The sequence below is a fragment of the Medicago truncatula genome, chromosome 4 (genome assembly GCF_003473485.1).
Source record: "Medicago truncatula cultivar Jemalong A17 chromosome 4, MtrunA17r5.0-ANR, whole genome shotgun sequence".
NCBI classification, from domain to species: domain Eukaryota; kingdom Viridiplantae; phylum Streptophyta; class Magnoliopsida; order Fabales; family Fabaceae; genus Medicago; species Medicago truncatula.
This window is the reverse complement of record NC_053045.1, coordinates 58,671,479-58,724,887: the sequence shown is the minus strand read 5'-3', so window position 1 is coordinate 58,724,887 and position 53,409 is coordinate 58,671,479. Positions and strand designations below refer to the sequence as shown.

The 53,409-nt window shown below is 34.3% G+C and overlaps 7 protein-coding genes and 1 non-coding gene across 8 annotated transcripts; 3 read left to right on the top strand and 5 right to left on the bottom strand.

Annotated features, from left to right (window-relative positions):
* Nucleotides 1–598: 598 nt before the first annotated feature.
* Nucleotides 599–7,034, bottom strand: LOC11418335 (galactokinase). Its single transcript, XM_003609757.4, has 13 exons — nucleotides 6,690–7,034; nucleotides 6,424–6,602; nucleotides 5,943–5,989; nucleotides 5,666–5,760; nucleotides 5,432–5,514; nucleotides 4,759–4,827; nucleotides 3,790–3,975; nucleotides 3,160–3,294; nucleotides 2,850–2,984; nucleotides 2,609–2,679; nucleotides 1,383–1,460; nucleotides 1,037–1,178; nucleotides 599–945 (listed from the first exon to the last, which is right to left on the bottom strand). The coding sequence occupies exons 1-13, from the start codon at nucleotides 6,850–6,852 to the stop codon at nucleotides 835–837; spliced, it is 1,494 nt and encodes a 497-aa protein (XP_003609805.1). The 5' UTR covers nucleotides 6,853–7,034; the 3' UTR covers nucleotides 599–834.
* Nucleotides 7,035–8,745: 1,711 nt separating this feature from the next.
* On the bottom strand, nucleotides 8,746–9,171 carry LOC11417755 (uncharacterized). The gene has a single exon (XM_003609756.2). It carries the CDS (start codon nucleotides 9,169–9,171, stop codon nucleotides 8,746–8,748), a length of 426 nt encoding a protein of 141 aa, XP_003609804.2.
* A 4,634-nt stretch (nucleotides 9,172–13,805) lies between these two features.
* LOC11418334 (flowering time control protein FCA) lies at nucleotides 13,806–24,959 on the top strand. Its single transcript, XM_003609755.4, has 19 exons — nucleotides 13,806–14,311; nucleotides 15,157–15,227; nucleotides 15,370–15,448; nucleotides 18,454–18,536; nucleotides 18,631–18,682; nucleotides 19,307–19,374; nucleotides 19,612–19,678; nucleotides 19,942–20,021; nucleotides 20,099–20,163; nucleotides 20,461–20,517; nucleotides 20,653–20,818; nucleotides 21,842–21,919; nucleotides 22,012–22,566; nucleotides 23,096–23,299; nucleotides 23,390–23,581; nucleotides 23,659–23,697; nucleotides 23,857–23,922; nucleotides 24,002–24,047; nucleotides 24,667–24,959. Exons 1-19 carry the CDS (start codon nucleotides 14,074–14,076, stop codon nucleotides 24,672–24,674), a joined length of 2,214 nt encoding a protein of 737 aa, XP_003609803.2. The 5' UTR covers nucleotides 13,806–14,073; the 3' UTR covers nucleotides 24,675–24,959.
* Nucleotides 24,960–25,005: 46 nt separating this feature from the next.
* On the bottom strand, nucleotides 25,006–26,807 carry LOC11417754 (peroxidase 40). Its single transcript, XM_003609754.4, has 4 exons — nucleotides 26,367–26,807; nucleotides 25,929–26,120; nucleotides 25,681–25,846; nucleotides 25,006–25,570 (listed from the first exon to the last, which is right to left on the bottom strand). Exons 1-4 carry the CDS (start codon nucleotides 26,613–26,615, stop codon nucleotides 25,167–25,169), a joined length of 1,011 nt encoding a protein of 336 aa, XP_003609802.1. The 5' UTR covers nucleotides 26,616–26,807; the 3' UTR covers nucleotides 25,006–25,166.
* An 895-nt stretch (nucleotides 26,808–27,702) lies between these two features.
* Nucleotides 27,703–30,014, bottom strand: LOC25494119 (uncharacterized). The gene is made up of 5 exons (XR_003011295.2): nucleotides 29,814–30,014; nucleotides 28,563–28,890; nucleotides 28,328–28,378; nucleotides 28,113–28,154; nucleotides 27,703–28,004 (listed from the first exon to the last, which is right to left on the bottom strand). It is a non-coding gene; the product is annotated as an uncharacterized protein (transcript).
* A 3,501-nt stretch (nucleotides 30,015–33,515) lies between these two features.
* Nucleotides 33,516–34,738, bottom strand: LOC11416246 (TATA-box-binding protein 1). Its single transcript, XM_039834017.1, has 4 exons — nucleotides 34,403–34,738; nucleotides 34,157–34,204; nucleotides 33,943–33,987; nucleotides 33,516–33,831 (listed from the first exon to the last, which is right to left on the bottom strand). The coding sequence occupies exons 1-4, from the start codon at nucleotides 34,499–34,501 to the stop codon at nucleotides 33,694–33,696; spliced, it is 330 nt and encodes a 109-aa protein (XP_039689951.1). The 5' UTR covers nucleotides 34,502–34,738; the 3' UTR covers nucleotides 33,516–33,693.
* A 7,214-nt stretch (nucleotides 34,739–41,952) lies between these two features.
* LOC11422324 (probable methionine--tRNA ligase) lies at nucleotides 41,953–49,233 on the top strand. The gene is made up of 17 exons (XM_003609751.4): nucleotides 41,953–42,192; nucleotides 42,303–42,447; nucleotides 42,568–42,721; nucleotides 42,827–42,982; nucleotides 43,183–43,413; nucleotides 43,502–43,645; nucleotides 44,357–44,447; nucleotides 44,828–44,934; nucleotides 45,078–45,192; nucleotides 45,446–45,573; nucleotides 46,340–46,405; nucleotides 46,530–46,658; nucleotides 46,758–46,901; nucleotides 46,995–47,115; nucleotides 47,824–48,047; nucleotides 48,160–48,261; nucleotides 48,818–49,233. Exons 1-17 carry the CDS (start codon nucleotides 42,078–42,080, stop codon nucleotides 49,043–49,045), a joined length of 2,400 nt encoding a protein of 799 aa, XP_003609799.2. The 5' UTR covers nucleotides 41,953–42,077; the 3' UTR covers nucleotides 49,046–49,233.
* Nucleotides 49,234–51,590: 2,357 nt separating this feature from the next.
* Nucleotides 51,591–53,078, top strand: LOC25494118 (uncharacterized). The gene is made up of 4 exons (XM_024780814.1): nucleotides 51,591–51,937; nucleotides 52,021–52,214; nucleotides 52,331–52,390; nucleotides 52,522–53,078. Exons 1-4 carry the CDS (start codon nucleotides 51,591–51,593, stop codon nucleotides 53,076–53,078), a joined length of 1,158 nt encoding a protein of 385 aa, XP_024636582.1.
* The last annotated feature ends 331 nt before the right edge of the window (nucleotides 53,079–53,409 follow it).

Sequence of the window (53,409 nt, the reverse complement as noted above, 5' to 3'; positions counted from 1 at the left end):
AAAAAAAAGATTTATTTTGTCAAAAAAAAAAAGAAAAAAAAAAGATTTATATGGTACGATACAAAGTCGTTTAACAGGAGGCTTGATATCTCTTTGGTAACTTGTACAGCAAAACACATCACAAACTTAGAAAATTTCGTTAAACGCATCACAAAGTACATTTCATAGAAATAGAAATACAAAGTACGATTAACAGGAGGCTTATTTGGTAACTTGTACAGCAAAACACATCACAAACTGAAAATTTCGATATAGTTGAAATCGTTCATCCCAAATTTACCATGAATCCAACCAGGTTATGCAATGCCAAATTTACTCTTCGATTTAAAGAGTTTAATTTTCTTTTAAGGTGTGAAACTTCTATAGTTCTATACAATTGGCACGTCGCTGCATTTTATTTTTCAAATTTCAATAATTTATTTATGCAATACTTTATATCATCTGATTACAAATTGCAATACTAAAGTGTTCTTAAGTATTATCCAACCAGAGAAACTTAATAATGAAGAGTTCAAATAATGCATGACGTTAAACGCATTATTAAAAGATAGTACAAAGATTGTTATTACATATTACTCCTAATCTAAAGTTCAAAACATTAAAAAATACTGTGTTTTCCCGTTACGAAATATAACTGCAATACTATTATTCGTTTTGGTTGTGTTGACTAACATATGAAAAACAACTTCACAATAAAAACACGGTACCTTTTCTTGTCTATTTTTTACGATGGGGTACCTTTTCTTATTAATCCACCAGAAATTGTGTTTGGTACTACGTTAAGATCATTAAAAAAACATAAATATCAACAAAGAAGTGGGTGAAGAAAATATTCTAAAACTTGAAGATGGCAGAACCACTCGATGGTTTGGAAGCAAATACATAAAGACCAAGATCGTTCTTCTTAATGACACCTTTGTCTATCCTAGATTGGTAGTAATGTTCCTGCAATGATGTAGAATCAATAAACGACAACTTGTTAGATACAAATTTTTAGTGTTTTAAGGTTGCTAAGTACTATTATTTGATCACAAACCTTCAAATTAAGGATGAATTGTGGGACTATGCTCTCTTTCACCAAAGCAACAGCACAACCACCCCATCCAGCTCCAGTCAGCCTTGCTCCAAAAGCACCATTGTCACGAGAAATCTTTGTAAGTTCTTCCAACTCCGGACAGCTGATTTCATAATTATGATTGAGAAAAAAGTATCAATTTTATGTGCTGAAAAAAGAAACTAAATTTTAAATGATTATTCTTCATATTTTTTATTGTGAAGTTCACATCACAAACCATGTCTTGTAAAGAGAATTCTTCTAAGGAAAATCCACTAATTGACAGTGCAAACAACTTTCCAAAAACAATTATATTGTATGTCAATACCTGCATTCGTATAAATTACTGCAGCTATAATGACTCTCGTTCATAAGGTCACCAAGTTTCTTTAGCGTCTCCTCGTCGCTGAAAATTTTGGGTTGTCAAAATGCAAGAAACATGATCCAATTACAAAATCAAAACAAATTATGCAAACTAATGTGATTAGAGAGAATATATCCACTAGTTCTTTCATCCCCATTATAAGCTAAGACTCGTTTAGAAGAAATTCACACTAGTCCTCATCCAATTTATATACCAGACATACTAAATGAATATTGAAGAGAATATATCCACTAGTTCTTTCATCCCCATTATAAGCTAAGAATCATTTAGAAGTAATTCACATTAGTCCTCATCCAATTTATATACCAGACAGACTAAATTAATATTGGAAGTAAAAACGCACACATCAGTAATAACCACAAGCTTAGATCAGGCACGTAGAGTAGTAGCAGATGTGGAGCATTTCACAAGGTTTGCCTGGATGTCTTATTATCCACCTATTAATGAAAAGTAGAAAAGCCAAGCACATATATGAGCTAAATATGTTTCTCGTTTCAAACAAAATTGGTCACTTTTGGTTTTAGTTTCTTCTAAAATAATTCCCCTAAATTTTGCTCCTTGTTTATTGTAGCCAATTTTATAGAGATGCAAAACAAGTATAATCCTTTCTATATATTTCAAGACGCGTAGTAGTAAAGCCAAAAATTGCTATCAAGCCGGTTTGACTAGGGATCCCACATTGACTAGAGATATGGCCAATGTGGTCCATCCTTTATAAGGTTAGGAGTGATCTTCCTTTGTTGTAGCCAATTGTATAGAGATCCAAAAACAAATCTAACCCTATCTATATATCTCAAGGCACATAGTAGTAAAAGCCAAAAATTTCTATCAAGCCGGTTTGACTAGGGATCCCGCATTGACTAGAAGAGATATGGCCAATGTGGTCCTTCCTTAATAAGGTTTGGAGTCATCTCCTTACAAGCTAGTTTTGTTAGGGTCAAAACAATGTTCAATCCGCCTGTTTCAAATTTAAACCATCTGTAACCAGAATTTTCTAGGGTTACAACTACTTCTCAATAATTGCTTCTTATCCTTTTACAAGCGAATTATCAAAACCAATTGTTCTAGAAGCTATAAACTTCAAGCTTTTGAGCAATACAGAAATGCTTAGAAAAATCACACTAAACAGAGCACACATGATGATACTATGATAGATCCAACAGACATACCTTAGATTTGATGATACAACGTCCTTGAAAGCATATACCCTCTTGGCTTCTGAATACACATGAGCAGCTCTCTACAAACACGAATAAAGCATAAAGTGAAACAATACATTAGCTGCTAAAACCAATGGTAATGGTATGTTGGCAATGGTAAAACTCAAAAACCACAATAAATTTTTAGCCATTTCCTAACTGTAGTACGCCATACATGAAATCTTCACTAATGGGATTAAAAAAAACAAACCTGATGCAACTTGTATTGCTTTGCAGCTTTTATGACTTCCAAGTAAGATGCATTAATATTCAAAAATGTAGTCAGCTTTTCCCTGGTAACTTCTTCGATTTCTTCAGCTGTATATGGTTCTTCTTTCAAATATTCCTATAGCGAAGGAACGTTTTTATAAACAGAAAAAGATTTGAAATTTTTATGAAGGTAAAAAATATATGTCCACATCAGTTGTAACAGAAATATTCTCCATATAAAATTTAAATAGTAAAAGAAGGAAGTTTCACAGAGTTAATTTTAAGAATGGCATCACACCAGGTTAAATTACCTTCACAGCGAGTACAGGATCAGATGAGTTTCGAGTACCAGCAAATGATACACATAACCCTTCAACATCGGATAGTGTTTTCACTTTTGAAATTGCCTCAGTTGGTGCCATTCCTAGCTTTATAGCGAGCACAATCTGGAAATTTCACAACAGCCCTTGTGTCTTAATATATATAAATTAGTAATGAAAGGATTAGCAAGTTTCCGGTCCATCTAAGCAAACTAGCTTTCAATGTTTCCATGCATACATATGTGAACAACGATTAACTACAACATGAAATGACTACGAGTATCTGAAATGAACAGGTTTTTGCTTTGTTCAATACAGAAATAGGTAAAGAAATGTCTTATTAGGTTTTAGTCATCTGACAATATGAACAATTTTGAATGAGTTCAATTGAATTGATCGGTCAAAGTTACTTAATGTGGACTAGTGGTGAGTGGTTTTGGTAATTAACAAGTCATGAGTTTAAGTCACTGTGATTACATTGTGCCAAAACACAAGGAAGGAAAATAATATTGTACTAACAGGCTAAAGAGTAGGTTGATATAAATGCTCTGTTCCAGAATAGTATTTAAGGAGTATGTGCAACAACTAATTATAATCATAATCAGCTTAAAATGCACTTACAGCAGCTAAACGACATTCAACAACCCTGTTATTATAATTTGTGGCAGCAGTAACAGCCTTCTGAGACTCTGCCAAAGAATTGGCTATCACAAAAGTCCCACCAGCAGGCAGTTGCACATCCGTCACACGAATTGGGTTGAAATCAATCAGTTCTGCAAACCCATTCTTAGCCATAACAGAGATTGCCTGTCGAGTAAAAAAAGAAGGAAAAAATGTAAAACCAGGTAAAATGTCAGAAGGTCCCAAGAAGAACAGCAAAAGATAGCATTTATGCATACTGAATAAAGTTCTTTATACCATGTAACAAGAGTATTTTCATAAAATACGACCTGGTATAAAAAGTAGTGTAATGCACAATGCACTGATGGTATAAGGGGGCGTTGGGGTATATAGTTCAATTAAGCACTTATTCAGTAGCAACAAAGAGGGAGTGATGGGAAACTTTAAATAAGTTCTGTATAAGCTGTTTTTATGAGGTATACCAAGCAACTTATGAAAATAAGGTGGAAAATCACCGTAGGGCATATCAAATGCTATTTTTTTTCAAACCGCTCCCTAAATCAAAAGACTTCTGCAGTGAACTGACTATCACTTTAAACTTGAGGTCACCGACATAGATTGAAACTCTGTAAATTAGTAAAACTATCTGAGTCACTTCCAACCCAGACAACAGCCCATCTGGAACACATAGTGTTGCAGAGCTTGTTTTTCAAAATTCATATTTTATAGAAATGTAAATGAAACCAAATAAGAGATAGTAGAATATTTTTAACAGACACATAGGTCAAATAAGATGCTATAATTTGAGTTTTAGTTACGAACATCATTAACCAATCAGTGCCAATTATCAGGAAGCTGTAATGCTTCCATGGAACGGTGGTTTAGAAGAAAAAACTATACAACATGGAATTTTGGAGACATTCAAATTAAAATTAATATAAAATTTCTGTACTGAAAGATGTGCCGAACCTGATCCATCCCACCAGATTGTGTCCCAATATGTCGTTCACAATCACATGTAACTTGTGCGAGTTCTTTCTGTCAACAATGTACGATAATCTGTGTTAGAAACAAAATAAAAGAGATAGTTTCAAAGACAAGCTTTCAATAAAAACTTCGTAGTGATATCTGATTTCTAAAAACAACAGTTATCCTACCACAATATAGAACTTTAGCTTGTTCAAGTAAATAGGATAAAACTAAAAATCATAATAATAAATAAATAAATAAATCATGGAGGCATAAAGATTTACAAAATATCCATTTCAACTGTTACAAGTAGTTTGAAATAGGGACCAGGTCAGATCTTCAAAGGGCGAACACATGAAATTCCAGTTGTACGCTATCATGTCAGTTGTGGAATGATATCAAATTTTTCATATACTGCTAAATTATCTTACATCTAAAACAATCTAAATATTGTTTTCTTCTGATACCAGAACTACAAAAAACTACAGTAATGTTGCTTATTGGAATTCTCAATAACTTATAAGAAAAAAATTAAAATATAACTAGATATATATACAAATAATGTATCCATGCATTTGGCAAAAAAATAAAATAATGTATCCATGCTTCGGCAAGAGCTGTCTAAATTTGCTCTTAAAAGCAGAAAATATCATATACAGCCCAGAAAGCAGACCTTTGGGAAGTTCACATCAAAAGCAGCCATAATAGCAATTGTGGAAGAGCAAACAAATGCCGCAGAGCTTGATAGTCCCGAACCTGTAAAACGTAAATATTGTCCTCTTAATATAACCCCGCCAACAAACCAAAGAGACGAGTCCCTCTAACTAAACAAATATGAAAGTCAATACTCACTAAGTAAATTTCAATACCCTTGGTAGAAAATTTAATTTAAAACAAATCAACTCACCTGTTGGCACGGTCCCATCAACAAGAACATCAAGTCCAACAGGTTCGCCAACATCCACACCCTTCAATTTTGCATAGTCATAAAAACCTTTGTACCTACAGAAATCCTATCATCAATTAATACTGAATCCAACAAAAAAAATATGCTCCATCTTTTTTTTATCAGAGACTAAATTGATTGTTCTTCCTTCATCCATATTCACCACATATCATTTTGCCTTTCACTCAATAAATAGTAAATATATCACATCACATAAAAATTTGAAAAAAAAACTCACCCACATATAAAATAATGGCCCCATTTGTGATTCTTCAAATCCAATTCCTATACACAAAAAAAATAAAATTATTAAACAAGTTGAATCATAAAGAACAACAAAATACATGCTTAGAATGTTTAGTATGTGTTTCATTCTACAGTGACAAAAATTTATCCATAATATATAGTTTCTATAAAATTGATTCTACTAAAATTAAGTTGAATATAAAATGATGTTTTGATACAATCGCGTAAAATTGGGTTGAACAATAAACACAAGGCTAAATATAAACTGTAATGTCAAAAGCTCCAAAAATTAGAATCAATTTTATACAAACATCGAAGCATGTCAAAATCAATTCTACTATTACTAGTACTGCTACTACTACTAGTACTAATTATTATACCATGATATATATATATATATATATATATATATATATATATATATATATATATATATATAGAGAGAGAGAGAGAGAGAGAGAGAGAGTGCGAACCTGAAGAGGATCAGCAGGATAAGTACAAATGGAATATTTCTGATCATTAACATTAGTGATCCTAAGAACTTTTTGAGATTCATTTTTCCTAATAGCGATAATCGTATCTTGACGAATAGCCATAGGCAACACGGAATATCCTTCATAATCAATATGTTCCCCAATCAAATTCACTCTTCCTACACATCACAAAACAACAATTAATATAGAAAAAATCCACAAATCAATTGCATAACGAATTTGAATGATCGAAGATGATTTCGAACCAGGTGAACGAGCGAATAATTGAGGAGAGTGACCGAAATTTTCAACGAATTTAGATTTGAGAATATCGAAACGAAGCTGAGCTTCTTCCAGAGATGAACCTGCGCCGTAAACATGCTCTAGGTTATCGTAAATCGGGATCGGAAGCTCGTCGTGCGTCGCCATTATCGTCGGTTTCTCTGTTTTCACTTTCTCTTTTTCTGTGTGTGCGAGTGAAACAAATATATTTAATTTATAGCGTTGAATATTATTGGAAATTAGTAATAGTTATCGGAAAAATTGTAGGAATGGATAATTAGGATTTCGGATAGTGATGCGGTGCTGGTTTGGAATTGAAATCAATGTAAACGGTGAAGAGTGAAGATGTTTTAAGTACGTGGCAGTGACATTGCTCACGTGAATTCAGTTCATTAATTAATCATTGTGATTGTGACTACTCCCTTTCTTTTTTCACCTCCAATTTTGCACTATCTTTACATTTTATTTTACGCTATGTAATATAGATCATTTGTTTTTTTTCCATTGTAAATATATCCCTCTAATAGGTCTAAAAAACGAAAAAATTCTGCAAAAAAATAAAAAATAAAGTCGTTTTTTATTACTTTTACAGGGGGTAAATCAAAAAAAATATTTTACAGGGGAAAAACAAAAAATTACCTATATTACAGAGGGTAAAACATCATTAATCTTTTATTTTATTTTTGTTTCTTATTTGATCGATTTTTTTTTTTTTACAAAAACAAACTTATTTTATTGACAATAATGATGGAAGTAAAATGGTGAGATCTACGTTACCCCTTCATAAATTATGGGTAATTTATTTCTCAAGACAAGTATGATTTAATTTTGGATTGAAGAAGATGACGATTACATGTGAAACGAAAGAGAGGTAGAAGTTTAATGTTCTTGAGTTGAAAACGGTAAATGATTACATGTGGAACTAATTTTTTTTTTTTAAGGGATCAGAACAACAACTTTTTAAAAGTTAAGGGTAAAAATCCACTTAAAAAAACGCATTCATATCTCCCACTCTTTCGTTAATGTCATCAACTAGTGACTTATAAGTTATAATTCATTTTTTAAGCTAGTTTTACTATCTTGAAAGGCTTTTCTTTTAATTTTTCCTTGATGTTGTTTATTGGATCTGGTTCTTTGGGGGTTATAGTTAGTGGTTGTTTATCAATTCTATCTCTATTACAAACTGCACGTTAGATTTTCGTCTCACACGGCTCATCGTGCATAAATCGATCAAAAAATAAGTAACCGATCAAATGACAATAATTAAACTAAGATACAATAAACCCCTTATTTTAATTGCATAAACCCCTATTCTTCCCGGTTATCATTTCTTCCTCCTTATAAACACACGAACCTGGTTATATTTAAAATTCACTTTTATCCTTCATTCATCTAAAAATGAACAAATAAGATGCATCAAGTTGGACATAAGAGTAATGTGCACCATCACACCCTTCTCACTAAGAGGTTGTTATTGACTTTGAAGACGGGAAAATGAGATTGACATAAGAGTAATACATTGCCAAACATTTCAAGATGGAGGATAAGGAAAATATAGAAGAAGAGTAATGGAGTGTTATGCAATTTTATCTAGCAAAATATTGATTACATGTTAGAAAAATAAAAACAGATAAGCATTGAATCGATTAAAATTAAGAGGATCGCAAAATTGTAAATTATGTCATGCATTAAAGACTTGATTAAATCGTTTTAAAGTGAAAATCGTAATCATAGGAGTATTATGTCAAATAGAAAATAAATTGACAATATGTATGCAATTTTTCAATCTACGCAACAACTTGAACAATAACTCCAAAAAAAAAAAAAACATTTAAGAATACTATGTACATCATTGTTACAATTATATAGAACGTTGTCTAAAAGGCTTGATCAACATTGTAGGGGGAGAGAAAAAAACACAAAAGCACATTGATTTGGAGGTCTATGGCTTAATTATGATTATACAATCTAAAATATGCATATATATATATATATATATATATATATATATATATATACAAAACCTTTGAATTAGTAATTTTAATAAGCAGAGGTTAGGTGGTTTTGCAAAAGCAATTTGTTAACAATGGACGCAGCAATAATACACAGGTTTTGCACATATCGGTTTGTATCCTTTAAAGGCTTTGTCAACGAATTTTTGAATTTATTCTCACATATCTCAGCTTGTATGCTAGCAGCATAAACCCTTTGTTTAACAATCTTATAATCATATTTTTCCATAGCATTTAAAGCCTCTCGCAGATGTACATTCACTATCATGTTGTATAAAGCAATACAATCCCTCATGGCCCTTTTTTGTTCTAGTCCATTTGTTTGTTGTATATAACCCTTTTGTACGTGCTCCAATGTTAAAGAGGCATTGGCTTTGACAATCTCAAGGGTAAGACGAGCAAATCCAGCAATATCTTCTTTAGATCTATGGTTAATTGATGATCGTAAAGTCATTGTGCAAAGGTGGTAATGAGGTGATTGGCGACATATTTGCTCTAGCAAGCTAGTGTGTGATAGAGTAGATTGAACTGATGGGATCAATATGATGAATGTGGCCATCTCAAGAAAAATCGTTATTAGCTTCATTTTCTTCATATGTTTCTTTTAAGAATCTGGAGATGGGTTTTATAGGGTGGAATGACACCAATGATTTTTGTACCATTTTTAGAAAAAATATTATGACGCTTTCCCTTGTAATCGCTGATGGGGTGAGGTAAAAAAGGTCACAAGTTTATATTTATATATATGTGTGTATATAGATAGCGTATCAAGTGAAAATATGTTGTTATTGTGAGAAATGAAATGTTTTTAATCACAATCATTGGATTAAAACTAATGTGAGTCTTCACCCACTCAAACAATATTTCCCATTTCATATCTCTTATTTCTGGTAAAAGTTGTCAAGCACGTCGTTCTTCTTCTAGAGATCACCACTTTATGTTTCGTAAAGAGTAAAAGAACATGCTAATTGAAAAGGAGTATGTCTTTTGTTATTTTGAGCTGCAACAAAGTATATTATCTTTTTCATGCACACTTATCATTGTTCTCTGATTTGCAAATCTCAAAACAGACAAATAAACTTTGAAAAAATATTAGGATTAAATTATGAAAATTAAACAAAACAACCAGATGAATGAAAAATAAACGCATGAAGAATGGTAGGTAATCTTTAAAGTTAGAGAAGTTCAAGTGATATTTGTAGGCTGGAAGGAGAATGGAGATTGCGTGATGCGAGACTCATGCAACTGGTTAATTGATAATTCAATCTCAGTCATTAATTTTAATCTAAGGCTTGTTTATAAATTTCTCACACAAACAATCAGTTATCACTTGATACATACATTCACCACACACGCGCACACTTATACACGACGACTCTGGTGAAAAGAAAAGATTTTGTTATCATGAAAAAAGAGAACAAACAATTGTGTTAAGCGTCAATACGGTTGATTATTTTGCTTCTAATATTTTATTATTTAAATTAAAATATGAATGTGAGTGCTACCCACAACAAGATACATATATGTTAATATTTCTTCATCGCCACAACGATATGACATAATAAAATACACAATCATGAATCATCTCTTCTTTAACAATCGGTGGATGATGTATGGGTCACAAATAGTGATCCTAAGATCGTTGAATGAGAGAGATATGGTGCATGGTGTTGCCTTTGGTTTTGTGGAATGAGGATCTTGTGATATGAATTCTACAACCCTCGGAATCCAACAAAACAACTTCAATGGAAAAGTATAAGGTATTCCTATTGAGATTTGAACTGAAACTTGCCACAAACAAATAACCTTAACATTCTAGTTGATTTTTCATAAATGGATGAAAATACATGAGTATGTTCCATGTAAACGGTAAGAGTTATGAAGCTAAGTTAATCAATAAATGTTGATTTTTTGTTTTGTTTCGCGATATCAATATCCAATGTCAAACTTGATTCAATATAAGCGTACGGGACCAAACCACACACAATTCTTATTTTGAATTAAATAATAATTTTTTTATCTCAAAATTGATTCATACTACAGTGCGAGAATCCCAAACTAATGATAAAAAAAGGATTCATACTACATTGCGAATCCCAAACTAATGATAAAAAAATGAAGGACAATTTGATATTTTAATCTTTATATTCTCAGAAAAGTTCTTCTTCTAAATTATCTTTGAAATTCACGAAACAATCACCATCTCGTTTAAGAAACTCAATTATTACAAATCTCCTCTCCCTTCTCTCTAATTTCCTCACCGCCAAACACTCACCCCTCTCTCTTTTCATCCAATTTTTACCGTCATCATGTAGACATCAGGTGGTGGTGGTGCGACGGTCGGCTTTAGCCATCCGCACCACACTTTCCAGATCTCCCGGAGGTTGTCGCGTCGGTGGACTGTGGTTGCTGTTGTTCACGGTTTTTGTTTATATTTCGTATCTGTTTGCTTGGTTTAAGTCTGTTCTATTTTCTTTTGCAGATTTGGATTTTCCCTGTATTTGTTTGGTTTTGGGTGGTCGTAGACCGCCGGCGGCCTTTGGTGTAATTCCAAGGTAGCGGCGGTTTGGTTGCCTTTGAGTTTTCTTGGCTTGTTTCTGCATCAAGTGGCAACAAATTGGCTCTAATTGACGTGAGGAAGTTGCGCATGAGCAAGCCTGCCATTGGAAAGAGAGCTATGAAAGCAAGTCATTTGGACGAAGTTAACAGGTTGCATGGATTTAAGAGTAATTTTTCTCTGTAGGTATAGGAGCTGATCGAATTGTTTGCGGAGGTGAAGAAGGTGTTGTTAGGACTTGGAATTTCACAAAAGCTTTGTTTGTTGGCGTTGATTTCGTGGCGGCTGTTTCGTGATCGTTTCGATATGTCCCATATCTGTGTGAAGGAAGCGATGGTGGTGTGATGCGGTGACGGTGGTGAGGTAAGTCTCGGTTTTGATGGTAAGAGGAGGTGATGGTGGTGGTTTAGGTACTGTAGTTGCGACGATGTTGTTTTCTTCCATGCAGGTGCTGAGTTTGCGACTGTTAGAAATACACATGTTGTTTGGTGTTTATGTGTGGTGGTTGTTTCCTTTTGATCCAGATATATGTGAAGGAGGTGATGGTTGTGTGAGGTGGTGATATAGGTCATGTTTTTTGGTGGTGTGAGGAGGTGCTGATGGGTCTTCGATGGTTGGGTTCGATCAAAACCTTCCCACCCGGTTCGACTGCTCTGTTATCTGGTAGTTTGTCGATGTGGATTGATGGTGTTGTTGTTTGTGAAGGTGGATTTTAGTGTTGCGCTGGTTGTTGTTGTTGTTATTGCAAAGGTGGATTCGTTAAGGTGACATCAATTGTTGTTGTGGTGAAGGTGGTTGTTGTTTCAATCGTTATTGTCACCGGTTGTTTTTCAAAGGTTGTTGGTTGTTGTGTAGGTGCTTGACGTTGCTGTTTGTGGGTTGTGTGCGAGCAGCGGATTGTGGGTGGTGGAAGTTGTTTTTTGTGGCAGCTTGTGATGTTGGTTGAGGTTTTTCTTTTATGTATGTTGGGTGAGGGTTTTGGGTACAAATTTTATTTTTCCTTGTACGTTGCTACTTAACGAATCCTAGTCTAGCATTTCTTATGCTGGTTAGGACTCATTGTGATTTTAATAAATTTCATTTTCGTTTCTTAAAAAAAAAAATTCAATTATTTGTCTTTTTCATTTTTTTTCTAGATAATAGCTTACTTTTTTTCGACACAGAAGAATAAAATCGTGTAAAAATATGTTTTAAATGAAATCAAAGATCAAATTAAGAGAATCATTTCAATCCAATTTATGTTGACTAATTCAACTTATTTAGAAAAAAAAATCATTTTGATGCAACAAAAAACCTTTTCACTTTTAATCAATGAAACAAACTATAAAAACAATTTTCTCTCTCTTAAATCGGTCTACTCTCTCATCAGTAATAGAGTTAGGAGAAATAAGTGATGCCTCCAAGCTATTCAATTGGTTTGAAAGTGGAAGGACCTTTTTTTTTCTTTTGAAAGAAAGTGGAACGACCTTAACAAGTTCTACGATTGTTAATTTAAAAATTAAAGGTAGATATTATAAATACATTATAACAAATCATAAATTAGTTAGAAACACTTTACACTTTAGATGATTCAAATCCATTACACGTAGAGATACAAGACCCGCTTGTTACGGATTAAAATAAAAATGATTTATAAAAAAATCAGAATCACTTTTGCGTGTTTATTGCAACCATCGTGTTTATTCTGTTTGGATACAATTATATAAAAAAGATTTTTTTTCCACAAAATCACCTTTATATTTTGACAATTATTTTCTATCTGCTTAATTATTATTTTTTTTGAAAAACTACTTTTAACGACTATTCATTTGAAGTTTTTTTCTAGATTATAATTATCTTAAAAAATCGAAACAAATGAACACAACACACTTAAAAATAATGATTATTTTTTCTTAAATAAGTGATTGTTTTCCCTCATAATTAAATAAATGATTTTATTTTTTGTTTACAAAAACTATAACAAATGGGTATATATTTGCGCAATTCATTCTAGGAGACTTTTGTTTTAAAGAGGAATATTAACAACATACATTTTAACACACATATTTTTGAATATAGATTGGTTAAAATTCAGATGAATCCATAAAAACGAGTGGCTAGTTTGTTCGGTAACTTCGGATACCTACTTCTCCGGTTTCCGCATAGAAGTCCGTCATCCTTGAAGTTTAGAACATATACAGCCTATTCTTCCTATCAAACAGCGGATTCTATGATCCGCCTTTCGCTGGGTATTGACTCTATGACTATTATATTAAGGAGCGCGTCTTACCGGGCAGTTAATCGGAGCTCGCCTGCTTATTGAATAAGGCTCTTTACGACGATGCATATTCCTTTATTATGTAAGATCCATATAAATTTGATAGGCAAATGTGAATTTCAATAGAGGGCAAAAAAGTGTGTTAAAAATATGTGTTTTAGCATTTTTCTTCTTTAAAACAAACATATAATTAAAAAAATTGTGAAAAACAAAAAACAAAATTGAAAAAATAAATAAAGAGTTATTAAATTGACGAGATGATTAGGAATTGATGATTTTGTAGCATCGTCGTTAATTGTAAACTCCTTTGTTCACCGGTGCAAAGAAATAAACACTTCACACTCTTTCTTCTCTATTCTTCTTCATCTACTTCTTCTTCTTCTTCTTCTTCTTCTTCTTCTTATTCTCTAGGGTTTTAGGGTTTCACTCTGTTCGCCAAACTGGATAGGCACAGAGGAAACCGCTACGGCGACAACAACGACGATGATTACCCTTACAACAACAATCGTCCTTCCAGGGCGTCTCGTTTCTCCGATTCTCCGATGAACTACAACCACCGTCGAAGTCCTGGTGGTTTCCGCCCCGCCCCTCTCCACCGTAGCAACTTTGATAGTCCCCCACGGTGGTCTCCGGGTAGGGTTGGAGGTGGTCTCCGTCCTCCACCTGCCGGAGATGGCTTCAGACCGGTGGGCGGTGATGAATTTGGATTCAACCTGCCACCACCGCCGTTGTCTGGTCAGAAACGTGGGTTTCCGTTCTCTGGTCGTGGTGCTTCACCGGGTGAGTTTGTTGATTCTGTTTTCGATTATTAGCTATTAGGTTTTGCTGTTATACGTAGTTCAATTGCTATCAATGCTATCGTGTAGTTATCTATGTTTGTTTGAAATTGCATGCTGAATATGAAGCACAAATACTGGACACAACACTGATACCGGTAATAATTCGTGTAAATGACAATTGAATGTATTATGTAGTCACATGCGTCTGACACCGGATACGCCTTCAATCAGAAATGTTGGTGGGTTATGTTTGCATGATCTTATTCTACCTAGGTTTATTTTAGGGATTATGTTTCCATGGGTTGTAGGATGTTGTTGACCCTAGAATCTTTGCATCGTTGATATTAGCTAGAATTATATGATGTTGTTGATCCTTGCATGGATACTGTCAGCCAATCACAAATCATCATTTGTATGATATTCGAAGTTGTTTTTAAGGTAGATATGATTAAAGTCGAATACTTTTAGTGGTCTAATGATTACGATTGATATGATTAAATCGTTATGGAATATGAATCATACAAGTTTGGTTTATCTGTCACATTGAATATATATAGATTTAGTTTTACTGAGTCTAGCTATGATACTGGGTTAGTTGCAACTGTTTGGTAACATAATAATTTACAGCTTTCAGTAAACTGGGTAACAGAAGCTGAAGTGCTAAACTACTAAACTACACACGATAATTAGTATTCTCTAACAAACGGTTGAGTTTTCATTATAATTTACTTACCAAAATACTTGGTATTTATCCGTTTGCGTTAATCCGAGAGCTGTGATGTGGAAGCTAGTAGAATATGACTTGGTATAACTTGAAATCTTGAATGACACATTTGTTCATTTCAGATCATTCTGATGGTGGAAATTTTGCCAAACTTTTTGTTGGGTCTGTTCCCCGAACAGCAACTGAGGAAGATGTAAGTCGTCTAACCTTTTTACATGTTATTTTCTTGATTGCTTAATGATCTCATGTTTTCCATTACATCTGATCAAAATATATTAACATAAGTCTAATATTTGATAAGTAATTGTTTTCTTGTTACAATCATTTGATGCTAGATCCGTCCTTTGTTTGAGGAACACGGGAATGTGGTTGAGGTCGCCCTGATCAAAGATAGAAAAACAGGACAGCATCAAGGTATTTGTGATTCTTATATTCTAAGACTGTTGCGATTCATGTACATTTTCTTTCAGGTCCTCTGAGAGGCTGATAGGGAAGACTATACGCTCGTCTTCATCTCAGTTTGATTTTGAAACAAGTTCAGACTTGTTGGTTTTGGTTCCACTTTTTTCCTCGACCTGTCATACCTGAAGGGGCTGAGAGATGTAAATCTGTAAGCTGCTCTTTGTATAGAAGATGGGATCTTCGAGGACCAAAAGATCCTGCTCTTGCAATTGTAGCTGCAGAAGTGGGGGCTTTGCTCAAAAATTGGTTGCAGTGGGGGTGTTTGTTGCTATAGGTGTAGATTGTTTTGCCAAAAATTTAGAAGTCAGTAATTGTACAAAGGAAACAGACAAAATCTTGGGTTTTTACATTTGACTGGTGTTAATCACAATGTATCTCAGAAGGTTTAATTTTTCTCATACTTTGGTGAATGTTAGCATTTATTGAATGGCTTGGGATGTCATGTATCAGTTTCGATTGAGTAAAATGGTGGGGGGCTTAAAGTTCGGCTGACAAAGTACGGATGCTAATTGATATCAATGATTGATGTGTTTGTTGGAATTCATACTTCATTAGATACATTATGAATGGTTGACCCGTTGGCGATGTGGTTGATGGTTGCGTGTTTGTGATTCTTTATGTCAAATGTAGGCAACTAGTTTTAGTTTTAACGTTATGCATGTGTGTATGAATGGATGACCCGTTGGCGATGTGGTTGATGGTTGTGTTTTTGTGATTCTTTAAGTTAAATGTAGGCAACTAGTTTTAGTTTTAAAGTTTTATGTGTGTTTGATGGATATAATTTCCTCTATGACGTGGTTTCAGAATGGTGTGTTTGCGTGGAACAATTATTTTGCTACTTCGTGATCATAGGTCTGTGATAAGATACAACGATGCAGTCCATATAGAAATTACTTTAGAAGTCAGGGTGGTGTAGAAATTCTATTTGCAACGTATGAATCGATGACCTGTTGGTGACGTGGTTGATGGTTGTGTGTTAGTGATTCTTTATGTTAAATGTAGGCACCTAGTTTAGTTTTAGTTTCAACATTATGCGTATGTGATGGATATGATTTCCTGTATGGGCATAGTTTCAGAATGGTGCTCACTTGGAACAATGATTTTGCTTCTTCGTGATCATAGGTGGGTTATCAGATATAATGATGCAGCACATATAGAAATTACTTTAGAAGTTGGTGATTTAGAAATTCTATTTGCACCTTATGAATGGATGACCTGTTGGCGACGTGGTTGATGGTTGTGTTTGTGATTCTTTATGTTAAATGTAGGCACCTAGTTTAATTTTAGTTTGAACATTATGCGTATGTGATGAATATGATTTCCTGTATGGGTGTGGTTTCAGAATGGTGCTCACTTGGAACAATGATTTTGCTTCTTCGTGATCGTAGGTCTGTGATTAGATATAATGATGCAGCACATATAGAAATTATTTTAGAAGTCAGGTGGTCTAGAAATTCTAATTGCACCTTATGAATGGATGACCTGTTCATGTGGTTGATGGTTCTGTGTTTGTGTTCTGTATGTTAAATGTTGGCACATAGTTTTTTAGTTTAAACTTTATGCGTACGTGGTGTATATAATTTCCTGTACGACATGCTTTCTGAGTGGTGCTTGCTTGGAACAATGTTTTTGCCTCTTCCTGATCATAGGTCTGTGATTAGATATAATGATGCAGTACATGTAGAAATTATTTTAGAAGTCAGGCGGTTTAGAAATTCTAATTCCACCTGTTTGGGATGACGACAATCACGTTGTTTATATGTCTATGCGTAGCCATCTGAGATACCAGAGGTGTTTGCATATTTGACTGGATCTGCTACCCACTGGTCCGTTTAGGTACCAGTGCCATTTAGTTGTCGAAAAGACCACCATGAAAGTTGGATTCTCCATGGAACTGAAATTTCGTCAAGTGCTATTCTTTTGCCTTTGTTTATTAGTTAGACTCACAGTCGTACTTTATCACAATAATTTGTTGAAATCTTTTATATATGCTATTGAGTCAGAAAGGCCATCTAGCATAATTCATCCCCAGATTCTGTTGATTGTGAATATCTTAGCACACTGGTGAATATTTCTGGTGCAGTTGTGTGAACTTGTGCAATTTGGTGGTATTAGTTAAGCCTTTACTTTTTCGATGCTAGAATTCCTCTTCAGATTCTATTGATTGTGAATATTTTAGCACACTGGTGAATATTTCTGGTGCTGTGTTGTAGACGTTGCAATTTAGTGGTTTTAGTTATGCCTTTATCCAAGGGAAGTTTTTGCATGAGTAACCTATTGTTACTTATGAGTTAGTCTGTTTTGCTGTAATCAATCTACAGAGGATACAATGTCAACTCTGATATGAGATGTGAAATAGAAGGTGTTTATTTTCTTGACGAAGATTATGAACTAGTCAATTATTTATATTGCACTGTAGTTGTGTGGTGGCTTGTAAGCTTCACCATTAGTGCAGATAAATCAGTGTGATCTCGGTTATTGATATTGAAGTGTTTCATGCCATTGCTGTTTGGTTTTTGCTAATGAGTTGTACACTACAGAATTCTTCTTCATATAAAAAGATCATACTGTATCTTTTTAATTTGATCTATCATGTGCTTCTCTTGATGTTTGGAATTTTGCTTCCTCACTTGTGATAAGATTACTTTGATATATTTTCTATATATTATTCCTGTGGGATCTTCTGTAGTTTTAGTATAATATAATATATAATATACTGTACATGAAAATTATCAACTAATTTGTTTGACGGGGTAATGACTATGCAATGCATAAATTTCTACAAATTTGACCTATTGTATGTGTTCGTTAGCAGCTAAGTATTTCTAAGAAAAAAAAGTTTCTAAAGTCAGACTTCTTGCTTTATTGTTTTCCTGCTCAGTGGCTTTCTGTTGGTGGTTGTTGGGGGCGAGGGTGTTATTTAGTGGAACTGGCATAAAACACCTTTTATTGTGCAGGTTGTTGTTTTATAAAATATGCTACCTCAGAGGAAGCTGATCAGGCAATTAGAGCATTGCACAATCGACATACTCTTCCCGGAGTGAGTGCAGTGCTTTTGAATCCTAAGTGAATAGTAAGTAGGGAAGGCAACATATGATTAGTAATTTTCTGACACGTATAATATTATCATTTAGGGTGTTGGTCCCATCCAAGTGCGGTATGCTGATGGCGAACGAGAACGCCTTGGTAAATATTTTTTTCTCCTTACATTGTTTGGTCTGTAAAATTCTTATTGCAACATGTGTAGTATAGTGTACATACATGGATTAATAAATATTGTTCAGGTCTCCCAAATCACAGTTGTAATTTTTACATATATAAATTGTAGTGCAACTCGACTTATCTGGCACAACTGCCAATGTTGTGCATTAGGGGACCTTATGGAACCTGATGAAATGTTTGAGACATCTTTTTGACATAGAAAACCTGTCTATTATTTTTATCAGCTGATCATTGGGTATCTTGTCTCTTTCTGAACATTTATTTGGATGGTCTAAACGTTTTGTCTGCTGTAGTAGTCAACTTATTATTTTACCCAAATATATTTAAAGCCATGTGAAATTCACGTTTTAGTTATAACAACTTTTAAGTGATAAGGAAAAAAAAGTTAACAGTAGTACGTACCTTCGTCTGAACATGCTCTGAAGCTTATGATTGTTGAAAGTCGTTAGTTATAGCCTTAATTGGGAAGAATTTGCGCCTGGGCATCCCACCCCCCCCCCCGTTTTTTTTTTCCTTTTCTAAATGCATCATTGTTCCAAATCATCCGACTGCCTGGACTGACTGTTTTGTAAAATTTATATATGATAGGTGCAGTTGAGTACAAACTATTCGTGGGCTCTCTGAACAAACAGGCCAGTGTAAAGGAAGTCGAGGAAGTATGTTGCTACCAGTCAAACTTTAAACATTAGAGATTGTTACTGAACTATTTGCAGTGGGACAAATGTGTTTGTTTTCTTGCAAAAGGGAATGTTTGGAACAAGACAAACGATGTCCTTGTAATTTAGTGAATTGTTGACTTCCCTCCCTCCAAAATGTTTAGTTTTCCAGGAATAATGTGTCATGCTTACTGTTGTTGTGAACACGGTAGTGATTGATAGTGTCTCTTGCATCAGGTTTTCTCAAAATATGGACGGATTGAAGATGTTTATCTTATGCGTGATGACCAGAAGCAGAGTCGTGGTATGTTTTCTTCATATATGTGAAATTAGTCTGAAACCTGGTTGTGGGGTGGGACTGGGAGAGTGAGAATTGGTGTTTCTTATTCTCAGGTTACAAATGGTTTCTGTAAAGTATGAAACAACTGACGCATTCAACATTGTTTTCATAATCCTTTTCCTACAATGTTTGGGGTCATTTAATTTTTATTCTTGGTCCCTGTATGCGCGTTTGGCATTTGACAGCAGTACCAAATAGATAATATTTTTCCTTATTTTTGTCTGAAGGATGCGGTTTTGTCAAATACTCTCATAGAGATATGGCACTGGCAGCTATTAATGCACTTAATGGAATATATACAATGAGAGTAAGAATTTTTCTTCTTCTTTTTTCAGTTCTCCTTATAAGAGCTTTATGTTTATAATCTTGTATGTTTTTGCATAGGGTTGTGAACAACCACTGATTGTCCGGTTCGCTGATCCTAAGAGACCTCGTCAAGGAGATTCCAGGTTTGTTTTCTAGCATTAGTGGATGATTCCTAAGCATAAAAGCCCATCATATAATTAATTAATTGCACAAAGCATGGAGCCGTGGACTATTTTCACTTGATCCAGAAATTGATTTGTGCTTGGTGTTATGAATATGAGATCATGGCTAAGCTAGAGTTTTATTTTGCCATTTTAGCACTCTACCATATTAGCTTAATTATGACTAGTTAGCCCATGTGTTAGGCTTCCAATATATGACTCAAATGGATGTTATGCATGCATCAATGAGTAGTTTTTGAACTTATCTTTGGTTTCCAGGGGTCCTGCATTTGGATCTGCAGGATTTGGTCCAAGATTGGATTCACCAGGCACTAGGTATCCTCCCACCAGCTTTACTACTATTTCTTTTTGCAAAGGACCAGCCTTACTACTATCTTTTAATGGTTCATCTTTTGTATTCTTGTTATGTTACTCAATGCTATGCTTTATTTTGGCAATTACTATTTGCAGACTTCCATCAAATAATTCTGATCCTATGGGTGATCATATTCCTCCCCCTAATGCTTGGCGTCCAATCCCTCAACCAAATACTGGGACATCCTTCAATGCTGGTTTTCATGGCATGGGGCCTCCATTGATTCCAAGATCCGGGGACATGGCATTGCCTATAAATGCAGTAAGTATAAATTCAATGATATTGAAAGATGTTTCCCCAAGTCCATTGATAATATTTTTCTTTAAAATCTACCGCAACTGAAATGCCTCTCCCTATTTTATGCCAAGTGTTTTACTTTTCAATATTAATTGCTGCCTTGGTTAGTTGGTTTTGTCTTCACTATGGATTTGTTGCTGCATGGTGATTAGTACTCTCAGCTGACTTATCTTTAACTTTGGCTGAGTAAATCATGGGAAATATTACTGATAGGAACCCGGTATTAAAAAGAAGAAGAAACTGTATTATTGAATTAATTAATTAATTAAAAGAAATATTACAGAAGATTAACCCCTCTGTAATCCCAGAGCAAATGCTCCTTCAGAGTGCTAACAATACATCTCTGCCTTCCTAATTCTTAAGTCTATTTTCCTGAATCCTCCCCACAGTTATGGCTGAATGGCCTTATTTGTGATACTAGGAAATAAACTGTCTAACTGCTCCTAATCAAATACTAATAACTGCACTCTAAAACAAACTGCCTAACTGCTCCTAAGAAACACAAATAACTGCATATTACACAAACTGCTAAGTACCCCTAAATAACTGACTGCATCAGAAGTTACCCCATCAATCACTTTGTCAATTCTAATCATGATAAAAAAGGTTTGAACTTGTCTGTTGATCGAGAGGTGTGAGCCTGCGAACACACTACTGAGCAAAGTCCTTTAAATACCTTTTTGCTACCTTCTGGGTTTTGTTGCTAAGTGATCGCCTGTTTTTATCAAATATCAAACTGCACTACTGCAAGACTGAAACTGCAGTGTCTCATCACTCTTTTTTGTTAAAAGAATGGAATAAACTCATTTAGTAGCTGCTTCTGCAAGGTTCTCTAATTAATCACATGGCATAATCTGTCACTGACAAGTGACAGAGAAGGGTTCAAGAGTTTAATAATAATTTTCAAAATGTTGACCCCTAATTATTTATTCGTCCATTATTTTGATCTTCACAAATCTGTTGCTTACACTATTTAAATGAATATAGGGTGGTCCTATGACTGGCATGGGAGTCTCCATAGATGGTCGTTTTCAAACTCAGTCTCCGTCAGCAATGCCGCAACAGGTATTTTGAGATTATCAGTAAGCATCAATGAGTAATGAGGCTTCACCTGTTTGTTAGCTTGACTCAGATTAGTAAATTTACTTTGTTTTCAGAATTTCAACCAGCCTCAACCACAAATTCCACCGGTCAATCAACAAATACCTCCATCACAGAAACCTATTCAATCATCTCAGGAGTTTCCACCTTCACACCAGTTATATCCTCAAGCTCCGATTCCCTATCCACAAACATCCACACGTCCATCTTTCAGGCAGCATGGTCAGCCACAACCTCTCCCTGCTGGTCCACAGGGACTGGGCATAAATGCACAGTTTTCAGTTTCTCAGCCTCAAAGTCAGCAGGGTGTTTTGTCTGCTACATTTCCTCAGACCTCTCTTGATACCAGCATGCAATCTAATACCGCATTGACTACTCCAAGTCAACAGCAAATTCCTCCTTCTATGCAGCAGCAGCAACATCCACTTCAACCTCTTCCACAATCCCCTTCTCAGTTAGCTCAATTGTTGTCACAACAAACACAGACGTTACAAGCAAGCTTTCATTCATCTCAGCAGGCCTTCTCCCAGCTTCAACAACAATTACAGATGATGCAACCATCCAGTCAAGCATCGCCATTGCAGCATCATGCAGAAGCTACTAAAACACAGGTATTTATTGTCAAAATCTCTTCCTTAAATTCCTTTTAATTTGGATTATCTTATTTGTTCATCATATCACCCAGTATGAGATTTCACAAGTTGAACATTGGTTTTATTGCTTGATCGTCTTTGGTTGGACTGATCTATGAATCGTCTTTGGTTGGACTGATCTATGAATCGTCTTTGGTTGGTTTAGTTTGAATCAGTTATACTACTAAAAGTTTCTTGATAATTGTATTTTTTTTGGTCAAGTAGCCTAGTGGCTGGGGTTCACACATTTTAAATGTGTAGAAGTGGGTAGTCTGGGGTTCGAATCCCGACCCCTGCATAATATTGTCCTTGTAGCTACCAACTGATAATTGTATTCTTTACATGTGCTGTACTCTTTCAATTGACTTTTGACTTGGAAGTCTTGGAGTAATTGATTACTTTCTATTGTTGTTAGTTCATATTATTTATTATCCTTCTAGGATGCATTAGAGGATGTCTTTTATATAACGATCATGTGCTAATGCTTTTTATTCTTTTATTTTTGTAGTCTCAATGGGGTGGGACTGTATCGCAAGCAGCGACCGGCACTCATGTAGCTGCACCTGCTGCAGGTGTTCCTTCATCAACACCTGCTACTTCTTCTGTACAACCAATAAGCCAGAACACAACTCTTGGAAATTGTAATTGGACAGAGCATCTATCTCCCGAGGGCTTCAAATACTACTATAATAGTGTAACTGGGGAAAGTCGGGTAAGAATTTACTTGAGTTGCCAACTTGCCATTAGGTTTTGTGAGTTATTTTACATTGTGGAACTAATTTTTGCTGAAATGAACCCACAGTGGGAGAAACCCGAAGAGTTGACATCATCTGAACAGCAAAAACAACTGCTCAATCAGTCTGTTCAGCAGTCTCAAATTCAGGGACAGCCTTCAATACCACCCACCCAGCAAGTTGCACAAAACCAACAGGTTCAGCCTCAAAGTCATTTTCGAGGACAAGTTCACCATCAACAAATACAGCAGCCTTCGTCGGTAAGCATCTCTAGGATATACTTCATTTGGCATAGAAAAACGAGGATTATGCTAATGACTTTTTTTTCCAATTCTAGTTCCAGGCATATGGAGTTACAGGTCATCAAAATGTTCAGGTAATGCTATATGATATACCCTTGTCAACATTTGTTTGATAACAATAGAAGGGATGTCTGATATAACTCAGAGCCTATACATGTAGCCACTGTTCTCTGACTTGCTAATTTTAAATGGCTCCTTTTTGGTGTATAATTGAAAGTTGTTTGGATTTTTAGGAACTTGGCTATAAACAGTCACAGACATCATTTGTTTCTGCCGGTGATCCTGGACGTTATTCACAGGTATAACGTTAATCCTTTTCACCTTCTTTCTATTTGATGATGTCTTTTCGTCTAATCATGTTTCCTTAATCCATTTTAGGGTATCAATAATACACAAGAGCTGATGTGGAAAAACAGGCCTACAGGTTTTAGTCCTTGCACCAACTTATCTACCCCAGTTTGAACACATGCACACACAAAAAAAACACAAACTAACAAGCTGTAGTCTTTTGACGTCATCTTACTAACTTTTTGTTGCCTTTTGAAAGGGGGCAATGATTATTCATTAAGTAGGATTGTAGGATCATGAGTATGCATTTTTATCATTTCCAAGAGTTCGGTAGGGACCATAGAGAGAATAAGGGACATCAATAGTATGTAGGCGGGGTGGATGAATCAAAAGAGTGCTTTAAGTATCATTTATTATGGAAAAGTAATGCTCATGCTCAGAGAAAATCTTCCGACCCAGTTATAAGACTATTGATGTGAATAAAATTGAATTTGGGTGGTAAATACTAACAAGAAAAAACTTCCAACATTGTATAAACAAGAATTTATGTAATAAAAAATAAATAAAGGATTTATGACGGATAGGTGGACTCAAAATAAGATAAGGTCAAAATAAAATGAGCTCTACAGATGATAAGGTCAAAACATCAAGGAGGATTTAGGTTTAAATAGTTTATGGAAGATGGGTGGTCAAGCTATGCTTGTTCCTATATTTTTGTTTATAATTTCAATGCTGACATATCTTTTCAACCCCAGGAGTCTGAACTTCGTTGAGTTTAAGGCGAGGCGGCACATACAGATGTTGCAGCTTTCAAACGGCTTTGTAATCCATATATTTGCATTCATGAGTTACTTCGGTCCTAATTGTTGAGATTTCACTATCACTGTCTGGCTCAGCACTAAGGGCTGTGAGGGGTCAATACACTTCGCAAGGAAACGATCTACCCAGATCGTCATGTAACATAGGCTTCGCTTTATTTATAAATTTTAATAAAACTTCACCATTAATTTAGACAATCAATATAGTTTCATGTGGTTTTGGTATTTTACCTAATGAAATCATATAATGCGCTTAAGGAAATAATTGCTGTCATCTTTGGTTATAAAGAGCTACTCAGCTCGATTCAAGTAATCATTAATTAATTAATCAGTACGTTTTCATCCCACACACTTAACATAATTTTTCCTAACGATGGAATAGCACACGACCATCATACTGAGTTTACATAGGGCATTATCAACTTGACTTAAATTATTTAATTAATAGTTCGGCAGTCTCTGCGAATCTGCCCGATGCTCTGTGTAGCTGTTCCCAAGCTTCCCATTTTCACCATTGAATTCTTGAAGTCATCAAAGAAAACAAACGGATTTGCTACATAGGTTTCGACAATCTGTCGTGTCTGATCATTCCCATTCACCAAAGTTTGGTCCGATGGAAGCAATCCTTCCCCAGATAGAAGATTGATATAGTATTGATTATCAAATGTTGCTGGTGTGACCAGGTCAAGATGTGCAATTCGGTTGCTATTATCTTGCCCCGAGCACAACCGCTTCAATGATGATACAAATTCAGCATTAACATATGGACCGTCTGAGACGCTGTTACTTCGTAAGCGAGAGCTAAATGTTGAGCAGCGGGCTTTTCCTATTGTATGTGCACCTGAAAAGAGGGTAAAAAAAATAAAATAAGCAACACTAATCTTGATTTTCAATGAACTGAGTAAATTATCTGTACGTTAACACGGAAATAACAATATCCAGAGGATTAACCTGAGAGGGCAACCATGTCTTGAAGTGTAAGGCCTACGTTTTCAAACTTGGCCACAAGCATATCAACTGTTGAGTTTGGTCCCGGAATGTTATTATTTGCTCCTGCCTTGCTAGCCGTTATACTATCTTTTCTTCCCATTTGCACCTCCCAAGTTGGTCCTCCTGACTATAATAGAAATAATACTAATTTAGAAAAATAAAATAAAATAAGAAGGATCAAATTCGAATCCAAAGGAGCAATGACAAACCAGAAGAACCGAATCTCGAGCAGCAGTTGCTAGTATGTCAGCACAAGAAACAGTTTGTGGACAAACTACTTCTAGTTCAGATTTTATTTCATTGATTACATCAAATCCTCTAAGTGAATTCACGTTTGGAGCAGCTGTTTTCTCACCAACAAAGTTTTCTGTGTCATCCAGCAAGACTGAAGCATCACAACCCTGTAAAAAATGATTTACATTTATTTTAGTTTCTATAATTTTTTTTTATCAATTTATACCTTTTAGTTCATGGCTTATTATAAAAACGGGTGTGTTGTAGGGACTAAAAACATCTATTTGTATAAAAGGTAGGAGCTAAACATTTTATAGAAATTAAATTTAAATTTATACGTAATAAAAATTTGTTTAGACCATTTAAAAAATAAAAATAAAAAAGACAATATATGAAGGCAAAGAAGTGCTTGCATTGACAAAGCAATCATGAAAATGTAGCCTTAGCAATGAAGCAGCCATTCTTGGGTCACTAGAGACAGCTTGTTCCACCCAAGAGAAGATTATGGCCTCTGCTTCAGGGCAACTGTATTGGTATATGTCAGTCCCTAATGGACTGCCAGTATCTGTATCACCACCATAGGCATCATTCACTCTGGCTGCAAATGCTGAAGTGAGGTTGAGTATCACCAAACACAATAATATTGCTAACTTCATAGCCATTTTTTAGGGGACAGTAACTATTCCTAGTGATATTAATGTTAACGAGTGTTTATGAATTGGATTGTTGGGCACTATTGTATTATATATATAGGAACCTAATCACATACGTATCAGATGGTTAAAAGACAGAGTCAAGGATAAGAAGTGGTTTGTGATCACGTAATGCCATGTGCCTTTTGGTTCATTGTAGATTCTTTCATCTGCTCCGTTTTGATATCATAAGCAGCAGTGATACTGATAGTGATGCTTAATTACTACTACTATATGACTCGGTCCAAAAGTGAAGTTAACCATATCTACTATACCACTGAATTGTTGGCAAGATTACGTTCTTTGAACTTAGGAAGTGTTTGAAAAAGTTAATTAAACTTTATTTGAGCTTATCTCATGATCTGCATGTTCGTTAAAAGTATTTCGAAGTTATCATAAAAATAATTTATGATATGGTTGTAAGCTGTTTTCAATAAATAAATTATGTCTAGCTCAAAAACACAATATTATTTTTATTTTTTATTTTATAGATATTTTACATTGCATTTTAACAGACCAAACATACAATGTTGTGTGAGGAAAAAAAGAAGAAAAGGATGAACTCAACTTTAATCGAACCAAAGTATTTCTAATATACATGATGCAATTGTCCATGAATGGGAATTTAATGATAGGAGTTTGGTCTAATAAGGGACACAATTCAAATTATTTTGAAGACATTTGTACAATGGTCAATAGTTCCATTTGTTTAGTTAATGATAATTTTCTCTTTTCTAAATTTACAAAGAAAAAGTCAATGAAGTGTCAATTCGGTGGTAAGAGTTTGAGATTATAACTTTATAGGATGAAGTTTAAATTTCCGATAGTTATTGTATAATGACCATTAGTCCACTTTAATTATTAATAATTTACTTTTTCCAATTGTTTTTATACAAAAAGAAACATGAAAATAGGATGGAATAACTAACAGCATAATAAAAGTAAATAAGAAATTTTTTATTAAGTGATTTATAGGGTAGTTTTCTAAGAGCAACGATAATGGGGTGCTTGATAACAATGCAAAAGATACTAATATTCCAGTTCAAGTATGGAGATATTCATAAATAGGCTTGAGGTAGTTGAAATGCATAAACATATCTTATTAACACTTATTTATCTTGAAGATATAAAAAGTACATTTTCTCTCCTGTCATTGAATACAAATTGAATGTGTATTTGTGAGTTTCAAATACAAACTCAATATGGCCTGACTTGCAAGCAAAGTTAAATAGTGAGTTGCTGAATACTTTTTGAAACTTCGTCAACCAAGTTTACACTAGATGAAGCACCATAGGAACGCGCAAGACCATCCAACCATTTGCGGAAGTTGACATTCATCTGGCTGCGAATCTTGAAATCCTAAAGCATAAATAAAGGCAAAGGAATCAAGTATTACGAGAAAAAAACACAAATTGTTGATGAAACAATTCCAGTGAAGTGGATAATCTGAAAGAGAAGAAGTTGTACCTCAAATTTAGCCGGAAAACCAAGCTTTTGCATGATACCGGTCTGCTAAGTAGAAAAAAATAAATTAGAAAATACCGTAAATTTTGAAAAACAAAGAGGCTCCAATCTAACACAAATGGCTTAGTTTTCCAGTGTAATTAACTTCGAGTGGAGGACATCAATAATATAGATACATAGTAGGAATGTGATAAACCAAAAAAAGAACAAGAACACACCTTTCTTGCTGCCAATTTAGATTGTTGCTCACTTTTAGCTCAAATACAAATCTAGGTAAATTAGAACAGCATAAGAAACAGAATTCCTTCAAAGTACTATGCCAAATTATTTGGTTTTGCAAAAGGAACACTGATTAGGGATATGGTTATATGTTAAACAACACATACAATATTGGAATACAATGTTAAAAAAACATAAAGCACTTCAATGAGCAAGTGCAACCAAAGAGCATACCATCATGCCAGAAGCAGAGATAAGTGCAGTTGTTTTTGGTTCTCTGATCTTCATAACGAGAAAAGGTATACGCTACAAAGAATTTTGCATTACGATCATCAGTGCCTCTAAAACAATCATATTTACCAATTGAAAGGAAAAGCAAGCACAAGCGCACAACGCACACACTTGCATACATAACACATATAGTATTTGGATGACATTCACAACGATTGAGCAGATGAAACTTGCCTTGGGCTTGTACGTCACAATACGAGTGTTAGGAGCTTGGAGACCAATCGCTTTGAGATCTAACTTACGCCCCCAATTTACTGTTGAAACAATATTTCTGCAAGTAAAAACACCTCAAGCCGTAATTAGTTTATTCTGTAGAGAAGGAAATTTATTACATATTCCAACATTCACAGTAAAGAATTACTAAAAGCATTATTATATTAGATATTCTGCATGATTTGCATCATGGTGGTTTTGCCGGAGTCATATGGAACCACCATAATTTTGCAAAAGCTATAAGGTTTAGCTTTTAAAAATCATGACGACTCACCACAATTCTGACAAACTCGTTGTGATACCAAACATGCACATTGTAAACAAGAAGAAAGATCTTTCCTTCAAAACTGAATTCTTGTTAATAATAATTTGGCTCGTAATTTTTCTCAATCAGTATTACCTTTGACTATACTAAACTATGTCTATTCTGTTATAGTCTTCTTACAGAGACTTGTACAAACAATCTTCTCCATGCAATGCAAACTACTTAAGATGAGAATATGCCATCTTTTACACCGTAAGACTTTACATGAATTTCTCTCTAAGACATTCTTTATGAGTAATGCTAGCAACACTCTTTTTTGAACACATCATTGCGGGTCTACACTTTGAAAATTGAAGCCACATAAATTGATGGGGCATACATTGATTTCATCTAATAAAAGAGTAAGTGCTAGAGAGAGTGTTGAAAAGTGACTGTTGCTAACATTCCTCTTCTTTTATTATGTTAATTTGTGCTCTATGGCTACGACAATTCTAATCGAATCTCAAACTACTGCTGGTATCAATGTATCACCCACCAATTCACACACACCCAAAAAATAAGACAATATATCATCTCACTCCATCTTTCAAGATTCACAGGTCTCAAACTCAAACATTTCTAACCCCAAAGACGTTACGGTTACATTCAATTATACCCGTATCAATGTGTCATAGATCCATCAGAATAATTTCACGAAAACATATTCAGATACTCACTGAACGTTCTTCAGGGTAGGTGCAATTGCAACTCCAGCAGGTTGGCTCTCTTGCATTTATTGATCTGCCATAAACCCTAACGAGAAAGATTGAATCGCTATTGATTGATTAGTCTATTTAATCACGGTTAACCCTCTTCCAATATTTTAAACATTGTGATGCGTGGTTCTTTCGTATTTATATATAACTCTCCTAACTATTGTTGATTAGTTTTTTTCTTTTTGTTTGACTTAGTTGTGTTTTGCTTCTCGAATTTAATGACTCGGTCTCACACGTGTATTTTATTATTTTGCTAAATTGCACTTTTGTTCCTTCAACTTACAAAAATCAGCTATTTTAGTTCTCAACATCGGCATTGACCTGGTAGACCAAAAGTGCTAATTTTAAAATTAGGGGGAAAAAAAAATTTAATTTAGCCTTTTTTCATTGAATATTTTTCTTTTCTAAATATTGTTAATTGTTTATTAAATTAGTAATAATTTCTTTAGAAACAAGTAGGGGTGTTCGCGGTGCGGTTTGGTTCGGTTTCAAGCATAATAATCATCCAAACCGCGAGAGAAAAAAGCATGCGGTTTGGTTTGGTTCGGTTGATTTTTAAAAAGTCATCCAAACCAAACCAAACCAAACCAATGCGGTTTGGATTGGTTCAGTTGATGCGGTTAATCGCGAGATAAATAAAAAAATTACATTAACTCTAATATTGCCAACTAGTACCAAACAATTTTAATTATTCAAAAAAAGAACTTGAAGTTCCAAAATAGCATTACAATACCAATAAAAGTTATTTATCTAAAATAACATTACAGTACCAAAATAATATTTAAGAACCAAAAAAGAACAACTTGGGCTTGGGCTTGGGTTCACTTTGGTATTGGGCTAGTACAGTACTTACTTAGTTTAATAACATTGAGTATTTTTGCGGTTTGGTTTGGTTTGGTTCGGTTGCTGAGATGCAAACCGCAAACCGAACCGAACCGCGCGGTTCAGTCTAAAAGTCATCCGAACTCATCCGAACCAAGTGCGGTTTTTTGCGGTTTCGGTTTGGATTGGTTCGGTTTGCGGTTTTTCTATTGGGTTGGTTCGGTTTTGAACACCCCTAGAAACAAGTAAGCAAATATTAGAGGATAGTTTCTTTGACCAAAAACAGCACAAGTTTTTCATGAGTTTATAACTTATTTTTATTAGATTATAACATTTTTTGATAAGCTACTTCAAGTAGCTTAAAACATAAAAAATTTCTCTCAATTTTACTTGTGTTATTTTGGTTCAATATTTTTAAAATATCAATTAAAAATTATCTTTTCTATATCATTTCATATTTATAAATTAATTCAACCGAATTTTACCAAACACTATAAATTCGATCAACAAATTTATTTGGTATCAGCTATCAAATAACTTATTAGCGATTTACTATTTTTTACCAACAGAGTCTTAGTTAACACTATGTACGAATTGCAAATTTAGTCTTTTAATGTTTGAAGTTAATTTTTATTGAAGATATTTTAGCTTGTACTTTATACTTTAAAATAGACTAGATAAAACAAGTATTGATAGTGTTGCAATTAAAATATTATAACTTGCCACGAACACAAATAATGTAGTGAGAATGTAGCCCCAATTGACACAGTAGAATTTACTTGAAGTGCAAGATACAAATGAAATTGAGAGAAAATAGGTGGTGATGCACAATTTGTTGTAATGTGTATTCTCATTAAGCAAATGAAGGAATGATTACAACTTATAGAAACTAACTTGCTAGCTAAGCAATAACAAACTTAACTAACTAACTAACTAACTGATTTAATTGATTAATTCTCTATACACCACCTTATTAATCCATAAATTTAAAATGATACAATTCCTAACTTCTTTCTTGGAAACACAAAGCTATCAATCTTTACAGCCTTTGTAAGTCCATCAGCTAGTTGCAATTCAGTAGGAGAATATTCCACATCAATTTTCCATTCATCACTTACTCTCTGATGAAATGGAAACTTGTTTCAATTTACTTGCTTCTTCCATGTGAGACTGAACTTTCAGCAAGTTTAATAGCTGGTCCATTGTCAATCATCATCAATTTCATCTGTTTCTTCATTTCACACTTCAACTCCTTTAGCAATGAGTCCAACCATATAAGCTGACATGCTGCTGCAAATGTTACTGCAATATATTCAACTTCATAAGAGGATTAAGTCAATATATTTTCATATAATTATGAGGAGCTTATGACAATAAGCTGAAAACAAACTTATGAAAATGTCATAAGTTGTTTCTATACGCTCTTTCAAACAATCTAACAAATACTTACGCTAGTAGATAAGTTTAAATAAGTCATTCCAATCATGCCTTTTTTTTATCTTCCCATATGTTTAATGGTTCAAGGCATTGCAAATCTATAATTCATTATGTGGGCATAACATTGATGTGGACTAGAGTTGTGAATGAGATATTCCTGTTCATGTAATTTTATGTTTCTGATTCAAGGATTTTGTGTAGATACCATGCTATTAATAAGGAGGTTCCTTTGAGCTAACTGAAGTTTGCAAGGAAATTTTCAAAAAGATAAATTTGATAACAAATGGCTATCCGAGAGAACCGTGGAGCAGGTGTTCAGTTGTCTTTTTGTTTCTTTGGGTGAAGTCTATTTATTTTATTGGTTATTGTTGTCACTACTCGTCTCTCCTATTTATTTATTTATTTATTCCTGTTTGAAGACCTCTGCGAGTATGATTCCAACATGCGAAAGGTTCCTGTCCGAGTATGATTCTGTCCGAGGAGACCAATGTGACAAGTGTGGATGTGGTCGCTTCTAATCCAACAGAGTTGAACAATCCCAGGTGCAAGATAATAACCTCCTGCCCTAAACTAAATTTTGGATCTATGTTTTGGTAATTATTTAACTAATAATTGTATCATTCCGATTTGTGGAATAATTTCTCTGCCGTAGGTGTGATTTTCCTGAATGATCTTAGGGTATTTAGTGGATATGTACTGAAACATTTAGTAGCTTTGATTTTTCGTTGCAACCTATGTTCCTTGCAGTTTGGTTACCCTTTTCATTGGAATTTCTTCTTTTGCTCTTCTTTTTGATGCTATGTGTTTAAATGACAATTTCTGAAGCACACATGGTAAATTATTTGTCATATTCCAGTACAATATTTTCGTTATTTGGGAGACTAGACAAGTTTTAAGTAGAGATTTTTCGGCGTCTGTAACAGGTTTGTAAAAACAGTCCTTTTCTTGGTGATACAGACCACTTATTTCTTGAGCTTCCTGTATTGAAAGATAAATTGGAGAAATACATCAACAAGATGTCGTGGACAGATCATGGAGTCAGAATGCTATCCAAATTACCAATGCATGGTTCAAAAATGGATTAGAGCGACGCTGTATTACCAGAGATCTGAAGTGGCGGGTTTCTGTTCCGAATGAAAATTGCAGTAACAAGGTTAGCTTTTCCATTTGGTCTTTCAAAATGTCATTTATTTTTCATTCAGTAATTTTATAAATGATTTTCTTTAAATTGGAAGGTTTTCTATATTTGATTTGACGAACCTATTGAATATGTTCTTATGTTTGTGATTTGACCATTTCAAAGTAACAAAATCTTACTTACGTGATTTCTAAGAGCAAAGGCATTGGGGTATTCGGTAACCATGCGAAAGATACTAATATTCCAGTTGAAGTATGAAAATATTACTTGCTCACAAATAGGAATTAGGTGAATCAATTTCAAACGTATCTTATTAACACTTATTTAAAAGATCTTGAAGATAAAAATTGTTAATTTTCTCTCCTGTCATCGAGTACATTGAATATGTTTATGCATTTGTAGGTATCAGATACAGGCTTTACAGGGCCTGACTTGCAAGCAAAATTAAATAGTGAGTTGCTGAATACTTTGGGAAACTTCGTCAACCAAGTTTACACTAGATGAAGCACCATGGGAATCTGCAATAAGACCCTTCAACCATCTGCGGAAGTTGACATTACGAGGGCCGTGAATCTTGAAATCCTAATGCATAAATAAAACCGGTGGAATCAAGTACTATGAGAAAAAGCAAAAATTCACCATAGTTGATGAAACAATTTCAGCGAAGATAATATGAAAGAGTAGATGTTGTACCTTAAATTTGACGGGAAAACCACACTTTTGTATGATACGGGTATACTGAGTAGAAAAAAATAAATTAGAAAATACTGTAAATTTTGAAAAAGTAAAGGCTCCAATCCAACACAAATGGTTTAGTTATCTTGTGTGATTAACCTCGAGTGGAGAACATCGATAATATGCATACATAGCATGAATGAGATAAACAGATAAAAGAACAAGAACACACCTTCCTTGCAGCCAATTTAGACTGTTTCTCATTGCCTCCAGTACAAATCTAGTTAAATTACAACATCATAAGAAAGAGAAATTAACCCTTCAAAAGTACAATGTGAAATTATTTGGTTTTGCAAAACGAACGTTAGGGACATGGTCATATCGTAAACAAACACACAGTATTTGAAATTTGAATACAATGTTTAAAAACCCACAAACAAAAAGCACTTCAATGAGCAATTGCAACAAAAGAGCACACCATCTTCCCAGAAGAATAGATAAGTGCAGTTGCTTTTGGTTTTCTGATCTTCATAATGAGAAAAGGGAAATGCTGCAAAGAATTTTGCATCACAAACATCGATCAGTGCCACTAAAGCAAGCATATTTATCAATGCAAAGGAAAAAGTAAGCACGCGCATGCAACACACAGACTTGCATACATAACACAGATGGTATTTGAATGAGATTCACAATGAATGAGCAGATGAAACTTGCCTTGGGTTTGTACACTGCGCTACGAGATTGGAGTGCAATTGCTTCGAGATCCAACTTACACATCCAATTCACTGTTGAAACAAGATTTCTGCAAGTAAAAATAAACACCTCAGACAATATTTAGTCTTTAGATATATATCTATATATATAATGAGTAAATAGTTTATTCTAAAGAGAACGAAATTTATTATATATTCCAAAAGCTAAAGTAAATAATTACAACAAGCATAATTATTAGATATTGTGCAGGATTGGTATCATGGTGATTTTGCCATAATCACGGTGAAGCACTCCGGTTTTGCAAAAGCTACAAAGTTTAACATTTAAAAATCGATTATGACAAACTCACCGTGATAGCAAACATGCACATTGTAAACAAGAATAAACATATTTCCCAATTTGATGGCAATGAATAAAGCAACACAATAATTTCCTGTCGAGAATGTTGTCAAAAGACAAACAACTTAAAACATATTTCTATTGAATATGATTTTTAGGAATGTAGTTTTTCTTAATCTCTTTCTACCTCTTTGACCATTATACTCTTTTTACCGAGACTTTTACAAATCTTGTCCATAAAACTACAGTTAAGATGAGACTACAATCTATTACACGATTAAAATTTTACATGAATTTCTCTCTAAGGCATTCTTTTATTACTTTAACTTGTGTTTTCTATAGCACCGACACTTCCGATCTAAGACTTGTTTGGTGTCCGTTAACAACACACCACTACCACTAATTACATTCAATTATGTCATTTCTTCAAATATTACTCTATAGATAGTGTCAATGTCTCCATGGTTCATAGCTTGTGTCGTGAGTTTATTCATCATTAGAATAATTTCACGAAAACATATTTAGATACTCACTGAACATTGTTTAGGTTAGGTGCGATTGCAGCTCCAGAAGGGTGTTTCTGGAGATCTACAGCCTGTTGGCTGTCTTGCATTTCTTGATCTGCCATAAACACCAGCCAACAGATTGAATCGCTATTGATAATCACGGTTAACCCTCTTCAAATATTCTTAACATTGTGATGCGCGTTTCTCTCTTATTTATATATAACTCTCTTAGCTAGTGCCTATGAACTCCCCGATGTGGGACTATTATAGGATTTTTTTTTTTTAAAGGAGGGATTATGATAGTAATCTCTTACATTCTTTCTTTGATAAATTTAGATGATAGTTTATAAGTTTATTATAGTTTATAGCCATCATATTTTTATTTTTGGTGTTACCCTCTAATCACATGAATAGGGCCCCGATAATCTAAGTTTGGATTACCGGTGCCGATTTTTCTATGAATCTGAGGATAACGCCAAAACCAAAAAGAATTCTCACAAGTTTATAATTTATTTTTACTAGTTTATAATGTTTTTTTTTTATAAGCTACTTCAAGCAGCTTAAATTTCACAGCTTATAATTTTTTCTTTCAATTTTATCCATATTATCTTAATTGAAAAAGAAATATATTAATTAAAATCATCTTTTCCATGTCATTTCATTCATACTTTGACGAATAAAATAAGTCAATTTTGTAATCGTAAAAAAAAAGTATTTTATTTCAAATTATTATTATTTTTGATAAAAATGAGGGCCTAAGTACAAAAACAAGAAAAACTACAACAAAATTAACCAAGGGGTAGCAATTTCCGTAATATCAGCTAACAATAAATGTCTAATTTGAGTACATGTCTCGTATATCTTCAAATTATAATCCAAAGAGCACACAGTATTTGCTAAAGTATTTGCACACTAATTAACCTCTTGATACGAATGAGAAACTTCAACATTCCAATCCATCTCCAATAAGTGATGGATTTTATTAACCAACATTGTACCAAAATGACTATTTGTCACACCTTCCTTTATATCCCGCTCCACACTAATTAACATAATCTACATTTAATTCAACGACTCTAAATCCCATCCTTCTCGCATAGCTCAAACCCTCCAACACTACTCAAAGCTCAACCACAAACGCACTACAATTGCCAATGAATTTAGTAAAACCACCAATCCATTCTCCATCACTCCCTCTAATAATACCACCACAACTAGCTATATTTCCACCCTTGCACGCACCATCCCTATTTAACTTCACCCAATTAACCGGAGACCTCCACCTAATGAAATCTATCACACATTGGCTATTGGAAGTAATTTGGTTAGCCGTTCTTGCTTGATAATAATCTTCCGATAGCTTCAAAACATGATTCGAAGGATTAGTTGGTCTAACAAATTTATTTTCATGCAACTCCTTATTCCTCCATGTCGACAAACAATGGCATGTTGTCGCCCAAATATCTTTCCAATCTCCATTCCCCTTCCAACCGGCATCAAGACTTAAGTTGAGATACTTTTTATATAAATATTTTACATTGCATTTTAACATATCACACATACAATGTAGATCATACATAAAATGTTGTGTGAGAAGAAGAATAAGAAAAAGATGAACTCAGATTCTATCGAGCCAAAGTATTCTTTATATACATGATGCAATTATCTATGAGTGTCAACTCAATGGTAAGAGTTTGGTCTAATAACTTCAAGAGACATGATTCAAATTCTTTTGATTTTGAAGACACCTTCCCTATTGCCAATTTAGACTGTTAATTTTTTTTTTGGTCCTATTCTCCAATTTTTCAAAGAAAAAGTCCATGAAGTGTCAATTCACTTACAAGAATTTGATATTATAATCTTATGAGACGAAGTTCAAATTCCCTCAAATATTATTGTAAAATGACCGTTCGTCCACTTTAATTATTAGTAATTTACTTTTCCCAGTTTTTTTTATTTTTTTATTTATTTTTTTTTTATAAAATTAAATAGTAGTATATACATTATGCAACTAACTAGCAAGAATACTAGAAAAAATAAAATAGGACGGAATAACTAACTTCATAATAGAAGTAAATATATTATCAACTAAACTAAAAATAATTTAGTATAATCTGACACCCCCCGGAGGCAAAAGTTATTATGCATAAGATATTTCATATGCACCCTGCATAAACACTTCACAACCATCAGATCTAGTGTACACGTGTAATAATTATAGGTTTCTCAAACTACACCAAATCAAGGAATAAAGGAAAGAGGTATAAGTGCAATGTTGTTATAAGGAAGCATGAGCTTCATCTTCTCCGACCAAACCTCTACTCCGAAGTGGCGGTGACCGGCCCAAACAGGCGGCACCACCGCGTCGGAATTCCCAAACACCTCATTTTTAAAATCCAAACATAGATCCAGACATCCTTTTTCACGTACAGTTCAAAAATCCATCTAGTTTTTCAAAAAAACACACACAAGTCCAAATCTACAAATCAAAATACGAAATAAATGAAAACGAAACTACCTCTTCTTCGTTTCACGAATCCGATTCGGTCCGTTCCTTTCTTTGCTTCGGACTATGCTTCTTTCCTTTTGCTTCGATTCAGATTTGGAGATTTGTGGACGATTTGTGCACGTACTTGCTTCTTCTTCTTTCTTTCTTTTAGATCTGTGTTGCTTGTTGTTCCGAAACAGATGTGAAAAATGGCGGTTGATGACTTAGTTGATTTGCACTTTGATTGTTGTTATTAGGTGTGAGTTCGGAAACCAAAAAATTGATAGAAGAGAAGAATTCGAAATTTGTAGTGTGTTGTGATTCTGATGATTGTTTGCTGAAAAAGTGTTTGATGGATTTGTAGTGAAAGCTCAAAAAATGAATTGCTGAAAAATATTTTTCATGTTGTTCTTGATGAACTTCATGAATTTTTGATAATTTTTTATGTTTGATCTAAAAATTATGTTTGATAATTTTTTGCCAATTGTCAGTGTTTTGGAGTACAACTCACAGAAACCATTTACACAGCAAAATGGTTTTGGCATAATTTTATACAAAACATACTATAATAAGGACATTTGTGACTGTCATTGAACCAAATCAACACTCTGAAATCATCATTGAACTAAAATGATGATTTCCGCGGTTGTAGTTTTGTTTCGTTTGGTTTCACTTGGGGGTGTAGGGAAGCAATTATGTTGAGCTACCGGTTAATGGGCTGGGATTTATGCACGATGCATAAGGATTTCCTTATGCATGATAACCGCACCCCCGAAAGATGAACTATATTGCAAAGAATTCTAATTTTGGAAGAGGAAATTATTATTTAACTCTACTTTAAAACAATATGAAAAGTGATATGAAACTTTGGAATAGGAAAATTTTATTTAACATATACAACTGTATTTTAATTTTACACAAGTGGTTTATAGGGATGTTTTCTAAGAGCAATGGCATCATGGTACATATTGAATGTGTTTATGCACAATTCCAGTTGAAATGTGGAGATATTGACAAATAGGCCTGAGGTAATTAAAATGCATAAAACATGTCTTATTAACACTTATTAATCTTGAATATAAAAAATGTTCATTTTCTCTTCTGTCATTGAGTACATATTGAATGTGTTTATGCATTTGTAAGTCTAAGATATAGACTTTACATGGCCTGACTTGCAAACAAAATTAAATGGTGAGTGCTGAAGACGTTTTGAAACTTCATCAACCGAATATAGACTGAAGCATAAGTAAAGACCCTCTAACAGACCCTCCAACCGTTCAGGGTGACAAGAGCCGCAAATCTGGAAATCCTAAAGCATAAGTAAAGCCGAAGGAATCAAGTACTATGCAAAAAAGCACAAATAAACAAAGTGAATTTTTTCTTCTTTTTCGATAACGCTGGTTTCAATTTTATTCTTCTTGTTCAATTGCACTGTACGACAGTTTCAGTTTTACGTTGTTGAGGTTAACTTAAATTCAGTTTAAGTAGGTTCATGTAAACTAAGTTTACATAATCTACTTAAACTTAGTTTACATAGCCTACTTAAACTGAGTTTAAGTATGTACACTTAAACTTAGTTTATATGACCTACTTAAAATAAGTTTACATGTACATACTTAAACTGAGATTACTGAGAATCATTGAACAAGGTTGAACTTTTAAATGTACACTTAAACTCGGTTTACATGATCTACTTAAACTGAGTTTAAGTATGTACACTTAAACTCAGTTTACATGACCTACTTAAACTGAAGAGGGATAGGTGTAACCAAGAAAAAAGAAAGATGCTTTTTGAAAATTAATTTTATGGAAGGGTAATTTTGTCATTTTAGAGTGCAACCAGGATTAAACAGAGTGTAATTAGAAAAACTCTAAAGAAAATGACGGTCATTGACCTTTTTTTTTTTTTTTTTTAAATTATCCTCAACTTTCAATACAAATATAAAATATCATATATAATAAATAGATAAGAGTAAATTTAAATATTAAAATGAAAGTGTAACAAACACGATATCCGTATATATATATATATATATATATATATATGATCAATTTTTCCCTCAAAAAAATATATGTTCAATTTTTTTCTTTATCCTTTGAAAAGTGTAACAAACGAGAAATATACATACTTTTTCATTATCTCAATTATATCCTTAAACAATTTTTTCTATAATAAAAATTGTTGTTGGTGTCATTAAAAAAATATGAATTTAAATTATATTTTTTGTTATATTGTTGGTGTCATTGAAATAGATAATGGTTCATTATAATTTAAAATAAACAAACATTTATGTTTTTAGTTTTAATCAAAATCAAAATTTTTAAAAAATATCGTTCATAATTTTTAAACGTCAGTGCAAAAAAAAAGAGCAGAACGACGAATACATGAACGCATGTCTTTTTGCTAGTTATTATAAAGTAAAATGATTAAATTGTAAATATAATAAGTGAAGTGAAAGATAGATTTTTATTTTTGGCATTAGAAAGAAAGAAAAAAAGATATAATTTATTTTTAAAAAGATTTGGTTTTGATTTATGATTGACTCTATAAATTAGAATGAATTCTTTTCAACGAGGGATCCCTCCCTTTTACTTATTTAGGAGTTTCTATTTTCAAAGGGAAACCTAAAAGAATCCACCTTCAGCCTATTGGAGAGTAACTCTTGTAAAAAGTGTCATTCAGGGGATGATAGTGCACTCCATTTCTATTTACTCCTGGCCCATTAGTCTTCTCAAAGAAATTGAAGCTTGGATAAGAAACTTCATATGGAGTGGAGACATTTCTAAAAGAAAGCTCGTAACAGTCTCTTGAAAAAAAGTGTGCAAACCTTTGTCAGAAGGGGGATTAGGTATCATATCTCTCATCTTACTTAATGAATCTGCCAACTTGAAGCTTTGTTGGGATCTCATGAACTCTCAGGAAGATTAGGCAGTTTTGATTAGAAGTAAAGTTCTTAGACGTAGAAAGGTAATTTCCCATCACATTTATTCTTCTATCTGGAGCAACATAAAGTCTGAATTTGAATCAATTCTCCCTAATAGCAGTTGGCAAATTGGTTCGGGTAGTAATGTTAATTTTTGGCTAGATAGCTGGTGTGGTGAGCCTTTAGCTTCTCAACTGAGCATTCCTAGTCAGCTCCATTCTCAGCTAACTGCAAAAGTCAGTGACTTCATTGTTAACACTCATTGTGTGTCTCTTTCCTTTCCAGAGGTAAAACATCTTCATGAACAAGTGACCATACCTTTGGAAGCATCAGAAAATAAGCTTGTTTGGAAGAATAGCAACAATGGGGATCTTTCCTTCAAGTATGGTATAGGATAAAACATCACTTGGGCCTAGACCATCTGGAGCCCGGACATTCCTCCTTCCAAATCCTTACTTGTTTGGAGGCTTATGCATAACAAAGTCCCTACTGATGACAACCTCATAACCAGGGGCATTCACTCTCCATCTATGTGCTCATCTTGCAATTCTCAGGTTGAATCTTCTTTTCATCTTTTCTTTGAATGCACTTTTGCTATGAAACTTTGGAATTGGTTGTTCTCTATTCTAAACATCTACATCCAGCTCACATCACTACATGATGTTATGTCTTTATTAGATAGAAACTGGTCCCCTCATTGCACTCTAGCGATTAAAGCTTGCCTCATTAATATAATTTGGTTTAGAAGGAATCATATAAGATTCCAAGACAAATCTTTGCATTGGAAAGCAACAATCATTTATATTTATACTTTTAATTAAAATCAAAATTTTACATAAAAACTCCGTTCATAATTTTCAAACTTTAACGTGATAAAAAAAGCGAAAAGACAATTTTTTGCTAGTTTATATTATTTCCTTTTATAAAGATTTAGTTTTGGCATAGATAAATATTATTTACTTTTTGTAGTAAAGAAAAAAAGATATTATTTAATTTTATAAAGATTTGGTTTAGATTTAAGATTGAATTATTATCCCCCTCTATAAATTAGAGTCAATATTGAAAATCAATATCCCTCCCAGCGCGTTTTCCCGGCTTTTGTTCGTTTAAGTCGTCATATTGCTTAGCTTGAGTGCCACGTAATACATTTTCTTATCGCCGGCGAACGAAACCGTGTGGTTAATGGCAGAAAATCAGAGAGCGGCGAAGGTTCCGGTGGAAGGAAAACGGAACATCCTCATCACAAGTGCACTTCCTTATGTCAACAACGTTCCTCATCTCGGCAACATCATTGGATGTATGTCACTTACTTCGATTGAAACTCTCTCTTTCTCTCAATTCAATCGCAATTCGTCTCGTTTGATTCTATTTAAACAATTTGTTGGTTCCGATTCTGATTTTGAACAGGTGTGTTGAGTGCCGACGTTTATGCTCGTTACTGTCGACTTAGGGGTTACAATGTTCTCTACATTTGTGGTACTGATGAGTATGGTACTCCAATTGTTACTAGAGCTTTGGAACAGAATTGTTCTCCTAAACAAATTGCTGACAAGTACTATCAATTTCTTTTCTCTTTTATCTTTTGTTTTTTTGATTCAATGGTTTTACACTCATCTTGCTTACTCCTAAAGCAGAATTTCAATAATCGTCTTTTCTCGGTTTTTTTGTGTAGATACCATGCTATTCATAAGGAGGTCTACGATTGGTTTGATATAAGTTTTGATAAATTTGGGCGAACCTCTTCTCCTGAGCAAACTGAAATTTGCCAGTCAATTTTCCAAAAGATATTTGATAACAAATGGATCTCCGAGAGAACAATGGAGCAGGTGTTCAATTTTCTATTTATTTGACATTGTTCCTCTCTCTTGTTTAGTTGAAAATTTCAGAAAGGTTCTTTATTACACTTTACTAAAATGCTTATCAAATTTCAGCTTTACTGCGATACCTGCGAGAGGTTCTTGTGTGATCGGCTTGTGGAAGGTACCTGTCCAACTCCTGAGTGTGAGTATGGTTCTGCACGAGGTGACCAATGCGATAAGTGTGGAAAGCTTCTCAATCCTACAGAGTTGAAGAATCCTAGGTGCAAGGTAGCAACCCTCTCCCTAAATTTTTGCTCTATGTTTCTGTGCTGTATGTACGATTTTCATTGTAGTCTATGTTCCTTGCAGTTTTCTTCCCCTTTCTTTTGGGTTTCTTTCTTTCGTTCTTCTTTTTGATACTGTGTTTAAATCACAATTTTTTAAGCACACATGTTTATGCATTTGTCGTTTTTTGACCACTGTAACAGGTTTGTGAAAAAAGTCCTCGTCTTCGTGATACAGACCACTTATTTCTTGAGCTTCCTCTGTTCAAAGATAAATTGGAAAAATATGTCAACGAGATGTCTGTGGTCGGATCCTGGAGTCAGAACGCTATTCAAACAACCAATGCACGGCTAAGAGATGGATTAGAGCGACGCTGTATAACTAGAGATCTGAAGTGGGGGGTTCCTGTTCCACATGAAAAATATAGTAATAAGGTTAGATTTTCCATTCCATTGGGTCTTTCAAAATGTCCGTTATTTTTTCTTTCAGTAATTTTATAAATTGTTTTCTTTGAATTGGAAGGTTTTCTATGTGTGGTTTGATGCGCCTATTGGTTATATATCAATCACCGCATGCTACACACATGATTGGGAGAAATGGTGGAAAAACCCAGAGAATGTGGAGCTGTATCAGTTTATGGGAAAAGACAATGTGTTCTTCCACACGGTAAGATATTACCTTCATGCAATTTGAGGACTTTGTAGTTATTATGTGAAGTTTTGTCAAATAGGGGTACTATAGTGGAGCAGATTTTGACGAATGCTTTTGAAAACTGCGACACTATCCTAGTTTCGCAGTTGGGTAATAGTGGCTGCTATTTCATTTTTGTCATATCAGATGTAGCTGCAAAAGCAGGAAAAAGTCAACTTTATGGTTTTTCTTGTTCTATTTTTAAAATATAAAAACTGAAGTATCGGTGAATATTACTCCTCTAATCGCCAATAATACTTTGCCTGCAATTGTACTCTGCCTGCATTCTCTTTCAACATGTCTTCCATCTTCAGCAAATTTTAATGTTTAAGCTTTTTAATATTGTTTCCAGTATTCACTAGCCAGAATTATGAATTATCGGTATTCTTTTTTAAAATGATTGATCTTTTGAGTTAATATTATGCCACTTTTTTATTTTATTTTAATGTTAAGCAAATTTTTATTTGTATACTGTAAATCCTCATGATAAACATTTGTCTATCCTATGCTCTTGCCTCTTAGAACTCAATTTGGCACCTAATGGATTCTTCAGTGTTTTGAATCTTGTTGTAGCAGCTATCTGCTCAATTAAGTTTTAAAACAAAAGCAACTAGAACTGGGTTGTATTTTGTGGATATGTTTATTGGGGAAATAGTTATTTGCTAACTGATGGAATTTGTTCTACAGGTAATATTTCCATCTACTCTACTCGGAACCGGTGAAAATTGGACTTTAATGAAGACTATTAGTGTTACTGAATACTTGAAGTATGAATCAGGTTAGTAATAGTAATCTTTTTGAAAATTGGTGGACGATGTATATTGACAGATACCTTATGGTTCATTTTGTTTAAGAAAATATTTTGTTTCAATTTCTTACTTTCAGTTTTAATTTCAGAACAACTAACTTCTTTTCAGTTTTAATTTCAAAACCACCATTTTGTTTTTACTTTGTTTCCTGTTTTCTAAGACTTGTACACGAAACCATTAAAAATATAAAACAATTATTGGAAAACAGGAAACAGAGTGAAAGTGAAGTGGCAGTTTTATAATTGAAAATGAAAACAAATCTTTTTTGAAACCGAACAGGCCCAACATTGAAAAGTAATCATGTTTGTGGTTTCACCATTTTAAAGTAACAAAGATAAGTGATTTCCAGGGAAGTTTTCTAAGAGCGATGGCATCGGGGTATTCGGTAATGATGTGAAGGACACTAATATTCCCGTTGAAGTGTGGAGATATTACCTGCTCATAAATAGGCCCGAGGTAATTCGATCTTAAACATGTCTTATTAACACTTATTTATACTTTTTTTTTTTAAGTGAATTATTTATACAGATCTTGAAGATAAAAATTGTTAATTTTCTCTCCTGTCATTGAGTACATTGATTGTGTTTATGCATTTGTAGGTATCAGATACAGACTTTACATGGCCTGACTTGCAAGCAAAATTAAATAATGAGTTGCTGAATAATTTGGGAAACTTCGTCAACCGAGTTTTGAGTTTTATTGCCAAACCTGAAGGTTGGTTGAGCTCTTTTGTAATTTTTGACTTGAAATCTGTGCTGATTAGTTGCTATGAATATTTAAGAATTACATACTATGAGTATGTTTCTTGCTGATATTGACAATTAATTGTCCTTTAGCATTGTATTTGGGAAGCCAGAAGATCTATATCTAATTATCTATTCCTTCTTCATTATTGCCACACCACTATTCATTGAAGTTAATTTTTTTTGCTACTTTTCATTTACCTTGCACATTTTGTCTTGTAAAGGTGAAGGATATAATTCCACTGTTCCTGCTGTTCCTGAGGATGTAAGTGGCGACTCCCATGATCCAACCAAAAAATTGGCCGATAAAGTTTCCGCATATTTGGATCAATACATAGAAGCCATGGAAAAGGTTACTAATCCCCCTTTTGAAATAGCATGATATTGTAGGGCCTGTTTGAGTGTGTTCTTATTTTATTTCATTTTATTTTATTCTGAAAACGTTTTTATAAGACAATTTCAAAATAATGGTGGAACCCCTTCCCGGACCCTGCGTATGCAGGAGTTTTAGTGCACCGGGCTGCCCTTTTTTTAATAACAAAATAGAAATCTATTTGGTGGTGATAATTTGAAATCGGTAAATTTGTTTTGAGATCATATTATTGAAAGTGGAGAGTACCTGGCACTGGAAGTGATGGCAGCAAGAAGGGTTCCCAGAATCCAGATGATGATGACAATGGATGGCATCAATTTTTAACAGTGCTAGATGGTGTTAGGCAGTTATGGTGGAAGGTACCTTGCTGTAGTGGAGGACATTAGAGGGTGTTGTAGCAACAAAGGACAAAAGGTGCCTACAGCAATTGTGGAAGGTACTGGATGGCTATGGTGGAGAATATAAGCAGCAGCAATATTGACGTGTACCAGGTGGCAGTGATGGTAGTGGAGGGTGACGCTGAATAATGTTATGTGGAGGTGGCAGTTCCGGTTGAAGCGGCAACAATCAAGAGAAAACAAAAAATATAAACAACACTGGGATCTTATTTAAAGATAGAAAACAAGAATAAGTTTTGTGAACTTAAAACACCTGAAATAAGTTTATAATCACCAGAATGCACTTTTTGTGATCTTAATCTGCTTTTTACCAGTCTGATGGTATTTCTTTTTGTAAATCTGTGAAGGTTAAATTAAAGCAAGGATTAAAAATTGCAATGAGTATATCAGGCGAGGGGAATGCATATTTGCAGGTAACTTTCAAATTGCTTCATTCTCTATTTTTGTTTTCATCCCACCCAAAATATTCATTCATACAATTTGATGTACATGGATGTGTATGCTGCTTCTTAAGTTCTTGTGCAATTTACTTTGTAGGAAACTGCATTTTGGCGCCTTTACAAGGAAAACCGATCTCTCTGCTCTCTTGTTATAAAAACTGCTGCTGGGATTGTATATCTTCTTGCTTGTTTATTGGAACCCTTTATGCCATCTTTCACTCTTGAGGTAAAATTATTTCTCTCTATACTTGTGTTCCTCTTTTGTTGGTATTTTGTTTAGTTATCCCATGACATTTTTGACACTTTCTATTTTCTTGCCCTGAAGGTATTTAAGCAGCTAAATTTGTCTGTGGAGGTTCATCTTTCACTTTCTGATGATAAAGGCGACGTTGATAGAGTAAGAAGACCCTGGGATATTCTAAGTGCTGGTCATAAAATTGGAACACCCAAGCCATTGTTCAGGGAGTTGGTAAGTGTCCCACTTTCTGAAATTAGTAAAGCTATTCAAATTTGCTTTTGCTTTTGTTTTTGAGTCATTGATGTATACAAAATCCTTGAGCAGAAAGATGAAGAATTGGAGGGCTACAAGAATAAGTTTGCAGGAAGTCAAGCTGATAGGATTATACGTGCAGAGGCTGAAGCTGAAAATGTTGCTGAACAATTGAAGAAAACAGAAGTTTCAGGTGTTATATTCTATCCATTTTCTAACTAGAATTTTGAGTTTTGGATGGCCACAGACAAATGATGCAGTATTATCATATTATTTTCATAAAAACACGAACCTCGAGAGGAAAAAGCGGAAAAGGTATATCAAAACTTTGATACCTTAAGAAATCTCTAAACCTCCCAAATAAGCACTTGCCTTGCCGCAAAATGTGACAACCGGCCATATTCCACAACTTTCAGGTGTTCAAATTCACGTGTAGTTGAAACACCTGAAATTGTGGTTTATTATTTTCAAACTCGTGGCAAATAAATTTCAGTTGTAGGTTGGTGAGTTATCCAATCATGATATATGCATTGAACTGGGTTAACCACACATGAAATGTGTGAACCAACAATTATGTGTTTTATTTTCTAAAGAATTCTATAATTGTTATTAATATAGTAATCGTTACAGATATTTTTCGTTTGTTCTGGCTTAAAAGCTGATTGATTAGTACTTGAAGAATTTATTACTCTTTCAAAGCTCTTCTGAGATCTCAAAAACCATGAAGGCATTGATGTTATGACCCCGTTTTCCTTTGTCATTTCGTTAACTACACTTGACTCGAAATGAAACTGTTTATATCATTTTTTTGGTTAATGTGTATGTAGAATTTACTGCACACCTTGTTATCTGTGTATGTTAGTAGTAAGCTTAACAGCTTCAGGCTTCATTGTTGCAACAGATAGCAAAGGGAAGAGAAAACAATCCGATGGAGCCAAAAACAAGGCTGCTGCTGAACAAGATATCACGATCACCAGGCTTGATATTCGGGTTGGTCTCATAAAAAAGGCTGAAAAGCATCCTGATGCTGATTCGTTATACATTGAAGAGATTGATGTTGGTGAAGAACAAACAAGAACCGTTGTCAGTGGACTTGTCAAGTATATACCAGTTGACCAACTGCAGGTTTCTGTCTCGTTCTGTTGTCTATATAGTATATTACCTTTAAATGCAACTTTTGATGGTACTGTTTTATCTAACTGATTAACTAACAATTAATTCTAATAACTTTCTTCAGAACCGAAAGGTATGTGTACTTTGCAACCTAAAGCCAGCAACCATGAGGGGAATTAAATCTCAAGCAATGGTTCTTGCTGCTTCCAATGATGATCACACTAAGGTAAGGAAAAATACACAATACCTTCTCCTTTACAAAAGTGGGCGTGGATCTTTACTTGTTAGCACTTTAAATTACACCATGGCACGATGGTAATAGTATAGCTAATAAAGATATAAGATCACACATGTTGGGCGTTTATGATTTTAAAGATATAGTCAATAGCTAATAACGTATGGTAGTGTTGACTAAAAGAAAATTAAGTTCTCCAATAGTGATATATATATAACTTTCTTGATGCCTTTTCCATCTGACTGACATAAATGTTGGATCACTGAATTTCCATCCCGATCACATAGATTACAAGAAGTTTCAAAGATACAAGGAGCTCTGTATGGGTTTGTAGCACCTCATATTAGGTTGCCATTTATTTTTGTAACTTGTTCAGAAATAGTGTGAATAATATCTACTAGCTCTTCCCTTAGCTTATGAATGTGGATTGAGACACTTCTTAATATCGTTTTTCTTCTATATTTTTATTTTCCTTTGGAGTGCTTCCTCTCACTGAACTGTGATAGTAATAGAGTACTAAATTTCTTTATTTCCGTGTATCCTCTAGGTTGAGTTGGTTGAACCGCCCAGTTCTGCTTGTGTTGGAGAAAGAATTACTTTTCCAGGACATGAAGGGAAGCCTGACGAACTCTTAAACCCGAAGAAGAAAATTTGGGAGACATTGCAAACAGAGCTGCACACAAATGAAGAGCTAGTTGCATGCTACAAAAATGTTCCACTTACCACATCAGCTGGTGTTTGCAAGGTTTTATCCATAACTGGATCAATAAGGTAGATAGAGAGAAAGATTGAAAGATAAAAGACAGCATAGTTTATCCCCTTATATTCTGACTAGCAGATCTGGAAGTTTTTCATATTTTCATGTTGTCATAATTGTAGAATTTACGTTGAGTAATTTAACTGCGTATTTTAGATGAACTGTTGCAATGTGCCAACTTGTTAATATAATTGATTATATTTTCTTTCTTGGATAATCTATATTTTTTTCTGTTTAAGGTATATTGGGATTAAGTTGGAAAGTTCGTTTAAAATTTGGAATAGAAACAAAATTATGCCAAGTCATCATCACAACAATAAAAAGAGAAAGAAAACGTGGAGATAAAATAGGGGAAATGCCAAGATATTTTTAAATTTCAAGGACCAGATTTGTAAATTTAAAAACAAAGGAACCAAAATCGTAAATAGAGCAAAATAAGAGGACTTAACTGCATGGTGAAAAAAATATGGAACTTAGCTAACCACTCAAGTAGATATAAAATTATTTCTAATTTCTTTGCACAAATGCCACGTTTGAGTTCTTGTCTTTCGCATGCGAGTTCCTTCATACGGTATAACTTAAAGCTTCCCTAAAATTCAGCCTCAAAATGTATGGAGAAAAGTTCAATCATTTTAAAAAAATTGGGAATTAAATTTGAAAATAGGTCATCAAAATCGTACATTGTTTGTATTGTGACTTTGTGAGGGTATAGGGTGTGGTTGGGTTAGGAACCATATGTGATTGAACATATTGTACTCCAGTTGATTCCCTACTTTGCTTCTTTCCCCAGTTGTTCAGCTATGACTATTTTTGGGTTGGCGCATTGGAGTGGGGTATGCTCCATTTAGGCTAAACTTTATTTACTCCATTTAAGGTTTGGATGTAAGATATGTGGCAAAAACGTCTTAACTAATTGTTATTTTAGTCCCTTAATTAATTTTTTGGTATCGGTTTAGTTCCATAACTAAAAAAAAGTCCGTTTTGGTATTTTAAGTTTATTTTCAATACACATTTTAGTCATTTCTGTTAATTTAATTCATAAAACGTTAGGGTTATTAAAAAACGTTAACTATTTTACACGTGTCAGTATGACATTGGCTCTGGAAAAACAGTTAATTTTAATTAATTAAAAAAACAAAACAAAAATACAACAGAGAAGGGGAAAAAATCCAGGTTTCCCATGAATCATATTCGAGAACAAAATCGTGTGGTAGGTGGCATGAATCAGAAGCAGAAAACGATGGTGAAACCACCTTGAAATCCGGCAGCTCATAAACCCAAATTCATCAGCAGACAAACACAGAAGGCCAAACTGGGTTTTCGGTTTTGCCGTCGTCGTTTTCTCATCGCTTTCTCATCATCATCTGTCGTCGTTTTACTATCTTTTTCTCATGGAATTTTCGTTTCCACATGAAAGCTGATGCCTTGTGGCCTCCCTTCTTCTTTCCAATTTTAACAGAACCATGGAAAGGAGGTTGATGTTGATTTTGTTTCCTTTTGTGTTGTAAAGATTGAAAGGGTTCTCATAGATCTGAATAAAGTATTGCTGGTGGTGATTTTGTTTTCTTTTTGTGTTGTGAGAAATTGAGATTTGAGTGAAAGAAGAAGAAGAAGAAAGTGGTTTTTGATAATTTGTGTTGTTTGTTGATGAAAGAGAACCCATAAGAGAAGAAGATGTGAAAGAACACATCGTTGAGTTTTTTGTGCTTTTTTTTTTTTTTTTTGGAGTGTGAGAGTGATAGCCTCTTGTGTTCTTCCACCTCTGTTCTGTATTTTTTCTTCCTCCTGTTGTTTCTTGGTTGTTTTATACGATGAAGTTTGACATGGCTGAAGATAGAGATAAAGTCATTGGAGAGGGTCTGTGGATGATCTTTGATCATTACCTTACTGTTGCTAAATGGAGCCTGGAGTTCGTATCATCCACTGCTAAGATTGAAAAGACGATGGTTTGGGTTCGTTTCCCAGGCATGAGCTTGATTTACTATGATGAAAGCGTTCTTCTGGTGCTAGCTTCTGCCATTGGCACCCCAATCAAAGTAGATCAACGCACACAAGGTACAAGGTGGCTTATGAGGGATTACATCTGATTTGTAGTGGTTGTGGGTGTTATGGACATGTTACTCATAATTTCACCACAACGGCGGCTATGAAAACAATTGTCGGCACTCCGATTGTTGACAGTGTTCAGGTCACCCAAAATACAGCTGCAAGCGCTATGGTACAATAAGATCACAGTAATGAAACGGTTGTCAATGAGTCAACTAATCTTCCTAAATCCTTGGAAAATATCTCACATGACCTACAATCTGGTGAAGAAACGCATGGTGATTGGTTGGTAGTTAGTGATAGGAGGAGAAACAATTTAATGCTAATCATGGAAAAAATATTCCTATAATAAATTCTCTCCTCTATCAATCAACGAAGATAAGGACCAATTGACCTTTCATGTAGGGTGAAATATTTCAAGTGGGAAGCATACATATACCATGGGATAAGGAAAAAAGAAAAGAAAAGAAAGATACGTGAAGACCCCATAAAGAACCTCAATGAAGTTTCTCCTTCTATGACTGACGACAACAATAATAAACCAAATAGTGGGAAAAAGGTTATGAAGGAACAAGTAATGGTTTTAAAGAATAATGGGCCCATGAAGAACACTCTCAATGCATCTATGCAAAAGGATGTCCAAATACATGGCATAGGGAATACTGCCAAGTCCATGGTTTATACGCATCAGGTGCAGGGACACAGGAATAAATCAAATGTTGCTAATGCCGAAGATATTCCACCTGATAAAAACATCATTGGGTCTAGAACATCAACAATTAATGGGTCTATTCTAAACCATGAAATTCCTTGTGCTATGATACTTGGTGAGGAAAAGCATACACCCCCATACAAGGATAACGGGTCTATGGAAACAACGTAGCTTCCAGGTTTACTGCCCTCTAAATCTTAATTTGTTTTATGATGAATGCTTTCAATGATTTAAGTATCCTTAGTTGGAATATTAGAGGTGCAGTTAGTTCTGAAGGGAAACGACAAGCTCATGTCCTTATTCGTCGTTATAACCCGATGTTAATAGTTCTTATGGAAACCCACTGCCAATTTGCTAGAGTTGCTAATTTCTGGCAAGGCTTGGGGTATGTGAAATGTGCCATCTCTGAGGCAACGAGGCATGCTGGAGGTATATGGATCCTAAAATCAATTAATTGTAACTATGTCATTGATATTGTGGACACTTACTTCCAAGCTGTGACTGTTTCTTTAAAGAGTGATAACAAGATGTGGTTTTTTTTACAGGAGTTTATGCTAGTCCTCGAATTACCAACAGAGATAATCTTTGGGGAATTACCAACAGGAGTTTATGCTAGTTTCTTTAATGAGATCATGTTTCCCTCAGAAGTGAAAGGGAGGGGAATTTCTTATATCTGCAGCTAGAAAATTTGTTGATACTATTGATACTTGTTATTTGATTGACCTTGGTTCGACAGGAAGTCAATATACATGGTATAGAAAGGAAGGTGGTCTTCACAAAATTGCTAAACGACTTGATAGAGCTTTAGGGGATTCTGATTGGCGTAGATTATTTCCCGAAGCTTATGTGGAGAACTTGGTTAGGTGTTACTTTGATCAGAGACCATTATTGTTGAGAAGCAGAGGTTTTGTTCCAAATAGACAAGCCCGTCCATTCTGTTTTCAAGCCGCATGGCTTACTCATGAAGATTTTGACAACGTCGTTAAGACAGCCTGGGATCGTAATCATGCTGATATAACAACCGGCCTCGACGAGGTTCGTAAAGAAGCTTTGGTGTTTAATGATGAAGTATTTGGTAATATCTTCAGAAGAAAAAAGGACCTTGAGTTTCAGATTTGTAAAATTCAGAAACGACTGGAAGTAGTAGATTCTGTTTGGCTTAACCTTCGAGAACGTGAGCTCCAAAAACAATATAGAGAAGTTCTCCAACAAGAGGAGCTTCTTTGGTTCCAAAAGTCTAGAGAGAAGTGGGTGAAATTTGGAGATAGGAATACTAAGTTCTTGGTTTATTAGATCGTTTGGTCCCTTATTTTCATGTTTTCATTTTGGTCCCACAATTAATAAGAATAACGTTTTAGTCCCTCACATTTTCCTCTGTTTGCCAAATAAATCCTTTCCGTCAACTTTAACTCAAATGTCTATTGTGGACCAACATTATAGATGGTCACGGTAGACCTTATTAATTTATTCAATTTTAGACCTTTGATCATTTTGAACATAAAGGGGACCATTGGATCATAGAAGACCATTGAATCTTATAATGGACCACAAACACATGATTTTTCTTTCCTTTTCTTCATCTTCTTCCTTGTATTTCTTCTTCATCTTCATCACATTCATCCTT

What these genes read in the sequence shown, in the direction of transcription:
- LOC11418335 (XM_003609757.4), bottom strand. Translation starts at nt 6,852, where the DNA reads ATGGCGACGCACGACGAGCTTCCGATCCCGATTTACGATAACCTAGAG. An exon ending in ATTATTCGCTCGTTCACCTG is followed by an intron (nt 6,603 to 6,689) that starts GTTCGAAATCAT and finishes TGTGATGTGTAG; the next exon opens with GAAGAGTGAATTTGATTGGG. An exon ending in TTGATGTGAACTTCCCAAAG is followed by an intron (nt 4,828 to 5,431) that starts GTCTGCTTTCTG and finishes CATTGTTGACAG; the next exon opens with AAAGAACTCGCACAAGTTAC.
- LOC11417755 (XM_003609756.2), bottom strand. Translation starts at nt 9,171, where the DNA reads ATGACTTTACGATCATCAATTAACCATAGATCTAAAGAAGATATTGCT.
- LOC11418334 (XM_003609755.4), top strand. Translation starts at nt 14,074, where the DNA reads ATGAACTACAACCACCGTCGAAGTCCTGGTGGTTTCCGCCCCGCCCCT. An exon ending in TGGCGAACGAGAACGCCTTG is followed by an intron (nt 18,683 to 19,306) that starts GTAAATATTTTT and finishes TATATATGATAG; the next exon opens with GTGCAGTTGAGTACAAACTA. An exon ending in CCTCGTCAAGGAGATTCCAG is followed by an intron (nt 20,164 to 20,460) that starts GTTTGTTTTCTA and finishes TTTGGTTTCCAG; the next exon opens with GGGTCCTGCATTTGGATCTG.
- LOC11417754 (XM_003609754.4), bottom strand. Translation starts at nt 26,615, where the DNA reads ATGGCTATGAAGTTAGCAATATTATTGTGTTTGGTGATACTCAACCTC. An exon ending in TTCATGATTGCTTTGTCAAT is followed by an intron (nt 26,121 to 26,366) that starts GCAAGCACTTCT and finishes CATTTTTTACAG; the next exon opens with GGTTGTGATGCTTCAGTCTT. An exon ending in CTCGAGATTCGGTTCTTCTG is followed by an intron (nt 25,847 to 25,928) that starts GTTTGTCATTGC and finishes TTTCTATTATAG; the next exon opens with TCAGGAGGACCAACTTGGGA.
- LOC11416246 (XM_039834017.1), bottom strand. Translation starts at nt 34,501, where the DNA reads ATGTTTGTGATGCAAAATTCTTTGCAGCATTTCCCTTTTCTCATTATG. An exon ending in TCTATTCTTCTGGGAAGATG is followed by an intron (nt 34,205 to 34,402) that starts GTGTGCTCTTTT and finishes TAATTTAACTAG; the next exon opens with ATTTGTACTGGAGGCAATGA. An exon ending in GTTTTCCCGTCAAATTTAAG is followed by an intron (nt 33,832 to 33,942) that starts GTACAACATCTA and finishes TTTATGCATTAG; the next exon opens with GATTTCAAGATTCACGGCCC.
- LOC11422324 (XM_003609751.4), top strand. Translation starts at nt 42,078, where the DNA reads ATGGCAGAAAATCAGAGAGCGGCGAAGGTTCCGGTGGAAGGAAAACGG. An exon ending in ATGAAAAATATAGTAATAAG is followed by an intron (nt 43,414 to 43,501) that starts GTTAGATTTTCC and finishes TTGAATTGGAAG; the next exon opens with GTTTTCTATGTGTGGTTTGA. An exon ending in CCAATGATGATCACACTAAG is followed by an intron (nt 48,262 to 48,817) that starts GTAAGGAAAAAT and finishes TGTATCCTCTAG; the next exon opens with GTTGAGTTGGTTGAACCGCC.
- LOC25494118 (XM_024780814.1), top strand. Translation starts at nt 51,591, where the DNA reads ATGACTGACGACAACAATAATAAACCAAATAGTGGGAAAAAGGTTATG. An exon ending in CCCCCATACAAGGATAACGG is followed by an intron (nt 51,938 to 52,020) that starts GTCTATGGAAAC and finishes CAATGATTTAAG; the next exon opens with TATCCTTAGTTGGAATATTA. An exon ending in TTGGGGAATTACCAACAGGA is followed by an intron (nt 52,391 to 52,521) that starts GTTTATGCTAGT and finishes TTGGTTCGACAG; the next exon opens with GAAGTCAATATACATGGTAT.